We start from the raw sequence: 72,089 nt of genomic DNA, 5'->3' as shown, positions 1-72,089 counted from the left end.
AGCCAAATCTCTTCCTTCTTATTTAAAATGTTATTCCTTATTTGTATTAATGCTTCTCTGCATGGCTGTAATTATAGTTTATGTAAAACAGCACAGGGCCCTTTCATTGAGCAATTTAGTGTAATTTTTGTTGCTGCAATGTCTTCCTATAATGACGGAGAGGAAGAAGCTATTCAATCAGTTCTGGAGACAGTGCATTCCACTATACAAAATCACCAACACTTCCCTATGGAGGGAAATATGACAAATTAGAAGGAAAAAGACAAGTTGGTAGGGAACAGGCAGAGGTTTTCATTTGGAAGAGGAGGAGAAATATTTCCAGGAATCAGAGGCAAATGAGGGCCTCTGAAGTTCCTAGAATCTCATCCCTGGGGAGTTGGGAATCAGTGTGCACTATTGGGTCGGTGGGTGAACTCTGACAGGCTAGGGGGAGGTCCAGAAGCTGGGGGACTCCTCAAGTCTGGAGGCAAGCTGCTGTGGTTGGTGGCTGGACTTCTGAGCCTCAGTATTAACACCAGCAATGCAGGGGGAACCCCAAGAGCTGGGATTAGAACCCAGAAGTTGCTGGTGGATACCAGCTGCCAAGATTAGACCCAGAGAGCTGCAGAGGCCACAGAGGGGTCCAAGGGGCTCTGAGGAGGTAGGACCTATGAAAGTGGGGCCAAAAATTCAGGGCAGTGATGGCCAAGGGGAAAACTATTCATCAGTAGGGGTGGAGCCCCTCCATGCCAGGAGGTCTGGCAATGGCGCTTTCTTCTTACAGTGGAAGTGGAGGGAAACTATTCCAGACTCTCTGCTCAACACTTTAAATGTGATGGTCTCCTGGGACTCAGTGGCCATTAGTGAGTACTTACAGCACCTGTCCAGGGGTCTGATCCTCTGTGCCCAGCAGAAAGGAGGCAATAGCAGGGCATGGTGCCCTTGACAATCTCTAAACAGTCAATCTGGAAGAGGAGGAGGCTCTGCAGTCCACCTCCAGACTTCTTTGCTCGGTTATTATATAGCCTAACAAGATGATTTTCATTAAACTCTTCATCCCCACCTTGACCTTGTCCAGCACTGGCTGAGCTGCAATCCTTTTGGCTTATCTCTGGGCCAATTTGGTTTGATTTTTTTTTCCTTGAGTATATGTTAGGTAACTCGCTTCCTTGTTATGAACTTGCATTTGTTTGCTCCCAAGATGTTGTTCATAGAATGTGGAATCTTGTTGATGTCAATAATCTTGACAGCCTATTGCCAGAGAAGGTCTCTGTGCTGCTGGTTGCTCTCTAAGGAGAAGAACAATCCCGATTCTGGTCTTGCCTTATTAATGCTAGAAGTACAAGTTGAGTGACTTTATGCTTTTTCTAATAAATGTGCACGTTTAATTCAAAAAGCAAATGCAAAAGGAAGAAAACCCCTAACCAGAACAAACCGTACATGTCCAAAGGATACTGAAAAATCAGTGTTTCCTCTATATCGGAATAGCTGAGAAGTTCATGGTGCCCCTAGTTAGAACTTCAAACGCCAAATCCTTCTAAGATCAAAGTTCATGTCCAAAAAGTTTCTGCTGGTCTGAGTGAGCCCCAGTTGTTAGCCAAGACAGATATACAGCTGAATGTCCAACCCCATGCTAACACCCCAGTCACAAGAGTTACCTATTTTCAGCACTCCCCTTGTATGCACGTTCTTCTGCAGCCTTCTTGTTTGCAAGCCTGCAAATTGCTGTAGTTCAACTACACTGTGTATTTGAACCACAAATTCAAATATTTGTGGAATATTTGGGATATCCCAGCCAGATATCAAATCTTTTGGATGGAGGTGCCAGGCTACTGCAGTGAGGCCTCACTTTCTCATCTCTGTTCTCCTGAGACTTATTCTACTTAATAAATTTGGCCGTGGGAGTCCTCTCTCTTGTATTCTGAGCAAGTGTCCCTCGGTACAGCAGTCCAGTGGCTTCTGCATCTCCACATTCTGTTGTTCTGGCTGACCTGGGGCCAGCCCCTTTCACCCCTGGGAAGACTCCTCATTTTCTTTGATTTTCTCCTTTTCTCCAAATAATCCAGTTCCAAGTTCCTTATATGGCTGGATTTATCAAAAAATATGGCTTTAGCATTTTGAAATTCAGCTTCATACTCCATGTGTTTTTTGTTTGTTTGTTTTTATTTTTGTTTTTGTCTCACTCAAGCTCCCATGATTCTCACTACATGTCAGTCTGGGCCCCAGAAAGCATTTTCCAGCCTTATTTCCAGGAACTTAAACCATTTCGAATGGGGTCATATCAGAATCTCTTTTTCCAGAATCAGAGCACCATAGTCAAGTTCTATTCCATAAGGGATGGATGTGAGTCAGAGACCTTCCTGCTCTCGCTCTGGTGGGGGTAGAGTCCAGGTGTAACTTCCTGATGAAGAACTTATCTGAAATTCCCTATGCTGGGGAAAGACCCTTTGAAGTCATGTTGCTTTTTACTTCCAGAATGGGATTTTGTTTGCTTTTTTTTTCATGGCAGAGAGGGCTGAATTATATTTGCTGTCCTTTGGGAGTTAATGATGGGTCTTGGGCCCTTCCAACATGGAGAAGAGTTGCTCGAGGTTCTTTCTGATGTCTCACTGCTCTTGGTACTGGGCAGAAAAAATGATGGACGTTAGAAGCCAAAGTGGGAATTCATGCAGGTACTCCTGGATCAAAATGTGTCTTCCGGAGAGTTAAGATGAGTCTTCCTGGGGCACGATGGGTCTAAGAAGTCATGGTTACGTCTCCAAGGAGGAGATGCATCTGGGAAGTGTTGATGTGCTCTCCTACTTTGCACTGATTCTGAGGAAGCAAGATCCCTCCTTGATTAGCATGTGTCATGATGGACCCTCCTCCAGGGAAATGGGTCTGAGGTGTTTTGCTGATCACTCCTAGGACGAGAAGGATCTGGGAAATCATGAGAGCCTTCCTAGAGAGAGATGGATCCACACAGTCATGGCGAGAATGCCTGTGGAAGGCAGGCATTCATTCTTGCTTCCATTGGCCTTGGTCCTAAAGGGCTTCATCTGTATCCCCACCTATTTCATATCCCACAGGAAAATCTTCATCATCTTCCTCTTCCTACTTTTTCAGTTTAGCGGTAGAGACAGATCACACTGTGATCAACTCACACAACGGTCCACAACTCCCATCCTCCTGCCACTGGCCCTGCTAAGCTTCTGCTGCTTTTTGCAACAGTTGCTACTCATCAGCACCAGTGACAAATGACACTTTAGATGTACAACCACTGAGAGCAGCAGGGTAGCTGCCAGAGCAGCAGTGTGTCAGGCTTCTGTGAGCTAAGGGCAGGGAGGAGAAACCACATCAAAAAGTCCACCCAGTTTCCCAGATGCAGCTAGGTGAGGGTCCACACAGGGCCTCACAGCTTCGAGAAACTTCTTATTCAGACTCCAAGGGGATCCCTCTATTTTTTTTTAAGCAATGCAGCTAAAGAGATTAAGCCTCGCCATGTTCACAATATTTACCTACATGCAGCCAAGCCTGAATGGATATTTGGGCAATGTCCGAGTGATTGATCATGCTTCTCATTCAAGGGAAAGGGTATTAAATAATTTTCAAGGATAAGGTCCGCTTGCCACCTTCAATAATTAAAAAACTCTAAATAGATCTTGAGAGTTTCTTTACTAATCCAGTTTCATTTTGATTATATTCAAAACACTGTCTTTCTCAGCGGAGATGGACATAGTTTCTCCTTATTTAATCTTTGATTTCTTCTGTGCCCTTTTCATACGACTCAGCCTAAGCCAAACAAGGAAAATTGGTTTTCCTCTATCTTGTGAGGAAAGCAATGTCATGTCCTTACATAACGTTAGCATTTGGAGACAATGCCTGCACAATATCTAAATTCTCACGGTGAGTAATTCTGAGATTCAGCCCTTGTGTAAGTGTACTGGAGAGAGGTGGGTGTTGGTGAGCAGATTTCCTTCCTTATCTTCTCTGTCCAACCCAACCGCTTGGAGTTGGAGCCCTAAGAGGGGCAGCATGAAACTCTTCTCCAAGAAAGAACATGGCTCAAGGGGCCTGTGGCACGTGAGTATGCGCGACAGTGGCACGTGAGCGTGCGCGACAGTGGCACGTGAGCGTGCGCGACAGTGGCACGTGAGCGTGCGCGACAGTGGCACGTGAGCGTGCGCGACAGTGGCACGTGAGCGTGCGCGACAGTGGCACGTGAGCGTGCGCGACAGTGGCACGTGAGCATGCGCGACAGTGTCAGAAACCTGCAGCTGGACTTCACGCCCTGCCTCCGCAGCCTGCCAGGGGAGTTAGGAAGGAGGGCGATGCCTGCCAACTGCACCGCTGGCATGACAGTGGCTATTTTGGAAGCATTTTCTGTCCCCGGTCATGGGCTAAGCACTTTTCATGCGCCCTCTCACTTCTCACCACACCAGGCAGTAGCTGGTAGTAAATGAATGGCTCTCCAGGGCCACATCATTCTGGAACTGTGCGAGTAAACAAGCTAGGAGGCAAGGACGCTTGGTGAACTGACCGACCAGAGGGACCACTTGATCGAGAGTTCCTCGAGGGGGGGCTCCTCATCAGACTCAATGTTGTCTCTGCAGACCAAGACTCGATTGGTGGTTTCTGGGAAGCTGGCTAAACAGACCTAAAAGCTGCAGAAAGCAAGAGGAGCCTCAGCAGGCACTCCAGGCTGCCAGGTGAGCCAAAGTCCTTGCTCCTTCTCAAAGGAAGGTTGGATTTTAATTTGAACCGGGATCGGCCTGAGCAAGAAACTGTTCAGTTTTCCCATCGGTACCATTTGCTCTCAAACTGGCAGGTCTGTGAGCCTCCTCCGGGCCGCCTGGGCACGTCCCCTCTTAAAGGGAATCCAGCGTCAGTATTTTCAGGACCCCCACAATGCTGTGATCTGCATTACTTAATCTTCATTTTCCTGAAAGTGACTCTTTCACAGTGCCTTGAAATCAAACACCCCAATGGGGGGCTGGAATTACTCGGGGAATCTAGTTGAGCACCTGTCTGCAATGATGCATCTTTGCCACCAGGGGGCGCAATAGAGAGCCTTCCCCCCGACTCTACAACTTCACCTCTAGTTAGAGGGGCTGAATGCATTACTTTCTTAAAAATAAACGTTTTGCAGTGACTTTGCATTTTCTCTTCTCAAAATGAGAACTTATATTCTGAAACCCTTTGCCCATTTACAAAAATTTTTGGACAGTAAAAATACGTATAAATAAAATATGTTATATAGGAAAGACTGCATTCCTAATCTGCCTTTCTATAAACTCGTTCCCTTCCAAAAGGTAAACTGTGACTTTACATAACAACAATAACAAAAAATGGTGATGGTGTTCTTTGGTATTTTTGTGAGATATGTGTATACCAAAGACATTAGCTTTTTGTCTGCCATATTATTTATCAGTCTCCTCACCTCCCCAACCACAGTCTCTAAGGCGTGCGATCAAAGCACTGTAGCGCCAGGTACATAACTATGTTCTTGGTCTACCCTCTGTGCCTAATACACAGCTTGATGGACATGAAGGTTCAAACAATGAGTATTAACCACAAACTCTACATGGCAGATAACCCCACATTCTGCAACCTAGCTGATAACCCTCCTCTTATTTCACTGGGATTTTAGAAGCTAAGGAAAAAACATTTGTATTGAAAACTCGATCATAAACACCCTCTCTCACCTCCAGATAGCACAGAAAATTCTAGAACAAAGATCTATGTCTCTGATTCCTAGCAAAACTGTGCTTGTTTTGGGAGGGATTAAGAGAGAATGTTTGCAGAAAGCAGAGAGACATTCCCTTGCAGGAGAAAGCTTAGCAGGTTAGGACTGTGGGCGCTGGAGCAGGACTGTGGTGTATTCAGACTCAAGTCCACTTACTGGCTCTGTGACCTTGGACAAGGTCCTTAGCCTCCCTAAGCCTCAGGGCCCTCCTCTGTAAACTCAGAATAAAACAGACACACACTTTAGTGCAGTGTCTAGAAAGTAAGTGCTCATTACAGTGTAGCTGTTATTGTTATTATTCTTACCCTTATGAGTATGGCATTACCCAAGTCATGTCAACAGCAAGTCTAGTTTCTGGAGACCGCAATGATGTCATTCTTCACACCCACTCAGCCCCCATGAGGCTCAGCCAGCTTCCTACCAATTGAGTGTACACCTTCTATAAAACACTGAGATAATCACAGTAAATAATACTGCCTATGTGTTGAAAAGGCATGATCACATTCATTTTCTTATTTGATCCCTGTAATAACCTTGTTGAGGTAAATGAGGAAGATCCTGTTATCTCCATGTTAGAAGTGAGGAAATAAAGACAAAGAGAACTTAAGTGACTTGCCCAGATTAATAAGAAGCATGCAACAAGATTGTTCTTGCTGTATCTCTGCGCTGAACAGAAAGAGTAGCCCCCTAGCTGACGGTCCTGACTGCATGATCTCTAGTCAGTGCCATTGGTCATGTTTTGCTGCCATCTCTGGGACCATGGGGTGGCGAGCATTTCTCTCCCACCTTTCAGGATTCTGAGTCCACAGTGTGTTGCCTTAGCTCTGAAACCCAAGCAGCTGGTGTCAGCTTCTTGTTCTGCCCAAGATTGTACCGACAGGTGTTATAAGAAAGTACCGGGCTAGAGCAAGTCACACTGTTTCTACACATAGAACCCCTTTAACTAACATTGTTACGTAGTTTAAATATCATTGACATGCTCACCAGAGGCAGCTCTGAAAGGAAAGTGAAGTCTTAAGAAATCGCCGGGCCAGGTGGAGTAGATGGGTAGACAGTGAGGATGGAGGGGACTTCTGCTCTGTGAAAGACCAAGTAGCTCCAATGGCCAGGGCGCCAGGCCTGACCCTCGAGCGCCGAGGCAATGGATTAGAAAGAGAACTTTGCATGCTTGTAGGTGAGCAGCAGCTGCAGTGCAGCCCTTTCTGCCTTAGTATACAAAGGTTGGGAGTCTCTCCCACACTTCCTAGCCCAGGGCAATTGTAATGAGCTGAAATCACTGAACCAGCCCTGGCTGTACAATCATATGTGAAGTTTTTAGTAATTACAGAGGCCAGGGCCCCACCCAGACCAATTAAATCAGAATCTTTGAGGCTGAGATCCAGGCATCAGTATTGTTTTATACAGCCATAGTGAGGCATAATTGATATATAGTAAACTGCATATATTTAATGATCAATTTCATGCATGGTGACATAGGCATACATCCCAACCCATCACCATGATCAAGATAATGAGCATATACAATACTACAATACCTCCTAAAGTTTCCTCATGCCCTTTGTAATCTTTCTTTAGCTCCTCCATTCCTATCCCCAGGCAAAGGCTGCTCTTCTTTTTGTCATTATAGATTAATTTAGATTACATTTCTAAAATTATATATAAATGGAATTATACAGTATGTTCTCTTTCTTTGCTCTGGCTTCTTTGAAACTCAGCATAATTATTTTGAGACTTATGTATGTGGTTCTATGTGTCAATTCCTTTTTATTGTTAAGTAGCATTTCACTGTATGGATGCACCACAATTTAACTATTTAACTGTTGCTGGACATTTGAGTTGTTTCCAGTTTGGAACTATTACAAATAAAGCTGCTCTGAACACACATGTACTAGTCTTTGTATGGATGTATGCTTTGTTCTCTTGGATAAATATCTAAGAGTAGAATGTCTGAATCCTATGGTGGGCATAAGTTTAACATTTGAAGAAGCTTCTAAACAGTTTTCCCAAGTAGTTGCACCATTTTACATTTCCACCAGCAGGAAATGCGATCTCCAGTTGTTCTACATCCTCACCATTCTTGTCTGCGAGGGAGTCTACTATATGTCACTGGGATTTTAATTTGCATTTCTGTAATGACTAATGACGTTGGGCATCTTTTTATGTACTCTTTTGCTATCCGTACATCTTCTTTGTTAAAGTTTATATTCAAACCATTAGTAACAGGACATAAGCATCAGTTTAAAAATCAATAAAACTTCCCTGGTGATTCTAACATGCAGCCAGGGGTAAACATCACAGTCTTACCAGAAAATCGAGAGCAAACCTCTTCGTTGCAGACCTCACCACATCATTTCCATAAATTGGACAAGTGCTACCATTGCATGTGGTAGGACTTACTGATACAATTAACTGAAGTGTCTGTTCCAACCTGATCATTCATCATTTCACTTAGTCACACACATTTGTTCTACAGTAAATTTTGAAGGAAGTACATTATTTCAACCAAATTTGTGACAGAATTATGACTATGGTGAAATAGAAGGGAAAATAGTTTCAGGGTTTCCATGTATAGTGCTGTCTCTATAACTCTAAAGGCTCCATTTACATAGAATATAGCATGAAACCTATGCACAACTGATTCAAGCTTGTGCAGGAAAACTGAACGATCTTCATCTCTAAAATCTAGGAACTGGGTCTCACCTTCTAACTGTGTGATCCTGGGAAAGTCAGTTGAATCCCTGAGTCTTGGTTTAAAATATAAAATGGGGATAACTGGTGTTCACAGGATAGATGTGAATGGAATGTGATGTTTCTGGGGACCAGCAAACCCAATGGCTACAGGATTAGGTAAGGAAGTTAAATGAGTACAGTGAGTCAGGACTGAGAGGCAATAGAGAAAGGACAGGGACTGTGACAAACTGGAGTGCTCACCCTGTCTACTCAGCTCTGATTATGGCCGTATAGAATGTCACCCCATAGTTGCCGGAGCTTCTGTTTTTCAAGAGAAGCCAGAAACTAAATCTAACTGTGGTTCAGATGTCGTCCACTGATATATGCAAAAGGACTATATAAATTATAAGACACCTTATAAACTGAAAGGGCAACTGTATGTCTTAAATAAAACTGTGGATCAGTCTATGTGGGACTATGGTAGATGTCTATCTTGCATTCCGTCCTGTCCTTCTTATGAGAACTACCAATACCATCACGTGGGACTATAACCCAATCCGGGTCAATCATCTTCCTGCACCTTACTGCCCACTGTGATTGACCCAAGGATGGCATGTACCCAACTAGGGAAAAAAAAAAAAAAAAAAAAAAACTTCATGGGAATTTTCCTAGCCAGAACTAACAGAAAAGCTTTCCTGCCTCTCTGGATATGAGGCCATAAGCTGCCTGTGACCATGCTCCACGCTATATAAAGAAAGATCACTTACTCCAGGACAACACAGAGACAGTGAGAGAATTCTGTCATCATTTGAGTCCCTGCTATCATCAGGCTCTTTGTAGATGTTGCATGATCCAGTGAATTTGGGATTAGGCTTGCTTGAGAGGGGCTTCTGCTGCACGCAAGCAAAGGAGTCCTAACTAATGCATTTTGTCCCCTTGAAGTACAATGGCAGAAGTACAATGGTTTTCATTGATTTTCAACATATCCTCAGGATATTTGATTCACGGATAGAGATTACGGTGCTGAGAAGTGAGATCTGAGACAGGAGGTGGAAATGTGGCAGTGGTATTTTAGGGAAAGCTACTCAGGGCTGTGCAGAATTCCCTGTGCTGATTTGAGTACCACAACCTGAGGTGTTTTCTAGGGTTGAAAGCTCAGATGTGGGCTCTGATGAGCTTTTGGGAATGGCGAGGCTGTAAGAAGGGGATTCATACTAGGACACACCGGAGATTGAAGGCAATGCTACAATGACATTTTATTAATTTACATTGAAAAATGGAACTGATATATAGAGTAGAACACTGCCATTAGCATTTTAAGTACTTTATGTTTTTAAGCTACACAGGAAGCTACTTTGTTCCAGTTGCCCTGATGAAGCATTGGCAAGGGGATTTGGAGTCTGTGTGCTCAGTGTACTTGCTCCATAGAGGCAAACCAACATAGGAAGCCAGGTCATGATGGAAGGTCGTTGATTTAAACAGCACTGAAAAAGAGGCATTAATGGCATTGAGTTAAAATAACCCGATACACTCATTTTACAGGGCAGGTGTAATTTTGAAATATTCAAAGTTCAATTTACCAAGCCTTCCTCTCTCCTAGACAGTACTCAAATGGGCATTGTCAAATGGGCTTGGTGTTTGTCTTAGTGATTTTCCTTTCTCTGCCATACTGTGGCTGTTCAACTCCTTTTCTACTGGAAACATTCTTTCCCTACATGTTTTAACGCACTCAACTGAATTAGGAAGTGCAGTGGTTCCCAGTGACTTGCACCACTTAGGAGCACGGATTGTGTACATCTCTTCCCAACTCTGCTTTCAGTGATGTCACATGGCAGCTTGAAATCAGTGATGGTGGGGATATTTACACCACAGAAAATGGCAAACGTGACAAACCCGGGCACTTTCCCCCCTAGAAAGCTGGTGTTTCAACACTGACCAGCACACCACTGGTTATAAGTACTATCAGCCCAACCAGCCTTGTTATTTCTTGTAGGCGTATATTTCTACTTTGATCCATTATGGACTGATTGTATCTTGGACATTTAGACAGCAAGTTTTGGCTCTGTTTCTAAGATCTTAGAGTGCCTCTCATATTGTCTCCAGATCTTAAAGGGCTCACCTTGGGTAAGGCTCCCGTCCCACAGGAAGCCAGTCTAAGACAGGCACCTCCTGACTCTCAGTACAGCCTCCCCACCACACCTGTTACCTACCAAAACAATTGCTGTGTATAGTTGTTCCTAGCTAGTGGGAAGGATTTCATAATATCATTTACTCTAAGTTGTTAGTATTGGGACAATGCACTAACTCTCCTCAGACTATCTGTATTTTCATAGCCTACAGGAATCGTGCCAAGTGGTGAGATTTCTGGCAACACCTCAGGTTGCTGAGAGAGTTAACTGGGAGCCAGGACCATTACCAACATTTCCTAAATGCTCTCAGGTTGATCACATAGGTAAGTTGATAAAACTTGATCAGAATCTCTATGACCCAATAACATGAAAATACTTGTTGTAAAGCAAGGTTTTATTACCTACAATTTGAGAAGACCCTGGAGATCATTCCTTTCGTCTTGATTTGCAAATATATTATACCAACGATGACATCCAGGAAAGGTGTAGTAACTCACAGGAAGGAAACTCAGATCTCCCCTGTCCCAAGAGCACCCTCCCCATTTATACCAGCCTACCAGTCCCTCACTTCTGGGACTTCCACTTCCCTGGAAATTTACTTCTAAATGCAGTGAACCTGGTACACCTGGATTTGCCTAATCAGCAGCTACGCTGGAGAAACATGCCCTTGGTACAACCTCCAGGAACTTAATCTGGGAGCTGCTGTCTGGTGTTCTTGGGGGCGGGTGGCTCAGTGGCAGGCCTAAGCTGGCCTTCGGTTTGCAGGCTGCCAAGGGAGGTCTGGGCGGCTTTTGCCGGTTCCTCAGAGACTCACCTGTGACTTTTCACTCTCTCACACTTGTTTCTTGTTTGGCTGTTACATGACTCATGTTGTGTCTTTTATTTCAATGCCTGTCATTCCAGGGGCTCAGCTGACTCATGCAGGAGGAAAGGAAACGGGCCTGAGCTGTGTGGAGTAGTTTATTGAAGATGGGACTGATTGGATTTTAAGAAAGTAGGACTTAAGGATAGAGAAGAGGCAGAACTCTGAGGACCTGAAGTTCCCAAGGCATAATGGTCAACATGTACAATTTTTGGCTAAGCCACTTATGCTTTCTAGAGTACTAATTTTCATTCACATCTACTCACCTTTCAAAAAATGAATTATGCACTAATCTTTAAAGAAAGAACTAACCCTAGAGCCTCATAATAATGAATCTTTATGTGTCTATGATACTTTATGATTTACAAAGCACATTATTTCATTTGATCCTTACAAAAACCCTACAGGGGCTGGGCAAAGTGGCTCACACCTGTAATCCTAGCACTCTGGGAGGCCGAGGCGGGCGGATTGCTTGAGGTCAGGAGTTCGAAACCAGCCTGAGCAAGAGCAAGACCCCGTCTCTACTATAAATAGAAAGAAATTAATTGGTCAACTATTATATAGAAAAAATTAGGCGGGCATGGTGGCGCATGCCTGTAGTCCCAGCTACTCGGGAGGCTGAGGCAGGAGGATTGCTTGAGCCCAGGAGTTTGAGGTTGCTGTGAGCTAGGCTGACGCCATGGCACTCACTATAGCCTGGGCAACAAAGTGAGACTCTGTCTCAAAAAAATAAAAATAAAAACCCTACAGGGTCAGTACTTTTATTACTCATATTTTATAGATATATTTTATATTTTATAGCTCACAAAGGCTTGGAGACTTTCCCAAAAGTGTCATAGAATTAAAACTTGAACCCAGGGCTATATAATCCAAAGTACAAGCTTAGAAACAGACAAAACAAAAAATCCAAACCCTGTACCATAGCTCTTTACGGAAGCACTTTAGTGCATAATTCATTTCAAATTTGATCTCAAGCTCCTTTTTCCTACCCAAAACACCAGAAATTCTGGAAGCTCTTATTAGGCCATAGCTTCTCCTATAACACCGACTCTTCTAGAAGTTTTAGATAGTGATGTTTCAAATTGAAATAATATTGATCAATTCAGTATTGAATGGAACTTCTCTTTGCACCTATAAAGTTGGTGCCTATAAAGTTGAAAAGAAATCTGTATTTAACTGAATATTGGTTCATTTTAGTGAGTGTGCCTTTTTCCTAAACAAAAGAGAATCAAACAAAAGAGGAAAGGAGCCCGAGACTCCTTCTGTCAAAGTCTAGATGACTAAGTGTACCTGTCCATACTCTAGACCAGGCATCCTCAAACTACAGCCCATGGGCCGCATGTGGGTGTTTTTGCCCATTTGTTTTTTTACTTCAAAATAAGATATGTGCAGTGTGCATAGGAATTTGTTCATAGTTTTTTTAAACTATAGTCCAGCCTTCCAACAGTCTGAGGGACAGTGAACTGGCCCCCTGTTTAAAAAGTTTGAGGACCCCTGCTCTAGTCTATGCCGTGTTTGAAAAGATCAGATGAATCCTTGTAGGTGAAAGTACTTCTGCAAACTCTAGGGCTGTAGATTGATGGGTATGACATCTTCAGATGAATAGGAAGTCAGTATACTTCAGACAGGCAAGAAGTATCCAAAATATGCTTGTATTTAGGAAGGGCTTACAGACACATATGAGACTCTTAATGAGAACTGGTTGTGACACCTTTAACAATCACCTCGCCCATCCCACCCTACCATAGAATTATTGTATTTATTCTTATTAAGTACTCATTGTGGGTTTTTAAAAATACTTTTAAAATAATATAAGTTTAACTTTGGGCAGTTGCATTGGCCAAAGCCCCCTTGTTACACTTGGAAATTTCTATGTCTTGACAAGGAGGCTTCTGGTTGTTTGTGTGTCCATGAGACCAGACCCTCCTGGCTGGGGCTTCCTGGGCAGCTGTCCATAAGAGAAAGGGGTTTGGGGGTTGGAAAAATGATCTTTCTAAGGTAGGTACTAATAATTAGCCCCATTTTATAGATAAGGAAGCTGAGGTAACTTGCCCAAGACCACACAGTTAGCAAGCAGGGAAGCTGGGATTTGAGCCTACAGCATGTTGACTCTGGAGCCTGGGCTCTAACCACTAGGCCATATCGGCTCCCAGAAGTGATTTTACATCTACCTCCTGAGAACATCTCCCTGTAGATAATACATAACAAGCAGTTATGACCACTTTCTTTGTTGAAATTTAAGCTTAAAAATTGGAATGTAGTTCTCAAAAATCGATCTATGATCTGGGGGGAAATACCTACAGAGAGAGACAATGAGCAGTCTGAGAACCCATTTACGAAAGTTAAGCAGTCCACACTATACTGCTTATAGTGTAACATTTGGAAAACACGTATTGTGTGGTGAGCTTAGGCAAAATGCTGAGCAAGACACAGACACACAACTCAGCCCACACGGGGAAGGCAGCCAAGAATGACTGCCACCTCCAGCCCAGAGGGGGCGCCCTACCCAAGGGTACAGACAGGGCAGGCCCCCTTCAGAGACTGCTTGCTATCTCCCACACTGTGGGAGCTCCCTGATGAATCAACAAATAAACAAGACTGTTTCTATAACTGTGTGATTCAGACTCAGAGAAGCAATAAGCCTTTGGTGCTTATTTATGAAGGACACATAAAAAACACTTACTGTCCCAAATAGCTTTTCAGAAAATTAACAACAAAAAATAGTTCTGGCCAGGCAATGGTGGCTCACACCTGTAATCCCAGCACTTTGGGAGGTTGAGGCAGGAAGATTTCTTGAGCCCAGGAGTTTGAGGTTGCTGTGAGCTAGACTGATGCCACGGCACTCTAGCCTGGGGCACAGAGCAAGACCCTGTCTCAAAAAAAAAGAAAGAAAGAAAGAAAAGAAAAGTAGTTCTATAACGCCTGTTTCATTGACCCAAACTTCTGTTTTCTCATGTATGCCTCAAAATTTTTTCAAACATTAACAGTTGTGACACATGTGACTGGAAACTGCTTGAGTTACTGTGGATCAAGAAGGAAATGGGGAAAAAGAGAAATCACAGGTCATCCCCAACCCTCATTTCAACCATTAGGATTCTCCCTTTCAGAGATTTTACAGAACTGCTAATGAGTTGTCAATAATTACTTTATTTAGCATCTGCAAGGTGCACAGCATTGTACATAGCTTGAAAATGTCAAATTGACTTTTGTCACACCCTCTGTAAAGGCTTCCCTAAGTCCCATGGTTTTGTGGCTTTTCCTCCTGTGCTCCGGGAGCATGCTGCTAGTACCTTAGCTACAGCACTTACCATGATGTATTACAAATATTGATCTCTCCACCAGATTTTAAAATCCTCAAAGATGAGATCCATGCACTGTTCGTCTCTGCAACCTTAATGTCCAAATAAATACATGTTTGAGGATGAATAAATGATTGCATGGATGAGGAGTGCTTCACTTTGGTTCCATCTCCCAACTCCCTAGTCTGCATTTCGGTGAAAGGCTGACGCTGAGTGAGAAGCCAACAATCACAAGGCACAATGGAAAAGAGGAATGTCCAAAGGCATAGCTGATCCCAGACTAGAAGTTAGCCCCATAATGATGAAGAGTTGGCTGACCTCCCCGAGGGCCCAAGAACACAACAGAGCCACAGCAAAATATTTAAGCCAGACCTGGGGTTCATCAACCAAACTCCTACACCGAAGCCCAAAGTAGCTTGTTGGGAACAGGCCAGCAGTGGGGGCTTCAGGCCCAGTGCAAATAGTTCCAGTGAACCAGAGTCACAGCCAACACTAGCAGTCCAGAGCAGAGGGTCTCAGCCAACCTAACCTTCAGGGTACTTTTTGCTTTACTGTCCCTTCCTAGATTTTAAGAGGCCACACAAGAATAAACAGACACTAAACAACTGGACATGAAAAAGAAGGCATTTCCAAATGATTCTCAAGAAGCCAGTTTGGATGCCGTGCTCCCTGCAGTGCTAAGGGGCTCGAGCTGCCATGGATGCCCGCTTTGGGCGTTTCAGTATGCAAATATGTGCCATAAGGAGATAAGGGTTCCATGGGGTGCAGTAGGCATGACGTTGGTGGTGGATGGCTAATTATTTATCACACACACCAGATTCAATTGATTAGTCAGGGCCTGGAATCTGTCTGATGGATGAGAAAGTCCTGCCACGGTCCAGGGTAGCCGCTAAATGATAGCACACGCTCCCTGTACCTGACATCCCAAGTGTGACGGGTCACATGCAAACGACCTTGGCTCCTGACCTGCCCTCAGCTAGCCGTGAAACTGAGGGCAAGCTCACTGCCCTCTGTGCCTCCGGTTCTTTATAAAATAAGTTTGATCAGACTATCCCAATGGTCACTTCTACGATTCCCTTCCTTTATCCAGCCGGATTCTGGACCCATCAGTACCACGGCAAACTCTCACCCTTCCATTTACCTTCTGAAATGAAGGGACGTCCAACTAAAGATTTCTGTGCTTGCCAAGAGAAGTGTCAGTAAAAATACTGCTTTAAGATTCTGAGAGCAAAAGAGAGCATACCTCACTACACGGACCAATCTGGCGCTCATACTCTCCAACTTTGCGTCACAAATTGATCAGGATGGCAGCTTGCTGGCTGCTGTTCTACTCTGGGTGCAATTCACCTATTTTTCTGCAAAATGTAACTCCTGCTACATTCACGTTTCTTATCCACCAGCCCCATATAAAACGGTCGACACATCATTCTCTCCTTGTTGCCTTTCTAGACCCCAGATTTCTGCATCTAAGTTTCTGATGAATCATAGGCTGTTCCCCCAACCTCAGTATTTCAAATCTGGCTCTCTCCTACTTTACAGCAACTCCTTAAAACACTCAGAAAAAATCCAGATGACTCCATCTCAGCTGTGGAAAGCAGAGCAAAGTTTGCTCCTTCTTGTTACCATTTTTAGTGCAAGATTTAAAATGACAAGTGCTTGACTAAAAAATTGTGAATGAGCTCTCAAATTTAACTTGCATCGGTGGGGGAGTTATGTCTGATAGACTCAAACACATTATAAAAATAATTTCCTAAGAGATAATAATTCTTAAATATTTATCAATATATTTTTTCAGAGACAGAATAATTTTAATTTTTTTTTTATTTTGTGGCTCCTTTCTATATAGTTATACCAAAACAATCATTTAGGGAAATAAGTCAGAGTGTTTTACTATATTAGACACTTACTTGATGAATTTAAAACATCTAGAATGTTTCTCATCTGCCAGAGATTTAATATATGTCAAGTTAATCCAAGCTTGGCTAAAGATGTTCTTGGATCTATGGCACCTACTAAGAGCAGGACTGTCCCCCTTTTGTTCTCTATACCTGTGAGGACTGTTATCTACCATTCCAGGGGCAGAGAAATCTTTGCCCTTACAAATTTTGTTATGCCACATTTGGCATAAAGTGCTTATCATTACCCAAATACAATTTTATAAAATGCTTTATCTTTAACATTACCTACAAGAAAAATGCAGCAAAATTCAACTTTGGAGAAAAAGAAAACCTTCCATGTCCTTGGGAACCATGGAAAGCTAAGAGACACAGCAAATTCTATATCTCTAAGGAAGTTATTTCAAGAAAGAAGCATCATCTGCTCTTCACCAAGGTCAGTCGAGCTGGGAAGAAAATGAAGCCAACGCCAAGAAACTGGCTGTGGATATTTTTATCTGTTTTGCCTGAAGTCTCAAAAAGTAATAGGAGGAACAAGATTCCATTCCCCTTTTCTCAGGAACCCTTTGGTTAAAAGTTGTCTTCTTTCTAATTCTTCCCTCCCCTGTCATTTTTAACCATCACAAATGAATACCAGAGCTTATCAGGTGGTCATCTGTGTTGGAGTGAGTAACTGAAGTTAGTAGTGGCTTGCAAGTGTGCACACAGAGCTGGAGGTACACGGCAGGTCAGGACACTTAATCTCACCCTGAGCATTCCTCTTGTGTCAAGTCTAAATTGCACCACCTTCCTTTGCAAACACCCCCACCAAAGGCCAAAATATAATGACAACTGACAATGAACAGAAACCCAACATATAGACAAAACACTCTAGCTTTCAAATTCACTGTGACTGGACACGATTAGCTTTTTGAGTCCTACAACTCCCCAGAACTGTCAAAAGTAACCTTGTAGCCAAACCGCTTGCAGATACTAAAAACCACCTGAAACAGGCCACCCATGGTGCCGAAAACAGTGTCAAAGAGCAGAGACATGGTGCCGCCAAGGCCCACGGCGATGTCCTTGCACACAATTGGAACAGCACTCATGGTGTACACGGGGAAAGTGGCCACATCCACGAGGACTCGGACGGGGATGCCCAGAATGCGGCAAACGGCCTTCAGCAGACAACAAAGGATCCGGAGAACGGCCCTGATGACCTTGGCTATGACCTTGAGCACCTTCCAGGGTATGCTCACCAGCTCTTCCCCAATGGCCATGAAGTATGAGATGGTGGCCGAGCCCAGGCGGTAAAGGCAACTTTCTATGCCGTTAATCACCTGCTTGGTAACGAACCACAGGAAATAGACAGTGTACTTCAGGATTGCTACCACAAGGTGATAAATTAACTGGAAAAGCTTGCTGAATGGGGTAGCAATGAAGCCCAGGAGGTTTCCCAAAAAGCTGCTACTTCCCTCAGATGGCTCCGGAGGCAACAGGGCAGACCGCTTGCTCCTGGTGCTGGAGAGGGGAATGGCGCGCTCTTGAGACTGTACCTGTCGCTCCTCATCCTGGACTTGGTTAACCATTTCCAGGATTTTTTTCATTTTCTCTGTGTCCTGCTCAGTTTCACCACAGTTGTTCTGGAACAGCTGAAGGTTAAACGGTAGCAGTTTCTCCAGATCTTTCACCATCACGTCTTCTATGATGTCACTGCCGCGGGTGTGCTTGACAAAGCCCATGGCCCAGCCTCCCCCGGGGACAGCACAACAGGCCGCCAGCCACACCAACTCAGGGATGGCCACTCTGTCTTTGACTTTGTGGTCTGAGGGCACGGCGCCCGTGATGATATAGAGGTCTTCCCCGTGGCCACACTGCGGGGTCAGGGCCCGGTCCACCAGGCTGTTGAGATTCATGTACCAGCGCTCCTGGAAGGACTGGGTCATCGGGGCTGAATTTGTGAGAGCAAATGTGGCCCTCTGGAAATCACCGCCAAGGGGGAACGGGTACAGCTGTCCTCTTTGGTAATCGGAGTCAAGGTAATCTGTGTTCAAGGCTTGCTTGCTTCCCAGGCTGTTCACAGAGGTGACAGCCTCGGCCTCATTAGCCGCCTCCTCAAGGGTGCTTTTGGGGTCATCGATCTGAAAGGAGAGAACAAGTGGTGAGAGGCAGCCCTGTTAACAGCAGGGACAGAGCACGTGAATCATTCTGCCAAGACCCTAGAAAAGTCCCCATTCCGCTATCATTTCTAAACACTTGGGTTTGGAAGGACTTGGTTCTCTGGTGCACGCCCGCACATTTCATAGGAATACCCAGTGATGCTGGTGTTTGAAAGCATCTTTCAAGTGGGCTGTTTCCTAGTTTACCCCCTGTATACCCCAGCCCTGCTCTGCGGTAGCATCCATCACTCGCCCCTACCCCACCATCGTGGCATTCCTTCTTAATCTGCTGTAGTTTTATGAATTTCACAGCTCTTCTTTGGAATATTTTTCTAGGAGATCCCAAGTAATTGTAACAATGAAAACAAGGGGAGAATAGATCCCAACAGGACCATAAAAATAGGAAATGTAACATAGATGATCAGCCCCCAGTGTTGGCTGCAATTTAATGCACGCATTCTTAATGAACATTTACACATTTGGGGATATGTGAAAAGCAATCAACTCTAATCAGAGCATTTCAATCAAATGGAAGAAAATGTACAGTGTGGTCTCAGTGTTTAGATACTTACCAGGCAAAGCTAAAATTCAAACTAGACTAACTCCTGTTGGAATTTCATTTCCTCCTGACATTTGCCATTATTAAAAATTCATTTTGTGTTTTGATCAATTTAGATATGTGCTATATACCAATTTTAATCAATATATACATCCCTTCTTGGTTCTGCTTTTTTATCCCCCCTAGTTCAACAGGATAATGTATATTTTTACTTTACCATTAAGAATCCGAAAAGACAAAAGGAAAGAGCTCAGGATTATCCAAGGACTATATTTTTATCTCCCAAACTACGCCGTAAATTCCTTGACACCAGGGACCATGTGTATTTCCCATAGGACCCAGCCCAAGGCCTGACACATCTAGAATCTCAAGGCACTCTTGTCAGTCTTTATCCTCGAGATGTTTCTCATGGCAGAATTTATAACAGCAGGAGGTTGAACCAATCCACATTTTCAAAAACCAGAAAATGTTACAGCCATCAAAGAAATACCTCAAAACCATTATAAAGCACTTGTAATTATGAAGGGTTTGTGACAATGGGGAAATATATGCTATAACATTGAAAGAAAAAGGAAGGATATAAAATTAAATGATCACAATTTATTTTTAAGAAAGCCTAAAATATGCAAGAAAAAAACTTTGGAAGGAAACAGGAAATGTCAACAGTGTTTTTTTATTTTTAATTAATGGGTATATAATAGTTGTATATCTTTATAGGGGGCATGTGATGTTTTGATACAGGTATACAATGTGAATTAATCAAATCAGGGTAATTGGGGTAACCAACACCTCAGGCATTTATCCTTTCTTTATGTTAGGAACATTCCAATTCCACTCTTTTAGTTATTTTGAAGTATATACTAACTTATTGTGAATTATAGTCACTTTGTTGTAATATCAAATATCGTTCACTCTATCTAACTACCTAACTATATTTTATACCCATTAACCGTCCCCACTTTATACAGCCTCCCCGCTACCCTTCCCAGCCTCTGGTAACTGTCGTTCTACTCCCTTAACAGTGTTTTTTGATTCCTGGGGATGCAAGTGATATTTTTTTCCTCTATTTTCTTATTTCTCTCTTTATACCTCCCCTACTCATATCAACCCATAAATTATTTATATGTGTTACATTCAAAAGGAAACAAACAAAAACCCCAAACTAATTTAATCAAATAAGTAAATTCTTGCTAATTGATTTCCTAGAATTGGTGCTACTCAGCAAACCCATCAAACAAACCCCCAGAGGCATCACGGCCATGGGGAGTGTGTTGACCCTCTTGTCTGAAGGTAACCCCATTATGGATGTCTACAGCTCTGCAGTGGCAAGTGCTGGCACTGCCATGCGTGTGCGTGTAGGGTAGTGAGGGCAATGGGTGAGCAAATGGGTATGGAAGCAGGAATACCTGCTGAAGCCTAATGGGCTAATCTACAGGCTGAGCCTACTCAGCCACTCCATGCTTCCCCCAGTCTGAGAAAGAGCAATGATCCCAGATGCTCTCTACTCACACACATCTGTAGGACAGAGATAAGAAGCCCATTTTGTAAAGCTTCTGTCTCTGCTCTCTTATAGCCAAAATATATTACTATATCCCAGGGAAATAGCAGCCTCATTTCTGAATCCTAAGATCAGGACACGGCAGAGCCAAGATCCATAGAGTCTTGGGTATAAGGTCAGGCTTTTAAGATGCACATTTCTCCACGGTTACATTTTGTCTGTTTTTTGTCTGCATTTAACCTGATGCAGTGCCTTCATTCCTTCCAGGGGAAGTCTGGACATGGTTTTTGAATTGGTAGCATGGCGGTGTGTCTTCAGCCCCAGGGCCACCTGGGGGTGACACAGTGCCTACAGGGATAGTCGGCAGTCCTGGAAAATGAGCAGAGAAAAGGGACTCTCAGATGAGGTAGGGGAAGGAAGCAAAAGAGAGAGGCAGGAGGAGAAAAGAGGAAATAAAGAGAGAAAAACAAATAAGAGAAAATGTGTGTTTAAGAAACAGACACAGTACCCTACTGTTAGGGAGAAACCAAGACTATGAGCTGGTCACCCCCAAACTGCAGGGCATGCTGGCTGCCATGCAGGGGAGACTGGGCTGGGTGCTTCTGCATCTGCTCAGGCCACTTGGGTTCACAGGGCTTCAGATTTCGGCCGTGGCCAGGTACCTTTTCCACCCACACTGCACAGGGGAACAGGCAAACACTTACATGGGAAGTGGGCCAATTCCACCGGGCTCTGCGCGCTCCCTGCCCTGGGCCTTCCTGGGCAAAGTGACAGCTAAACTCTATGCCCTGGAGATGCAGGCAGCAGGGGTACATCTTCCCTCAATTCCCTCTGCTTGCTTCAGAACCCCATATCCACGGTCACTGTATTCTCACAAACCCCGGGTTTGGCCCTATGGGTTGATGACAGGATAGACTATAGTGTTTGAGATCAAGTCAGAATGCCGGGCTACTCCAACTAGATAGTGATGGGGCAGGAGGTGAAGACTAATACTTTTTGAACTACCAACTAAATGCTTTCCATATAACGTTAAATGGAAGGTATTTCTCCCTTATTTTAGAGATGGAGAAACCAAGACACAGAAAGATGAAGTAAATTTTCCAGTATTCCGATAAGCAGTAGCAAGAGCAGGACTTGAACTGAGGCGTTTTTGTCCCCTAAAGCATATGTTCTCTATCACTAAACTATACTTTTTCCTATCTTAATGGTCACAGCTGTGCCTGTTTGTTCTATCAGCGAGTAGAACAAAATACTGCACTATCTGTAATCTTTTCTCTCTGTGTCATGGAATAAATAAAGCTCCTTAAAGTTGCAGGGAGGGAAGGTGATATCTGAGCCCTCTGACGCTGAGAGGATGGAAAGGAAAAGGATAAAGGAGGAGTTTACAGGCTGGTCCTCGGGCCTCCTTTTTGCCTTTGCCAAGGGCACGTGGCTGCTAAGCCACTAACTTAGTCTTCAGGCTCCTGCAACCCTTAGAAATTGGTCGGTTGGCTGGTCCACAGGAGGGTCATTCCTACTGGCGCCTCACCTGGCTACTCCCTTCATCTTCTCTATACCAGCAAGGGTAGCGGAGGACAGCGAGCACCAAGCACAGCAAATGTTCTGGGAGAAAAAGTGTAAAAGCAGCCCCCTCCCCCCTCACACTCCACAGAGTAGAGTCAGACAGGAAAGGGACCCTGCTGTATCACTTAACTGAATCTGGACTATATTCCTGAAGACCTTCTATTGTCAATGAACAAAGACTCATTTGTGTCGAAATGATGGGTTCATTGGAAGGATAAAAAGCATGGAAACCCAAGAAAAGCTGAAGCAACAGGCTCCATGAAGATCTAGGGATGGCAGGATAGCTTGGCAATGCTGGAACTGGAAATGGATTTCCGAAAGCCCTTAGGGAATTTTGGCAGAAAGAGTCTGTGGGTGAGACTAATTAGATACTCAAGACTGCCATTAATGAAACAGAGCCACACTGGACCTGTCAGACTTTCTCCCTCTCTCCCACCTGTCTTCTTTGCCTACTTCTTTGTGCATGGCTGTTCTCTATTTCATGGCTTCTTCTCACTCACGGTCTCTGTTCATCATAGCTGGGGCTTGCACGTGGACCCTAAGAGCCTCTCTAGCCACTCGCCCCATCATCAGTCTTCAATTTTCACTTCTTCTGTTACCTAATTTCCTCCATCAAGTGCTCGAGGGACAGAATCCGATTTACCCAGCTCATCTTTTCATATCAGGCCACATTAAGACAAACCTATGAAACAGCTGTCCTCGAGTCAAATGCTCACCTCTGCCGCATCAGCTGTGGGCTGGGTGCTGGGGAGAACTGCGGGGACCTGCACAGGGCTGCCCCCCACCAGGGACTGTGGAAGTGGCAGGCTCTCTAGGCTGTCTTGTCTGGTCATGGCCTTACAAAACTTTATTCTGATCCCAAGATGGGATCAGATTTTAACAGCTTTTGTTGGAGAATCATCTGAAAAATCTAAATAAAATCAATACATGAGCTCCCCATCATTATCATGTTCATGTAACTCTACAAAACAACCAAGTCTGTCTTGGTAGCTTCTTATTTTCTGAAGGGAAGCCATAGTGTGTGTGTGTGTGTGTGTGTGTGTGTGTGTGTGTGTGTGTGTAACTAAAATATTTCATGTATGGGAAATTGTATTAAAAATAGTAATACTATTTGATTAAAAGAGTCTTAGTATGTTCTTTGATACACTGTCACTTAAAGGGCACATGTGTTTTTCCATGCTCTCTACAGACATAGTTTAAGGATCTGGTTATTGCAATTACAGTAAATTACTGACAACTCAGCTCCCTACAGATATATACTTATGATGTAAGAGGTTATTTCCCATTATAACTTCTGAATCACCCCTGCCCTTCTGCACACACCACCAATCTCCCCTTTGGTTCCCCAGTGGAATCTCTAGATGGAGGGGAACACACAAAGCTCTGTCTAATCCACCTCCCAGCTGACCTAGTACCCCTGGGCTGCTGATGTAATTTGATACAGTTCCTGTATTTAATGGGAAATTTCTTTTCTAATCTCAACATGTTAAGTAGGTTTCAGAAGAATGAGTTCTCCCCACCCCACTAGCCTCCTGCCCCATAAATAATCTTATAATAAATTCCTTTTCAAATTTAGTACAAAGAAAAAAATTGTTTCTCTCCACGAGCTGGTCTGTTTCCTCATGCCAAACAGTAAAAGCTATTTAAATCCAAGGGGTTTCTTTTTTGTTTCAGAATTACATAAAGGGAAACTTCGAATTTTTGTGATAAAATGCATCTGAGGAAAAAAAAAAGAAGAATGGAAAATTGAAAAGGAGTACTGGAGGGGATATATTGACCCATTCGGCAGTATTTATTAAGCATATATTATGTATGATGAGCACCGTAAGAGGAAACATTGGAAATGATATTAACAACACCACCCAACATTTATCAAGTGCTACATGCCAGACGCTAAGAGTTTTACATGAATTAAATCAGTAAGTGGATGAACTAACTATTCTTCATTTAAACTCACAACTATGTACTATTATTATCATCTTTTGAAAGGTGAGGAAACTGAGGCACATCAAGACTAAGTAAGTTGCCCAAGGTCACACATAGTATGTGGTAGAACCAGGGTGTCAACTCAGGAAGTCCAGCCCCATAGCAACATGGTGTCAGCCTAGCTCACAGCAATCTCAAACTCCTGGGCTCCAGCGATGCTCCTACCTCAGCCTCCTCAGTAGATGGAACTACAGTGACACGCCACCACACCCGGCTAATTTTTCTATTTTTAGTAGAGACGGGGTCTCTCACTCTTGCTCAGACTGTTCTTGAACTCTTGACCTCAAGTAATCTTCCTGCCTCGGCCTCCCAAAGTGCTAGGATTACAGGCATGAGCCACTGCGCCCAGCCAGGTGTTTTTAATCACTGTTTTATATGCTTCAAAATATGCCTTCATGTCAAGAAAATCATCATCTATTTATGGAAACAAGACACAGATACACAGAAAGTTAAATAGAAAATCGGGAGAAAAACTGCAGTATGATGCAGTTTATATCAACTGCTGAACACATGATAGAACAGAAAAGAGCAACAGCATTACAGAGGCAGGAAGGGCACATGGGGAGTGCAGCCAGGGAAAACTCTTGGAGGAAACAGGATCTGAAGTGGAACTTGAAGATTCTGACAGACTTAGCGACACAGCAAGGCCAGTAAAGCCTCAGCAAGATCTCCACACTGAGGCTTAGCGCAGAAACAAGCAGCCTGTGAAAACGGGTCTCTGAGTGGGGAAAAGTAGAGGTTAATTCGAAAGGACAACAGGAATAAAATTTGGAAACAATGTAGGATCCTATTTACTCTTTGCATACTCTACGAGGCAGGCATTACTACCGTCTCCGTTTTAGATGTGGGAAAACTGAGACTCAGACAAATGGCAGGTACAAAGTCATCCAACAAGTACGTGGAAGAGCCAAGACTTAAGCCCGGCATCTCTGATTTCAAAGCTCCTAACCACAAGCCAGTAGCAGCCCAGGCCTCTGAACGAGGAAGGGAATGCTGAGAGCCGCAGAGCGGTCGCCGAGAGAGACAAGGAAGGCCAGTGACCCTGGAGACACAGAAGACGCTGTGGGGAGAATCGGTCGTCTAATGTCACGTCAAAAGTCAAGGGAAGAGAAGGCTTTGGCTGGAGGACGATCACAATGTGTGCCACCTCTGGCAGAGGACAGGGAAGGAAGGAGACTGGGCCAAGGCCTTAGAGACGGGTAGTGACAGAGCTCTCGGGAAGGAGGACGGCCAGCAGAGGTGACTGCACGTGGGCAAGAGAAGACTGCAGCCACGGTGCCTCTCGCTGGAGAAGGCTTTAGGTAAAGGCAGGAGAGGAACGGAACCTTAGCTTAAAGGACAGGAATTGCAAGGATAAGCAAAGATTGTCTTCCCATCCAAGGTGAAGGGCGTGTTGGGAGTTTGGGGCTGCTTGAGTCTCCGCACAGGCGAGCACCTCAGGGCCGGTTACTTCAGGCTTAAGCGCATCTCGGGGGAATGATCTGAAGGCAGCAGGCTGGAGGAACAGAGAGCCACTGGGCAGAGCCCCATCTCTGGGGACTTCCGGGCTGCAAAATCCACACTGACCTCAGGGGCCAGAGTCACCGGGCGCAGACTTGCCATGGGGAGTTTGTCACTGAGAAGGGAGGAGGAGCTGCTTGCTGAGGTGACCCTCAGGGAACACACGCATGAAGGTCTGAACTCATCACAACAACGCCGCTCACCAGCCTCCTGCATGCCTTTTTTGGTCTCCTTCCACCCACTCTTTTCTCAACCCCTCTAGGGCCAGAATCACACCATCCTCATAAGCACTTGTTCTGAGACAGCTCAGAGACATGGCGGGTATAAGGGAGTTCCTTTAACTCTCTTCCCAGCATCAAGCCCATACAAGTGTGTAATGGGACAGAGAATCCCACAGGACTGGGAGACTCAGAGGCTGGGTGTCCCAGCCAAGACCTCCAGGACCAGTCAGGGGACTGAGCCACGAGGCGATGGAGTGGGAGTAGCCTGAGGGTGACAGATGGACAGGCAGGAGTGTAAAGGGGCCCTGCAGAGGGCTGAGATGACTGGCGGGTGGATGGGAAGGAAGAGAGGCTTATAATGTTACTAAGATTGGTTTTAAAGAGCGTGTGTGTGTGTGTGTGTGTGTGTGTGTGTGTGTGTGCGCGCGCACACACACACGGGCATATACACATACAGACTCACCACACACACACACACACACACACAACAGGAGACTTGAAAGTCAAGAGGAAAGTTATCAGAGCGGTGAGCTGAGTGTGCAGGGAGTGGGCCCCTGTGCACTTGCCCCTCGTAGTTTTGCAGACACCGGGCTCTCAAGGGCTGGGATCATCTCTTGTACCTCCTGTCTGCCTAAGTCATAGCGGGGACTCTGCATACGGTGGGTTCTTGGTACGTATTGCTAATTAGCATGTTGGTGATCATGACGGCAGCATGGAACAGAGGAGGGTGGGTGAGGGGCTGCTGTTGGCGATTTTGCAGGAAGTGGTGGTCAGCTTCCCTGCCATGCTGGCCAGGGGCCCAGAGCGTAGGGAGAGCAAGGAAGGTCTTCAGCCTCCTGAGGTCACTGTGCCAGGGAATTTGCAAAAGGAGAAAGAAAGGCTGTCAAAAAGAAAGGAAGGCCCTGTGGAAAGCATCCAGGATTAATGGGGCAGGGCCAGCTCTGCTGAGGCCAGGATTTGAGTTTTTGTACTTAATATACCCCCAGCGAGGATCTGCCATCCAGGGATGAGAGCAGAGAAAGCACCGGCCTAGGTGTGGGGGGTGTGAAGGGTAGGAGCCTTGTCACTGCAAATGGATTGAAGTACCTGACCATAGAGTCCAGGTGAGCAGGGGCCGAGGGTTGCAGCACTGCTGATGGGAAGAGACTGAGCGGTGCAGGTACAGAGTAAGACCAAGGGCAGGGGGAAAAAGGCCGGGGGGAAGGAGTAGCGCGTCAGCAGCTGCAGGTGGAGGGGACAGGTGTAGCCCTGCTGATGACAGCAGCTGGTGTGAGTGGAGGCTGCCTCCGGGAGGGTGGGACACTTGTGGGCGGTCGAGTTCAGCAGGCTGACCACCAACGACAAAGCAGAGGAGTCTGCCAGTGTGTGCCAGACTGTGTGTTTATCTACCTGTGTCACCACTGAATTGAAGGCTACGGGCCAGTGCCCAGCTATCTCTGCGGCCCCACACCTAGAGTCATGCCCCCGTGCAGCAGGAAGCGACTGGTATTTGTTGAAAGAATGATCTCATTTGACCACCATGATCTTCTGGTGCACATAGGCGTCCCTCCGACCTGCAGAAGAGGCTCCAGCGAGAACCGGCCGTCCTCTAGTCCTGCTGCACGACGTGCAGCATGGGAAAGGTGGTCCTAATGAAGGGTCATCAGAGTGGTTGTTAAACTCCGCAATGACTCACCATGGGGAGGGTGGAGTTTCCTTCCCCTGGAGAATTTTAAGCTGAGACTAGATAAGCACATGCAGGGGATGATTCAGACGAGATCCTGTCCTCAGGAGCCATCCTAGTGAGCTTCTCTCTGACTCTCTGGGGACAAAGAGGCTACTTCCTCTGGGGTTTGTTTTATTTTTCAACAAGAGTTAAATAATAGGACGGGGTGAACAGTCAGTGTTCCAATTTTCTCCCTGTTGTGTGAGCTACAATACAGGTGCACGCGCACGCGCACACACACACACACACACACACACACACACGCGCGCACACTGGATATAAAAGACACGCCATCCCCCTGCCGCCATCACCAGGTGGGTCAGAGAGCCCCTCCTTACAAGGAACCGTGACAATCGGAACATCAGATAATCTTATCAGAGCTGGACGCTGCTTAAAAGTCCTCTGCACTCACACACAGTAGAATGAACTAGATCTGAGGCCCAGGTAAGTCCCAGAACCTACTTACCATGGAAAATACCCAGCAAGGGAAAGAGCTGCCTTTCAACAAAGAAGGGGGAGGCTGGTGGGGCCACAACAGCAGATTAAGGACATTTGAGAAGGAAAAAACCATAAAGGCTTTCAGCTCTCAGGGAAGAAATAAACAAAATTCTGACCCACCCATTTAATAAGGAAAAAAATTCCTTCCTTCCTGCAATCTAAAATATTCTTTATTCCCTTGGGAATAGAAACAGCTTTAGAAAAATTAGAAGGCTGCTAATTTTTCTTGCTTTCTTTTTCTTTTTAGGAAAAAGAAATGCAGAGCTTTTCATTTCCTGAATGACCCTTTGGCACTAGGGGGTGCTTCCTGGTCCTCTCTGCCTTCCTCCCGGTGAATCACCCTTCCTCTGGGCACCCAGCGCCACTCACACACCTTCCTGCCTGTGGGAAGGAGGCGGCGGTCCCAGCTCAGCTCCGCCAGTGCTGGGCACGCCCTAGATGTCTGGGAACCGTCGGGGTACAAAGACCAACGGCTGAAGAGTTCTCTAAGTCAGAAGATGATGGCACAAAGGAAAGAATGAAAGGGTGCTTCTTCGCTTCCATTTCAGGCTTTTCTTTTTCTTGAAAACTTGAAAAAAAGAGTAGAGAGGATTTAAAAAATGCACCAACTCTACCCTGGCAAGAAATGCAGGCAAGAAAGCCCCGAGGAGAGGCCTCTGGGGCAAACAAACTCCTGTGGGACTCCTCTGTTCCTCCTCTTGCAGAGCTCTGAGTTTCAGACTCCTTCTGGGAGCCAGCGGACTCCTTTAAGACCTTTCCAGACTGCAGTACCTTCTCAGGTTACATCATCCTGCTCTTCGGTTTCCTTCCCCATTACTCACAGGAGCCTGTTTTCCACTCTGCACTCCGCTTTCTTTTCCAGAGAAATCATTCTTAGCACTGACGATGTGGTACACAATTCAGAAAAGTCAGTTAAATTGAGAAGTCTCTATTTCTCATTTTTTTTCCACTTTCTGGCTTCAGACAAGATCAGAGGTTCTTAGGCCAGGCTGCACATCAGAACCACCTAGAAGCTTTAAAAACATACCCTCAGACCTCACCCAGACCTATTAAATCAGAATAATAAATAATAGGCCGGGCGCGGTGGCTCACGCCTGTAATCCTAGCACTCTGGGAGGCCGAGGCGGGCGGATTGCTCAAGGTCAGGAGTTCAAAACCAGCCTGAGCGAGACCCCGTCTCTACCATAAAAATAGAAAGAAATTAATTGGCCAACTAATATATATAATATAAAAATCAGCCGGGCATGGTGGCTTGTGCCTGTAGTCCCAGCTACTCGGGAGGCTGAGGCAGGAGGATCACTTGAGCCCAGGAGTTTGAGGTTGCTGTGAGCTAGGCTGATGCCACGGCACTCACTCTAGCCTAGGCAAGAAAGCGAGACTCTGTCTCAAAAAAATAAATAAATAAATAAATAAATAAATAAATAAATAAATAAATAAATAATAAAAAGAGTCCTCCCATGCCCCCAGTATCAGGATGTTTTAATAGTTCCCCAGGAGATTCTAATACAACTCTAAGCTGAGAACCACTGGGCCAGATCCTCATCGGATTCTCACTGATCAGTCTCTGATGGATTTAAGCCCCCCACCTTGACAGCCACTGCGGAAATTATACATGTCACATTAAATCAATAGCTGTCAACGTTCGCTTTGTATTAGAAGCAATTTGGTCTGTGTTAGAAATGCAGGTTCCTGGGCTTCACAACAGGGATATGCTCAGATAGGGCTTGGAGGTGCATTTTACCACCAGCCCAAGTGATGCTAATGCTGGTGGCACAGGTGTCCATCAATGCCACCCTGAAAAAGAAATGTTTACATCATCTTTGGGAGTGCCCTGGCTAGGCCTAATTTATTCACATGGCATTAACACTCTGTGAGGGGCATTATCTACAAACTGCAAGAGCTGTGATAATGCCAAGGTCGAAAACAAAATAATATGGGCCATTTGGATCCCCTGCCTATTGGATCAGCTAATATTCTCAGTGTATAGTGTGTGAAAATATGGATTTCCTTGACATCCTCCCCAAAGCCCAACGTGTCCAGTTCTGGGAGCTCACACCCATAGCCAAGTATTTCTGACACTATCTCCGAGGGAGCAGCATTTCTTACACAGGACCCCCTCCTACCTGTCTCCATGCCAGCTGCAACCAAGGGCCACCCCATCTGGCCAGCAAGCAACCACATGCCTCTCTTGGGTTTTCAGTCTAAGAAACTCAGGAACTGGCAACAGCCAGTGAAGGCTGTGAAGGCTCCTCGGTACAGTTTGGGGTTGGCAGCCAGGCTGACCCATGGGTTTAAAAGAGGGACCAGAGGGCAGAAAAAGACCCTGAAGACTCTGTGGGACCCTTTTGTTTTTCAAAGGTTACCAGCTCTGGTTCCTTTGAGCTCTATTGTGTATCTCTTTTCCTGTGCCTATGAATCTATCAGTGATGTCTTTCGACAGCCCTGCCCTTCACCTGAATGAGCCTGAGTAAGTTTTATGATTCATGCATCAACAAATCCGAAATATCAGGAGTCCTATTCCTATGAGAACCCAGTAAGCCCCCAAGAGAACAGGGAAAGGGACCTTGTAGGTGATGGAACCTTCTAGACTGTAGGATTAAAATGGGAGAAAAAAATGAAGACACAAATTGTCTTGATCCCGGAAGTCTGGGAGCAGATCATGCCCCCCAGGGGCTTCCCAGGGGACAGAGAGAAGGAATTTCTACCAAATTCCTCAAAAGAGAAGCATTATCAGTGGGTGACAATAACACAGGGGATATTGCAGAGCTGCTGAATCCAGAGAAAAAGCCAAGCCTGGCTCAGGTGAGGTGGAGACAGAGCAGGAAAGTATGAAATGAAGGGCATTTTGGCAATAACACTGGGTCAGGGTAGGAGCATAGCATGCACTCTAGTCTCCAAGGCAGGCATGGTCTGGATGTAAAGGTTACTCTTTCCTTCAACATTTGCTGTATTTGTATTGCGTGTTTAGGCACAACGTAGAGTGTCCTTTGCACACACTGTCTCACCAAATCTTCCTAATTTCTCTGCAGAATAGGGACAATTGATTAGCCCCATGCCACAGATGGGGAGCTGAGCGCTATGAGATTTGGTAACATTTCCAAGGTCACACAGCTGGTGAAGGGCAGAGCTAGGACTCCACTCAATTTTGTCTCACTACCAAACCCATTTTCTTCATCAACCTGTCTAGTCTGTCCATGTCTCTTATGGGCTAACAGTCTATTGAGAGAGAATTAAGTAAACCACTTCTTGGTCACCATCTGCCTTCCCAACTAAGTAGTAAGGCACCTGAGGGCAGGGACTATATCTTGCTCCTGGATGATGTCTTAGACTCCTAGTTTGGGGCTTAGTCCTGAGATTTCACTCAATGGTTTTGATGCTGATGGTAATGACAATACTGGTTAAAGTATCAATCAGCAGCTGGATGTCTGCCGACTCACCCTTTGCAATACCATGAGTTCAGAGCTATTGACCACGAATGAATAAGTGACCAAGCAAACAAATAAACAGGGTGAGTTTGTCTTCTTCACTGAAGCTCCCTATAATTCCATGCCTACTTCTTAAACCCCAATTCATGGAGAGCGGAAACAAATTCATGATAAACTTTTATCTCTGATTGGCTGTGAGCACATTTTATTATGTAAATGAGTGGTTAGGACCACCAAGAGGAAACACGTGCGCACCCACACACACCAGCCTTCCTAGCTCCTTAGCTTCCTCTTTGGTTAACTGTGGGAGGGGCAGAGGAGCAGAAGGGTGACCAACATCGACAGCAGCGAAAGTAGCAGTAACAGGCCTGGCCCATGAGCCCCTTGGGCAGGGAACTGCAGCCCGAGAGATGCCACCATTAGCTCCTATGAGTCACCCTCATCTGAAAATTAGGAAGTCCATAGCCTGTCCCCACACAAGATTATAGCTATAATAGAGCCTTTCTCCAAAGCCAACAAGCACAATTTACCCTGCGTTCTGAAGACCACTAGAGAAGGGGACTTCGCAGCCCTTAGATTCCTTTCCACAACATCAAAACTCTATGGGGAAAAGGTTTATTTGCATCCAACCTAAATCCTCTGCAAGCTGTTTAAGCTTACCACCTCTTTTCTTAAGCATCAAAGAGACAACATTTGCTTCTCGATGCTATGTAGTAAATATCATTTGAGGTTAATAAATCTGCCCTCAGGCAAAGTAATTTCTCTTTCTTTGACCTTTTCTCCTGGGTTTTTATGAATGTAGTTCTTCTTCAAGGCACTCTAAATGTGAGCCTGTGTGGCAGTAGGGTTAGTAACAGAACACCAGATTAGAAATGTGGAGATCTGTCAGCTCTGCCACTTCCTGGCCTTGTGATGCTGGCAGACCAGTGACTCCCTGGGCCTCTGTCTCTTCTTCTATATGAGGAAAAGGACAATGCCTCATCTGTGCAGTGACATGGAAAGAGGAAGGAAGGTGGGATTCTTCCACGCCATCCATCACTTATATATTTGATATTCTTGAAAGAATAACGTGAAGAAGTAGACTTTACATCTGAAGTCCCCGGGCCTTCTATTTCTAAAGTAAAATGCTTAATGAAATAAATTGCTTATGTTTATGTGCAAACTCACCCATTAAAAGGGTGCCTACCTTCTCCCACTCCATGGGTGTGACAGTCATTAGAGGGGCTTGTTAGATACGGCCTCACAGAGTCCAAACAGATGCTGAACCTTGTGGTTTAGACTAAAAGTATACGAAACGGTACATGTGTTTCCAGGTATGATGGAAATTTCTGGAATGTTACATGCGTACATACATACACACAAACTGAGCAAACTAAAGATTATTATTTGTGAGAAGATGAATCTTTTCTATATATACTTCTGAAATGCTCAAATTTTTTTTTCTGTAAGCACGTTACATTTATAATCATAAGAAAACTAAATATTACATACAACCACCACTACAATAAAAAGATTGGTTGGAAATTGTCCGTTTATCTAGGTCTAGGGCTGCTGTGCTATAACAGAAATAGGATCACACAGCTTTCACATTTCAATGCCACTCTGCCAAGTGCTTGATGTTCAACAGCATTCACTAATCACACACGAAGTGCTGGAGGTATGCTACACCAGGGCTGGCAAACTACCGCCTGTGAGCCAGAGCCAACATCTTCCTATTTTCATAAATTTTCTTGGAACACAGCCACATTCATTCATTTATTGCCCGTGGCTGTTTTTGTGCTAAAACAGCAGAGATGAATGGTTGCGACAGAAACTATATAGCCCCCACAAGACCAAAAACATTTACTACTTGGCCCTTTGCAAAACAAGTTTGCTGTCCCCTGGGTTAGACAATTGACCATTTAATGGTAAGCAGCAATAACCCTGGCCCTGCCTTCATGGAACTCAGAACTCATTGGGTGGCACTCTATTAGTCACACAAACAATTGTATGATTGCTACACACTATCTAAGAAAGGTGTGTTTGTTGCTACTAGACAGTATTATGGGTAGTTAACTTAATTGAGAATATCATGAAAGGCAAAATATCCAGCAGGTACACAGGTCCTATGATGGGAGAAAACATGGACATATTAAAAAGAAAAATAAGGTAACCAGAAAGAAGCCAAAGTGGCCAAAGTTAAAGACCTGCAAGGTGCATGACCCTAGATAAGGCTGGGGAAAGAGCGGGGACAGGCCATGCATGACTCTGGAGACCATGATAAGGAGCTGTCTTTATCTGAAGAGAAATGGGGAGTCCTGCAGGGTTTGCAGAGGCCTTGGAAAGCTCAATGATGTCAGTGTCTAGGATTTCTCTAGCTTCAGAGTGGAGAAAGGCTAGAGGAGAGCCAGGTAGGATGGGTCAACCAGTCAGGAAGCTATTTTGCAGAGACGTAGATGCTGGGAGCGTGGGCCTCAGAGTACAGATAGCAATGTTACTGAAAGTTCGGTACTTGTCCCTGTGGCTGAATGTAAAATGAGGACAAGAAGTTTGAGGGAACAGAAAGAGAAGTGTATTCATTTGCCATGGAAGGAGAATTCTATTAAAATTTGCCCGCAAATGAGGAGGATAGCAGACTCTCATCTTAAAGTACCATTGTTCTCGCTATAAACAGAAATATAGAGCTTTGAAAAGGAGTTTTCAGCTTCAGGCTATTGCTATTTAACTATAGCATCTCCAGTGAAGACAATCTGGTGACCTCTGCCTGGACAATTCCATTGAGCAATCTCCTGTGGTCCAAAGAACAAAAGACACTCCCCTGCCCCTCTGATTACTGCCCTTGGACAGGAATGCAGGTTTTAATTCCCAAAAAGAGTGGGTGGGGGTGGTTAAAGAGACAACCTGTAATACATTTTGCCCTTTTTTAGGCCCTTACTTCTGTTACAGTAAGTCTATAGGGACTGTTCTGGAGGAACTGTGCAGGACTGAAGTCTGTCCACTGAGGTGCAGAGGAAGGTCATTAACCATCCCATGGTTATTTCCCCATGCTTCCTCCATGTGTCCTGAGACCACAGTGGGTGCCCCATCTTTCAGAAACATAAACGGTGGCCAGTGCCTTATAGGATCCCTGTTCAATCATGCATCCTGGCCCATTCAATCAACAAATGTAATTTGGATCAATTCCTTCCCGTAGCTGTAAGAACTAAGACAATAGCAAGATTTCCTGCAACCAACACTGCCATCTCATAAACACACAGGGAAGGCACATCTACCAAGCTGTGTTGAAGTCAAGATACAAGAACAAAGATAAGAACTTGCCAAGGTGAAGGGCTTCAGCTTACTAAACAGTCATAAAGGAAAAAGGAATTTCTGAATCTTCTAAGAGGTGGAGTGTTCTGAGTTGGAGCAAAGTCCCTCTTCTGGTCCCAAAGTAGGGCTTATTGCAATACTGGGTTATAGTTTCACATGTGCTGTGTTTAGCTGGTTTTCCTTCTCTGAGAACCAAGTTGGCAGCATAGAAGGGGCTCCCGAATTGACTGGGGTGGAGGGTGGATGAGAGGGTCCACTGTCTCTGCTCAAGGGTAGAGCTCCGGAAGGTGTGGCTGGCTTGTGTCCCCTTGCCCCTTGGGACAACTGGCATTTGGTCAGGAACTGGGCTCTTCTCAGGCTCTTGCATCACAACCAACCTAACAGCCTCTCTCAACAGCTCCACACCCCAGGAGATGCAAGACCCCACCCTCTATCCTCTTATCTCTGCCACACTCACTGAGATCCAGGGGACAATCCCTGTTGCTCCACAGTTATTAATAGCACAGTTTTTAGTTGATCCATGTCCCACACCCCCAAGCTGGTGCCTTATGGAAAATGTCTGCTCGCATTAGGAACACAGGAAGTGCTCAAGGTGGATTAGAATGGAATAAGACTGTACAACGAGGCAGCAGCACCCCCAGCCCAATGCCATATTTAGCAAACCTGTAACCCCACCCTTGCTACAGGCACAAAGGTGCACCTGGAGGTGGTGAGCCTCTGAAGTCCTTTGGCATGTGACTGTCGACTGGGAACATGGCCCACTTCTACAGAATCCTGAGAAATGAACACGTGAACTTTCCAAAGAGGAACTTCATTCAAGCAAGTCAAATAGGAGCTCACCCCACATGTTAACAGGTTTGGTAACAGAGGCAGCTCCATGAGCCCCCAGGTGTCCTACAGCTCAGCTCCAAACTCCAGCCCCGCCTCTTCTTAGCTGTGTGAACATAGAATAGTAACTTAACTTGTCTGCTCCTCAGTTTCTTCCTCTAAGGAGGATAATAACAGCACCTACCTCCTATGGCTATTGTGAGGGTTAAGTGAGATTAAATGTGGGGGGGGGAAGCCTAGAAAAGTGCCTTCTTTGTGATAAACACCCAATGAGATCCAGTCCCATACAGGAAGCTCATTTGAGTCCCTGAAGGCATCTGACACTCAGCATGTCTAAAACTGAGTTCATTCCCCTGCCCCACAACTTTATTGTGGTATAACTGGTATGCAAGGAATTGTACGTGTTTCATGTGTACAATTTGGTAAGTTTAGACAAGGCAACCATCCCCACAATCAAAGTAACAGACATAACTGACACGAAAGTTCCCTTGTGTCCCTTTATGTGTGGTGTTTGGTAAAAATACTTAATATGAGATACATCCTCTTAACAAATTTTGAAGCGCATGTATGGTATTGTCAACTGTAGGCACTATACCGCACAGCAGATCTCCAGAACGTATTCATTGAGTAAAACTGAAACTTTACATGCACTGAACAACAGTTCTCAGTTTTCTTCACCCACCCAGCCCCTGGTAACCACTATTGTATTTTTGTTCTGAGCAAAAGCAAGCTCTTGACATGGCCCCAAACTGGCTCCTCCTTTTGCATCCTTGTCTTATTCATGACAACTCCATTCTTCTCATCATTCAGGCCCAAACTCCTGGAGCCTTCTATGACTCATCTGTGACTCCCTTCTCTCACGCCAAAGGTTCTTAGCTCTTTCTTCAAAATATGGCCGGAACTACGCTGTCACCAGCCGGCCACAAACATGACCACCACCTTGGTCCACACCACCATTGTCTCCTGTCAGATTACTGAAACCTCCTCACTGGTCTCTCTGCTTCTGCCCTTAACCCCCAAAATCCCTTCTTAATACCAAGGCCAAAACGATCCATTAACATGTAAGTCAGATTATGTCAAACCCTCTGCACAATGGCTTCCTGTTTCACACAGAGTAAAACCCAAAGTTCTTACAAATAGTCCAGAAAGACCTAAATGATCTGCCATTCCCCCTCCACACCTCTCTGACCTCATCTCCTGCTACTGTCCTCTTTTATCCTTCCCTAGCCATGCTAACCTCTTCTTAGTTCTTCCTCAAATACAAGGAACACTCATGCCTCAGGGCCTTTGCACTTACTATCCCCTCTGCCTGGAATGTTCTTCCCTCTGATACCGGCATGACTGGCTTTGTCACTTCCTTCAGATCTGTACCCAAAAGTCACCTCTGCGGTGATCTCTTCCCTGGAAACCCTTTTTTAAACTTCACCTTTTCCTTGATAGCTCATATCCTCCTTCCTTGCTTTTTCTATTAGCACTTATCACTATTTTATATGCTATGCCTTTTATTTATTTATTTTGTTTATCATCTGTATCCTCTATTAGCTAGCTATTCAGTCCCCTGAGGGTAAGTATTTTTGTTTGGTTGGTTCACTATTCCATTCCCAGGGCTTAGCATAGTGCCTGACACATAGCAGATGCTCAATAAATATACATTGACTAAACACAGTTAATCAACAGAGGGCCCAGGGCTTTGTCAAAGCATTAGGTGTTCCTGCTGACTGAAGGTAAATCAACACTCAAAGCCAATCATGCCCAAAATTAAAGTGTGGTCAGCTAAAATATTTAATTTAATTTATATTTTTAAATAATATTTCAGCCATCTGTTTATTCTGCAAAATGAAGTAGATCCATATTTTTGGTTTTGATTAAAAATATAAAATGCCTTCAGCTTGACCTCTTTCTGATTGAGCCATACTTCTGTCCAGCACTGGGTCAATGAAAGCATGACTGGAATACTAAATAGTGCTTCTATTCTTGGTTCAGCCTATGAGTCAGTTTGTTTTTTATTTCTCCTTCCTTTCAGTGGCCAAATAGATAGATTGGAAGGCAATTAATTATTGCCACGATAGATGTCAAGTTCTGGGGAACTAAAAGGTAAGTAACCACGTAGGACATACTATGCATCTTAAAGTAGGAAATTTGGAAATAAAAGCAATCTTGGACTTGGACTAAGAGTAATTCTAGGAGAGAGACCAGATCACTGGAAGTGAGAGCTACCAACAAATAAGAGGATTTATTTTCTTGTATTGTCACTTTTAGAGCTGAGAGTTTAAAAGGAAGAGAAATTTGAAACCCAAAGAATAAAATCTTTATTCCTCAAAGAAAGCTACATTCAATCACCATGAATTAATAACTGAGCTAATAGCAATCTGAAGCTGGGATTTTAAGAATGGTGTGTTAGTCGCAAGGCCATAAACCAAGCCATAAGCCAAGAACTGAATTAATTCAGTAAAATAAAAATAAAATAATAAATCTAGTCAGCCAGTTTGGATTTAGGAGAAAAAACAGACATTTTAATGGAAATAGCATGACAGAATAGAAAGAGAGCTAAGAGCTTTAGATTTGGGCAGCCATAAGCTCCAGTCCTGGCTTTGCCATCTAGCAGCTGTGTGACCTTGGATAAGTTAGTTAACCACTCTGAACTTCAGTTTCCTAAACTATAAAACATGGATCATAATACCTAGAGTTGTTACATAGGTGAGATGAGTTAGACTGCAAAGACCTTTGCACATAGTAAGGGATCAATAAATGATGGTTCCTTTCCTGGACTGTCCATATTTAAGTGTGAACTAAAATAATAGTATAGAGAGTCATCATCACACCTGAACTGTTTAGGACAAAATGTCCCTGAAACATTCTGCCAGGATTATAGGGCAAGTACCTTAACTTGATCCTGAGAATGACCTAGAATGGAAACACTGAATTCAAAGATGAAGAAAAAGCCAGAGGAACAGAAAAATGGAATGAAGGACAGCATGTGGGGTTTGTACCATGGTAAGGAAGAAACTGTTTGAGTGACTGGCTATAGAACCATTCCCTCAAGTAAGGCACTTCCCATCTGTACCCAGGCTCAGCACAATAGACTGGAATGCCATTGCTCACTATTTTGTGGCAACACCCTTCTTGGTTGCTCAGGACAGAGAGGGTGGAGGAATCTCTGGTACCTGTTTGGTTATTTTTGTTTGTCTTGTTATTGTTTTTTTTTATCACCTAATTCTTTCCAGCCATTCATTTAATCTCTCACTACGCATTTTCTGAGCATCTATTATATGATTGTGGAACATGTATCAAGCATTTGAGAAGATACACAAAGAGATGATTTACATTTTAGGAGAGATTTGTACAATTGTAGGTATCATCTATCTATTAATAAATCAACATTCCATTAGTGTGTTTGTGTGTGTATATTTGTGCATGCCAAGCACCTATTGGAGTAAGACCTTAATAAAGTATGTATATTAATATTTACTGAGTTTACCATAATCCAGGTACTATGCTACATGCTTACATGTGTTATCTTACCTATTTGCCACACTCTATATGTAAACATTGTTATTACCTTTAATGAACAGATCAGAAAAATAAGGCTGGAAGAATTAAAGGTCAAATAGCTTATCAATGGCAGACCACAGACCTGGATTAAGTCTCTTAACCAATAAGAATCAGAATTGTCCCGTTTGCTGCATTTCTTACAAAGAAATTTAAGTATATGACATCTTCTATATTTCTGTTCTCTGACACAATGAAAAGAAGGCTGAAGTTAGAGTAAATTAAACAGTATTTCTAACTGTTTTAGGTTACATAATCAAGAGACCACTGATAAAAATTAAAAGATCAAGGACTTAATCAAGAAACTGACTTGTGACAACTGTTCATGTGCATTTATTAAGATTTAAAATATGACCTTGTTGTGCCCTCTAGGAAAATGCTTTTGCAGTTAACCAGATCATCCCCTCTCCACTCTAGAAACACTGACACCTGAGCAACATTTATGCAGCCAAATATGTGCTCCCACCTGTCCTGTGACTGTTGGGAAATAGAAATGGAGTAGAAATGAGGATTCGCATATAAAAGATGAGAATTAAAGTCCTAAAACCATTAATGTAGTGGATCCCCTGTAAAGTCAAAGAACCTCCACAGTGTATCAAAAGAGCACTGGACCAGGAGCAATCAGTCATGAGTTCGAAAATAAGCTGTGTGACCTTAGGTTCCTCAATTAATCTCTCTGAGCTAGTTTCCCCATCTCTACAATGAAAAGGATAATATCTACTTCACAGTGTTTTTGTAAGATTAGATAACCATACACTGTTATTACTAAATATAAGGCCAGTTTCTTCCAGTGTTCGTGTTTGTAAAATGATAGGGGCTGACATGCTGGCTTCTGGCATGAATTGGCAATGTACTTTACAAAGGCATCATCGGTACCTTATCTCAAAAGTCTTCCATTAAATACAGAGGAGTCAAGAGACCAAAATGTTTGAGGCTTCCTGCACTAAACCAGAATCCAGTTCTCAGGTTTCTGGAGTCTTGCCCGGAAACCCTCCAAACCATCTCCACCATGCCAGATGGGGACACGTTTTCTCATCTCTTTCTCGCCTTTTCTCCATTCTCAATTTAAAAGTGACTGCATTCCACATAAAACCCACAACAGCCCTCTGTGTTTTTTTTTTCTGTTTCCTTTTAAATTTCTCCTTCTGTCCTTCAGAAGGTCCCCTACAAATTCCTCCAACATAGCAGACATGGGACCCGGCGCTAAAGGACTGTTAGCAGACAAGAGATCTAAATCATTTGGGATAGTTCCAAAGGCCACAGCTAGGACTGATGGAGAGGGCCTCACAGAAGGTTCCAGCTCTGCAGATGGAGCATGTTTGTAACAGCAGCTGCTTGCTGCCTATGGAGAAGCTTCTGAAACAAGAAGCTCCCCACTGAGAAAACTCAAGCAGAACATCTCACCCACTGCTGCCTGATTGATCCTCCTGATGTCAAATTATTTTACACAACACTTATCAAGTGCTTTCTATGTGCCAGGCATTAGGAATACAAGAGTAAGTGAGATGCAGTCATCAGCCCTCAAGGGCTCAAGTGGGGGAGACAGATACCTAAGCAGGTAATTGCAAAACAATATGTTAAGTGGAAAAATGGAGAAATTACAGGAGCACCTAAGGGGTGGACCTAAATCAAGAGGTGGATCTAAATCAGGTGGGGAATTATTTCCGGAGGAGGTGACACCTCAGTAGAATCTTAAAGGAGGGAGTCGGATAGGAAGTGAAGGGCAAGATGGGGGCAGTGTAAAAAGATCATTTGGGGTGAAGGGAATCCGCATGTGCAAAATAAGACAGAACAGTCTGGTTTACGAGAGGAACATTGGGCAGCTGGATAATGCTAGAATATAAAATGAGAAGGTGTGGCATAGTGACAAACAAGGCTGGAGCTAGAGACAGCAGCCAGGCCATGGAGGGCCTTATAAACTGCATTCTGCAGTTTGAACTTTGTCCTGTAGGTGTTGGGCAGCCAACACCTTAGAATTTTAAGCACAAGAGTGATCCTTGACTTAAGAGATTTTTTCAAAGGGTAATTGTAAGATGGCCCGGAAAACTGCTGAATTGGGCTTTGGGAATCCCAGTGTCAATGTAGCCCTGCCTGACTCATCTCTTGATGGCAATGACCTCATAAAAAGGTAATGTGGGCACAAGGCAACTCAGCATTACAAAGTGCTTGGAAGCAGCCAGGAGGACACACTGAGCCTGGAGCACCTTTCTGCAGTGGCTGCAAGGCGGGCCTCAGGGGTGGGGGTGAGGTTTGCTGCAGTGCCCTCTGGAGCCTCCTGCATCTTGTGCCTCTTCTTCCCTCCCTCCCTCCCTCCCTCCCTCCCAACACTCTCTGGCTCCTGGCTGACTTGACCTGAGGTTGGGCAGGTGGCTCTGGGGAGCCCATCCATCCTGCAGGGAAACGTAGCCTGCAGTGCTCAGCCACGGTGTCCATTCTGCCCTCTCCAGCAGGCTGGGAACACTGGTCTCCTGTACTTTTCAGAACCACTGAACATCCCACCGCCAAAGCTGCCATTTGTAACTATTTCTCCCCTCCCTCCCCATCCTCTTTAATCTCCCCAGTCTTGTCCTTCACGACCCTACCCAGGGCCTCCACTGCCTATATGACTTGGTTCCCTCCACTTCTGTCTGCCAAATCATGCTCCTTCATGACTCATTCTTTCAATAGCTGCATACATGGCTCTGCCTCCCTAAGCCCGATGATCCTTCCCTTCCACCATTTCCCTTTATTCTGAGCGCTTGAGTAGGCTGTAATCTACACACTTGTATTAGGCCACCTGTTCCAACCACTCTCCATGCACTAACCCCGACCCTGCCATGCGTTTCTCACTCATGATGTTCTCTCTGCTTGAAACACCTTCTTCCTTCTTGTCTCCCTTCTGAACTCCACCTTATCTTTCCAGACACAGTACAAATAAAAGCTCAGGTGCTGCCCCTAAGGCTTTCCTCATCACCTCAAAGACAGATTAAATCTCATAGGACTTTGTTTACCTTTATTAAGTTATGGGCGGTTTGCTTATGTCATAACAATAGCTAGTACTTATGTGTCAGGTGCCTCTCTGAGAACTTTATACACAGGAACTCATTAAATCCTCACAACCAGCCTATGCAATTATCTCCAAGTTTAAAGCTTAGTCAGTGCAGGAACTGGGATTTGAACCCACACAGCGAGGCTCTGATCAAATACTGTGCCACCTCTCCACCTAGCAAACTCCACCTGCAGACCAGGAAGCCTTTCAGTTCCAGAACTATACTCAGCTCTCCTGGTATCCTAAATGTCTGGCATACAGCAGGTGATTACTAAATGTGTTCTGAATTTAACTGAAATTTGTTTAGCATGCATTCCCAGGACTTCCTCGTGCATATGTTCTGTCTCCCAGAGCTGTTGATGAGATCATCAAAGGGAAAGGACCAGGTCATCTGTCCTCTTCACGGGCACACAATCACAATGCCAAATGAGGTGCGGAGGACATAATGCCAGCTCTAAGGGCGCAGCTGGGGTAAAACTAAGTTTAGACTAAAAGATGTCTTAAGTGTGTATGACTTACAAGTGTTTTCCCATGCCTGATCTCATAGGTCCTATGCCAACAGGTGAGGTAGGTGGAAGGATGTGGAGGAGATAAGGAAACTAGGTGCAGATTGCTTGGGCCCGGGCCAAGATCTCAGAGCTAGAAATATCTGAATGAGATTACAACCCGTGGGTTCTGAATGAAGCCCCGGTGTGGTCCTGGGCAGCTGTGGCCATCAGGAAAGGGAGGGCTAGGGGACAGCTCCTCCCTCAGCAGCCAGGGCAGGGGTGGGAGGCTGGGGAGAGTTCAAAGGGGAACCTGGGCAGGGTGTTCTAGAGGGGATACCAACTGAGCAGGGGTGAGCCAGCATGTGTTAAGAGCAAGCCATCAGGTTCAGCAGGGCCTCTGGGGGCCTCCTGGAGTGTTTGGTCACTGTCACCAAATGGGACAGAACACCTTGACAGGTGACATGATTTCCAAGTGGTCTGGTAAGAGTCAGGAAAAGCTGGTATGTCCTTCCCATTTGTTGGAGGTGATCATGGTTCCCTACTATTTGTAACCATCCCATTGCACTTCTAAAAATCCATATCTTTATTTTGCTTTTTTAACTCAACACGCCCTGAGATGGAATTTACTCAACGCTGTGCGCAGAGGGAAGGATTTACTGGCTACAACGGGCAATGCAGAAGAGCAGCTGTCTCTACGAGAAAGGGCAATGAATTTCTAGCCAAAATGCCTGCCCTATCTTACCAAATGGGTGGTCTTTCCCAAGTCTCTTCGACCCCCTGGGCCTTGATCTCCTCGTCTGTAAAATGGGGATGAAAATGCCCACCTGCCCACCCCCAAATGAACGCTATGGCTATGGCGTGCGCCCGCCGAGGCCTGCGAGCGCCCAGCCTAGGCTTTCTGCGGGTCCGAATGGTGTGGGTCTCTGCCTCACGCTCCTCACCATTCAAGAAAGCAAGGAGACATTGCAGATGTCTGCGCCGAAATGTAGCGAGAACCACCTCCCACAGGGGCCTCCCGCCCCTGAGGCTCCTGAAGGCTCCTGATTGCCAAGCTCTCACGGCAGCTGCGGCAGGGGGCGAGACGGGCAGTGGCGCGGGGGGCACAGTGGGGTGCATCCGAAACCGGTTTCCCGGCCCTGCCCCTCGCGGTGGCTGCCAAGCGCCCCTCGGAGGCAAGCCCAGCGGCCCCGCCCCCGGCCCCGCAGGGCACCCCCGGCTCACCTGCGGCTCCACCAGCCAGCGCTGCTCGGCGGCGCCGGGCGCGGGGCGCGCCGCGCGGAACGCGGAGTACACGGGGATGCGGTCCCGGGTGCTGTACAGGGTGGCGAAGCGCTCGGCGCCCTCGGAGCGCTGACAGATCTTCACGTGGGAATCGGCCGCCAGCCCCGCAGGCGGGGTCCCGGCGTAGAAGAACTTGTCACACTCGCCGAAGCCGGCTTCGCCCTCGCCCACGAGCCGGCCTTCCAGCAGCGCGGCCAGGGCGAGGACGCTGCCCAGCGCGAGCCAGCGCGCGGTGCCCATGGCGGCGTCTGCGAGCGCGGCGGGCCGGGCGGGCTGGGCCGGGAGCGAGCGACGCCGCCGAGCGCCGCTGGGAGGGGAAGTGGGCACCCGGGCGCGGCCGCGGCGGAGCCCGGCGGGGCGGCCCTTGCGGCGGGGGCGGGCCGCGTCCCGAGGCCGCGCCTCCCGCCCGCCTGCCCGCCCGCCTGCCCGCCCGCCCTTCCTGAAGATGGCTGCGGAGGCCTAGGGCCCGGGCTCCCCGGGGCTGCACCGGGCTTGGAGACGCAGGTCACCTGCCGCCGCGCCGCCTGCCCGCAGCAGCCCGCGGGGACGCGCGCCGCGAAGAGTGGAAGGTCTGGACGGGGCCGGCCTGGTCGGAGGGGCTGGGGAGGGACGGTCGCCTAGGCTGGGCGCCAAGGAGCCTCCTGCTCTGGCGCCGCCCCAGGTTCTCGGATGCAAAGGGGCGGCGTGAGATGCTCGCGAGGCTGTGGCTCCATGGTGCGGATGGGCATGGACCCTCCTTGAAACCTGATGAAGATCAGTCTCCCCCTACCCCCTCCCCGAAATGCTCACCAGCCCGCTCTTGTGTGCAACTTCGATGCAGTTTCGTTTTTGTGTGTTTTTTGTTTTGTTCATTTTAGCTCATCATAAGCCCAGAGATTCAAGAAATCCTATTAAAGGAAGTTCCTAACCTAGGCAGACAGTACACCCCTGCTGTGGTTTGTTTGGTGCAAGAGCTGGAAACAAAACCAATACCAAGAAAGGACGGAGGCCAGCCAGTATCATAGGCTGATTCCTTCCTTCCTTTGTGCTTCTCAATGCCAAGGTGCCAGCCCGAGTTGGACGCTGGGTTATGAACAGCGGTAAAAAAGAACAGGGCCCCTGTGGTCACGAAGACAACATCCTTGTGGGAAGGCCTGTCATTAACCAAAGAAACGTGCTATTAAAGGAATCCTTAAAAACTAACAAGGTCTATGAGAACCTGACCCCTATGGGGGATCAGGGTATAGTCTGGGAAGTTTTGCCCAGGGAAGTGGCATCTGAGCTGAGCCCTGAGGATGACATCAGGCAAAGAGGAAAACAGCACGTGCTAAGAGGTCTCTGCAGAAGGGAACATGGTACCCCGGAGGAACTTAAGGAAGGCTGGTGTGGGCAAGGATCAGAGAACTAGGGGGATATTATGGAAAATGGGGCTCAAGAAGGAGGCAGGGGTCGTATCATGCAGGGTATTATAGACCAGAGGCCTTCAAATATTTTTTGACAAAGCCCATAATGCGAAAACGTTTCATGAAATAATTCTAATGCTTATGATCAGCATTGCAATTTCATATTTTTGCTCTATTCTACTTCACTTTTTTTTTTTTTTTTTTTGAGACAGAGTCTCGCTTTGTTGCCTAGGCTAGAATGAGTGCCGTGGCATCAGCCTAGCTCACAGCAACCTCAAACTCCTGGGCTCAAGCAATCCTTCTGCCTCAGCCTCCCAAGTGGCTGGGACTACAGGCATGTGCCACCATGCCCGGCTAATTTTTTCTATATATATTAGTTGGCCAATTAATTTCTTTCTATTTATAGTAGAGACGGGGTCTCGCTCTTGCTCAGGCTGGTTTCGAACTCCTGACCTCGAGCAATCCGCCCGCCTCGGCCTCCCAGAGAGCTAGGATTACAGGCGTGAGCCACCGCGCCCGGCCTACTTCACTTTTTTTAAAGAGTGCTGGTGGTGACCCACAAAATGTTTTTATGACCCACTAATGGCTCATGGCCTGCCGTTTGGGAAGAATACTATAAATCATGTTGGGGATTTTGATCTTTCAGTGGTGGTGACACAATCCTGTTTGCTTTCTGGGCTGAGACTGGTGGATTGAAGTGGCCCAGGATAAATGGGGGGAATAAAACCATAATTGCAATAATCCAGACGAGAGACGGTAACTTGGACTAGGATGGTGGTAAGCGGGGATGTGGCCAGGGCAGCTCCACAGGCTAGGGCCTTTACTGAATACCTTAGCATGTCATCTGTTTTCCCAGCGTGCCACTTGAGGAATTGAGGACCAGAGCTGTGGAGACTTGCCTAAGATGGCACAGCCAGTGAGTCCTGAGCCAGGTCTGAACCAGGTTTCTCTAATTCCCAAGCCTGGCCTCTAGGTCCCAGCACATCTGTAAGGTGTGCCTATAGAATAGGCGACTCATTTTCTAGAGAACACTCTTTGTAGTTTAAGAACAAATTCCTGGGCTGGGTGTGGTGGCTCACACCTGTAATCCCAGCACTCTGGGAGCCTGAGACAGGCGGATTGCTCATGGTCAGGAGTTTGAAACCAGCCTGAGCAAGAGCGCAACCCCGTCTCTACTAAAAAAATAGAAAGAAATTAATTGGCCAACTAAAATTATATAGAAAAAATTAGCCGGGCATGGTGGTGCGTGCCTGTAGTCCCAGCCACTCGGGAGGCTGAGGCAGGAGGATTGCTTGAGCCCAGGAGTTTGAGGTTGCTGTGAGCTAGGCTGATGCCATGGCACTCTAGCCTGGGCAACAAAGTGAGACTCTATCTCAAAAAAAAAAAAAAGAAGAAGAAGAAATTCCTTACAGGTTTGGATGCCTGAAAATGTTGCCTACATTTGGTTCCTGAAATGAAACCTAAATTTGTATCTTAATTAAAAATTTAAAAAAGACATTTAGTGGGATATCACAAGAGAGGCTAGACTTAAAGTGCCCTTTGATCTGCATGATGACCCTGGTCATCTGATACTGGTATCTGAGTCAAGTCATCTCACCCTTTTAGACCTCAGTCATGTCTTCTCATAGAAATGATGCCTCTCCTGGGGTGCTGGGAAGATTATAGATTTTATAGAACTTTTAGTATTCATATTCTTTTATCAGATTGATTATAGATGTTTCCCACTGTCAATTGATGGTGTCAACCATAAAGAACTACATAAACAGAATGAAATAACTAGAAATCAATCCTTCTCTGTGCTCTTTGAACATGTATTTATTAATATTACAGTACTTTATCATGTTAGGGTATTAATGATTCCCGTGTCTATCTTCTCTACTAAATCATACACTTCTGGGAATAAGGGCAGTTGGTGTTTCTTTAGCCTCTTGACCCCAGTGGCTACCACCAGTCTGGAGTGATTAAATGTAAAATATGATGATTATGTTATATTTTAACAAAAGCAAAATATAACACAATTGCACAATATACACAAATATAACACAATTACTGGCCTTTATATAAGTAGAATATATAAAGGACTTTAATTTACTGTTTCTCAAAATTTATTGACCCCTCCCCCCCTACCTTTGATAAGCATAAATATCTCTGCCACCTCTCCCCCACACCCTGTGACAGATTCTAGTTTTCCCCGAGCCCCGCATCAGTGACTGACACATATATACAGTGAATATTTGCACACCCACAGCCAGGATGATTTTGTCTACTTTATTTTCTTTAGTTTATAGTACAAGACAACAGAGGGGTTTTTTAATGTGCTTGCCTTGCAAAGATAAATTTGTATTTAACTTACTTGTACAAATTACAAATGTTCTTACCCCAAGATTCTGGAACAAATTACATAAAAGGGTAGGAGTGTTTGATCTAATAATAGTATCTGCTAACTGCTCATGCCAGGGAAAGACTGTCTTTAGTAGCATCTGTATGTGCCATCCACGTATGTCCATCAGTAACTCACTGATGTCTCTCCATTGGGTCACCTTTAGTTCCTTTTCTCTCCACTGAGTCTCTTCTCACAGGGGAGGTTTGAAACCAGACCCTCTTAGGGGTCTGCATTCATACCCAGCCTATCCCAACATCAGTCAGTAGCCTTCAACAAAGGCCTAAAGAGGAAAAGTAATGGCTGATGTGGAATGAAATGACATTTGACATGCACTTCTGTGGTTTGGTGGGTTCTGTACCAAGTTGTTTCAAAATATGAACTCAACTAGACACTGTTCCCCTGCTTCAGTGCTCCGATGACAATTGCACCCTCACCATTACACCTCCAACCAAGCATGCCCAGGTTTTATCCTGTCATCCCTTCCAATCCACTCTTCAGCAGGGGTGAATTTCCAACATAAATCTGGTGATGTCATCCTACCCCAGCAGCCCCTCACTCTCTCTCCATCCATCCTAGGGTGCAGCCTGACTCCCTGACCCCTGAAACCTAGCCCTCCCTCTAAGGCCTCATCTCTCACCACACCCGCCTTGCCCCCATCTCTAAGCAGCATTCAGCTTCTTGCACCTCCATGAAACCGTGTAAAGCTCTCTCTTGTCCTTGAACTTCTTTCCATCATAAAGGAACCTGTCCCTTTGCCTGGAATTCTCACCGCCCATTCCCATCCCTTCGCTCCTTCCATCTAGCCTTTATATTTACAATCTGGCTATTCCTTCCTCCGTCACCCACCTTCCCGACAAGCATGCCCTCACCCTTCACCCCCTCCTGCTCTACGTGAGGCTAAGAGCTCCTTCTAATTGTACCTGTGAAGCCCAGTGCTTCCCCTGTATCATAAATGTATCCTTCCCCCTTAGACATAAACATAAGGCCTGCTATAGAGCAAGTATCCATTACAGCAAGTAGATAAATGAAAGAAAAAACCCTCCCTCCATGAAACTTCATTTGGGTTCTCATTGCTCTAATGCATTCATTCATTCTCAGAATGATTTTTGAACATCTACCGTGAGCTAGCAATGGTGCTAGATGCTGGATATTAAGGGGAAGCAAAGCTTAGCCTGGCTCCTGCTCTCATGGCCCTCAGTACCAGCACATCTCAGTGCCACGTGGGCACCCAGAAGAGAAAGCAGAAGTTAACTGATCCTCTGCAAAGTGCTCTGCCTTTGGCCAGGGAAGAGCAATGCAGGAGAGCCTTCATGTAGCCAGTGAGCTCTGTAACATTGACAAATGCTGGATCCACCTCCATTCCAGCACGAGACTGACACAGACCTTTGCATTACAGAACTAGAAGTGTGGTAGGGAAGACAGACAAGCAGTTGCAGTATCGTGTGAGAAATGCTCTGATAAGGGATGTACAGTGCAGAGAAGAAAAACATAGGCTAATCTGGGGAGAAGCTCTGGAAAGACAATGGGAATAGTGGAAAATCATAATTATGAGATGTGTTGAAACATGACTCGAAAACTAGAATAATTAATGTCCAGGCCCCTGAAGCTACTTCATTGGCTCTCCTCTCTTAGGTTTTCTAGCACTTACAAGAAATTGATAAATGATGGGGAAGTTAACCCAATTTGGATTACTGGGAGCAGTGAGGAAGCTGATGAGTAGCTCCTATTTGAGTTAGAATGCCTGATTTATTTTCCTAATAGTGACCAAACCAAAGAGAGCCTGCCTCAGGTGGGAGGCTCAGCCACAGGTGGGAGGCAGAAAGTGATTTACTGAGTCCAGAGAGTTGTTGATGGGTAAGCAGCAGGAGGTTGAGTCATGCTTGCCTGAAATTGTGGGCTGAGCTGGCTTCCTTCTAGCAAAGTTAAACTTTGGGTGATGTTTAAAAGTCACATGAGTTGTTGTTTAATGGGTATAGAGATTCAGATTTGCAAGATGAAAAGGTTCTTGAGATCTGTTTCACAACAATGTGAATATACTTAACACTTAAAAATGGTTAAGGTGGTAAATTTTATGTTTTGTTTTTTTAACCACATTTAAAAAGGTAGAAAAAAAAAGTAATACCAGGCAATTTCAGATCTCTTAGAGGAAGCCCACATGCATCTACATGCACATCCACTCTTCTCTCTCTCCTCACCTTAACCTGCACTAAAATACACCTGGCCCATAGAACTACTCAGCACTTCTGGAACATTCGACTGTCTTTTGGATATTTATCCAGTTGTTAGGAAACTTTTAATACTCCAGGCAGGAATGACTTTCAATCTTTTCATGCAGACAAATATCTAAAATAACTTTTCTGAAACTTTTATTTGGTTGTCCCTATCTATAGGGAGAAGACTATCATGGTTATGAGCTTGGAATCTGGAACTAGACTACCTGGGTTCACATCTGGCTCCCATTACTGGGGTGACATTAAGCAAATTGTTTAACCTCTCTGTGCCCTGGTTTCCTCCTCTATAAAATGAAGATAATGATAGTGTCTACCTCCTAGTCTTAAGCAATAAATATATTGATATATTTCATTGTATGTTATTTATTCTAAGACATGCATTTTTACATTTTAACATCTCTAAAATTGATGTGCATTTTATAATTGATAGTATGGCATAGTTTTCATTGTCTCAGTGGTACATCAAATAACGGTGCATCTCATGATTATTGATATCTTAGATGTGATGAAATTCAGCATACAAAGACCTTAGAAAAGTGCTTAGCACATAGAAAGTACTATATAAGTATTTGACAGGTGATATAAATATAAGTATCGAATATTGATATAGCTCTTCTAACCTCATCACAACTGATCAATATAGCTCATTTTTAAACAACTTGTCCAAGATGACAATGGCAAATAATGACATGATCGTCCTCATTTTCAAGGAAAGGAGAGATACTGCTCTTAAGACCTGGCTTAAGGTTAAAGGAGATTTCTAGTATCCATCCCTGTGTCCTGGCCAAGATCTCAGAAAGAGAATAAAACTGAGAGCCCCTAAGATGTGGATACTGTGGGCAGGCTAATAATTTGGTGCCCCTTTAGACTAATATTCTTTACCTAGATATTTATTGGACAGACTGAGTGCTCAGAGAATGGCAGAGAAGTAGGGTCTCTGATGGTGGCACTCAGCAATCCAGCTGTGACCCCAAATGTGCACATACCAGGGAGCAAAACAAAAGCCCTGCCATTAACTGACTACTCTTCTTAGGAAGACAGCAAAAATTTAAAAATCAAAATACAGAGGTTTAAAATTAAATGTTCTGCACTCTCATATTAACAGTTAAATATATTATAAAATGGAACATGTATTCAGTAAGAAATAATATGCCAGGGATGCTCTTTTTAATTCCTTCTCTAATATGTAGCATTCACTCACATCTGCATGACTGTCAGCTAAATAAACTTTTCAGGGGTCCCAGAAGTTGGGCTGAATTAAGATAGGGAGTAGCTCAAGGGACCAGTCTCCAAGGGTCATGTTAGCACCACTGGAAATGTGATGATATTGCTTAAAATGTATTTATGGAATCTGTTCTAAGGAAGATTATATGATTGAAAACAATAATTTGATTAGCAGATCAAATTTTACACACTTTGGGAAGTGTGTAAAATCTCCAAAGGGATTTCTTAACCACTTTGGTACGAGCGTTGACTATAGTCGATAGCCACAGCTGAACGCACACAGCGACTTTAGCCGACAGCCACGATATGACTTTTCTAATTTTTCATTTATCAAAATAAAATTGTAGACATCTCTAAGAGCATGGTTAAAAGAAAAAAAATAAATAAATAAATAAATAAATAAAATTGTGAACATTTAAAAATAACATAATAAAAACATATATGTATATGTTTCCTATTCTGATTGACACACAAGTAAAGCTGCCTGTAAAGTAAAACAAGCTTTCAGTGCTTTCAAGCTTTCCTCATCACACAAGAGCAAAATGGACTCGTGGTCAATGCACAGCACAAACTATCGTGCAGACTGTGAGTGCCGGCTGTGGGCAAGGTTCCAAAGTGGTTAGTAGCCAGGTGGCTACTTAAGTCATTTATGGAGGAGATTCCATAAATACATTTTAAGCAATATCATCACATTTCCAGTGGTGCTAACGTGACCCTTGGAGACTGGTCCCTTGAGCAACTCCCTATCTTAATTCAGCCCAACTTCTGGACCCCCTGAAATGTCTATTTAGCTGACAGTCATGCAGATGTGAGTGAATGCCACATATTTGAGAAGGAATTAAAAAGAGCATCCCTGGCATATATTTTCTTACTGATTACATGTTCCATTTTATAATTTATTTAACTGTTAATATGAGAGTGTAGAGCATTTAATTTTAAACCTCTGTATTTACATTTTTAAATTTTTGCTTATTTTAATCTAAAATAAATTTATATTATTTTTTATATTAAGAAAGTTTAAAATAAATTCTCTGCGCCTTAGGTCTGTCTGTTAAGTGGGAATACTAATACCTACCTCCTGACACGTCTCCTGAAATGAGAATGAAATGAGATAACCCATGCAAAGCACCTGACGTATAGCAACTTAATAAATGCTAGTCCTTTCTTCCGTCTCTATAAGGAGGTGGCCAGACTTTCATTTAGGAAAAAATAATTTACAATTATGAAAATCTGGAATTTGTGAAACAAGTATTTTAGGTCTCTGGTTTCTATTTTCAGAAAGATTAAACTCAATTTATAAACTGGTTAGCTGCAGGATTCAACCTGACAATTCAATTCCAAATCAAGACAGCACCTTTAAATCACAGAACATTTCCAACACAATGCGCTGTCTGAGACCAGACCCTTGATCCATTGCCTTTGATGAAATCTTAGGCAGTTTTTTAATGCACCAGCACTGGGATCACTGTGGGCAGAAAACACTTGTTAATAACAATGTCCGTTACCACGTGGTGATGTGTAGGGTGTGACAGAGACAGATAGACACGTTGTCTACCATGGTGCACAACATTAACTGCCAGAAGAGTTCAGACAACTAAATACAGTTTGGGGGGAAAAAATCACATTGGCAGATATTAAGCAACACTTAAATTATCTTGTAGAGGTGAGATGAGAACATTCTGAAGATGCGGGAGTGGGAAAGAAAATCCCAGTGATTCCTGCTTAGACCCAGGAGGGTCATAGTTTGTACCCACCCTCCTCTGATTTCTCTAAAAAGACTCTATTGAGAAAAATAGAGCAGAAAGAACCATGACATTGAAGTATCTACTAATTCCCTAGGCTTGCTACCTGGTTCCCCTGCATCATAAATTTGGCCACTAGTGGTGATTCTATGACTTGTCTTTTTCACCACAGACCTGGGTGTTATTGCTTGTGTTCCCATGAAGATGCCTCCTCTTGGTACTTTATACTCTGTCTCCTCCTCCCCCCACCAAGAGCTCTTCCTACATTTCCAATGGCACCTAAACTGCGCACTCAGTTCCTGGGTCTCTCACAGGCCTGTCCCCCCTCATCTTGCCCAACGCAGTGTGAGCCCCTGTCCCTTGCAGCAAGTTCTGCTAGTAAAGTCACTGGGCATTGGAGGCCTTTGTCTTTGCATTATTAATCTGCTCTCCATGTACCCACGACCCAACAATGAAGGCATCTGTTGCCAATCTAATATTAGCAACAAACACAAGTCACATCATCTTGCATAAAAAGAATATTGAGGGAGAAACATTTGGTCACTAAGCAGGGACATGGCAGCATTAAACAAGGAGCTCTGTCAAATGCTGGGCTGTCTATTATTCAGGGAAGGGAGGAGAGGAGGGGAGGGAGAAGACAGAAGAGTATAAACCTTCCTTTCTTTCCTTCTGCTCTGCTGTCCCAGGGAAATAAACATACTCTGCACAACTCCTACAGTATCTGGCCCCAGGTCAAGCATAGAGGTCCACTGTGACCTTAGAAGGACACACAGAGGAGTTGGATGGTGCAGTCAGAAAGGGCCATGCCTGGGCCTGGGCATAGGACGGTCTGCCTTTGGCAGAGCATCTACCGAACTGACAAGTCCGGAACAAGTCACTTGAATTAAAAACCCTTGGCCACATGACTCAGAAGACTCCAGGTGTTTTACCTTTTCTACCAATGCCAAAGTAGACTGAGATCATTTAGCTTAGTCACCATGGCTTGGGGAACCTTCCCAACCCAAATGGGCTGTTTAGAACACAGGGCATGTCTCAGAGGTCAGTGGGCCAACTCTGGCCTCTAGAAATGTTTTATCTGGCCAGCAGGGCTTCTAACTTTTTTGAATGAGCTGCCAACATTGAAAAAATCTGAAGATTTTTCTATACAATTTCAAATTTCTAGCTTCTCTTGAAAATTCAAAAAGCGGCAGCCACATAACCCTCATTCCCATAGCATGCTGTCAGCTGCCCCCACCCCCAGAGTCCTTGGCCTGGTGATGAGGCTCCAGGCATTGTCCTGACAGCAGCGCTCACTTACAGAACGGGCTTGAGCATGGTGGAAATTCGGATTTTCCACCAGGGGCCAAGCAGGGGTCTCACATAAAGAGGTCGAGAGATCTCTGGTGGGGTTTTCTCCAACCAAGCAAGCTCTGGGTGCTCTAAGCAGCAAGCAGGAGTGGAAGAAGCAAGAAGGATCCCATTCAAGGAAACACAAATTTCTACTTTGCAAACACCAAGCCCCATCAGCTCAGGGACTTGAGAGACACAGGCGGCCAATCCTGCTCGGATGCTGTGAGCTGCAGCAAAGAGAAACAGAAACGTTGGCCAACAAGCCTTCCCTGAGCCTTGTCACGTGTCCTGTTAGCTGGACTGAAAGCTGAGGAATGGTGGGGGCGGGGAGAGAAGAATGTGCCCTCTTCGTGTCCCTTTGTACTTCTACTTCCCTTTGGGCCTGAAAAGAAGGAAAACAAACCAGAACTCTCACTGGCAGTTGCTAAAGAAACTAAACTCCCATCTGCCCCAGCAGCCTAACTCCACACTGGCCCAGTGCTAGATGGGTGGGTGGTTCTCAACCTTGACTGAACATGCATGTCACCCAAGGAGCTTTTGAACTCTTGTACTTCAGCCAATTAACACAGAATTTCTGGGGGAAGGCGGGGATGGGAGCCTGGACATCAGCATGTTTCAAATATGATTCCAATGGGAAGTCAAGTTTGAGAGTGAGTGTGCCAGAGCAGCTTCTCAAACTTAAACTTGGCCATGACTCACCTGGGGATCTAATTAAAGACTAAAAATGCAGATCTGAGTCATAGGTCTGGGCTGGAGCCTGAGCCTCTGTGTGTCTACTAAGCTTGCAGGTGATGCCCGGGCCATAGGACCTGGTGATGCCCGGGCCATGGGATCCTGGTGATGCCCGGGCCATGGGATCCTGGTGATGCCCGGGCCATGGGACCTGGTGATGCCCGGGCCATGGGACCTGCTGATGCCCGGGCCATGGGATCCTGCTGATGCCCGGGCCATGGGATCCTGGTGATGCCCGGGCCATGGGATCCTGCTGATGCCCGGGCCATGGGATCCTGGTGATGCCCGGGCCATGGGATCCCAGCCCACACTTTGAATGGCAGAGCTAGGGCCCTTTCACTTTCTCCTCTTCTCAAGTACTTCAGTAGGGAAGACTGCAGGTTGGTCACCTGTAAGTCAGAAAGTAACAATAGTAATAACAATAAACATAATACTATTACTGTCAAAATAATAAAAATATAAATTTTGTAACAATAAAAAAAATCAATAATAGCTAGACTTTGTTGTTTCTTCCTGCCAGACACTGCACTGAAGTTACACTTTGTTTTATATTCAGCAAGAAGAGCTAAAATAATCGCTTGTCCTTACCTTGAGCTGGTTACTATGCAAAGCATTGTACTTATAATAACTGATTTCATCCTCACAACCACTGTTACTGTTGTGAGTTCTCCTAGCAGCATGTCCATTTTCCAGAAGAAACAGCTGGGCACACAGAGGTAAAGCCACTGGCCAAGGCCACGTGTTTATAATTACAGAGCTGGGGTTCAACACAGGGGGCGTGTGCGCGCTGACAACCACTCTGCTACCCTATCTCTCAGGGAGCCGGAGCCTCAGAGCTGTGAATCGCCGGCCCAGGGTCACACTGAGGGTAGAGCTGAGCTGCAAGTCTCCACTGGCGTTATGCTCCAGACCCAGCTCTTGGGAGAGAAATGAATGATGTATATAAAGCGCTAGTCGGCGTTCTTGACCCTCTTAATGTAGTAACTGTCTTTCCCATTCCCTTTGCCCTCCTTCTTTTTACCATTCTTGCAAAGTATGAGCTTCAGACAAGTAGTTTGGGGGTTGTCATAGCTCCGGCCTCCATAACTACTTACCATAGACTGGGTGGCTTAAATAACAAACATTCCTTTCTCGAAGTTCTGGAGGCTGGGGAGTCTGAGGTCAGAGTGCCAGGATGGTCGAGCTCTTGGTGAAGGCCCTATATCTGGTTTACAGACAGGCATCTTCTTGCTATATCCTCACATGGCAGAGAGAGAAATCTCTCTCATGTCTCTTCCTTTTTTTTTTGAGACAGAGTCTCACTGTGTTGCCCAGGCTAGCCTGCCGTGGCATCAGCCTAGCTCACAGCAACCTCAAACTCCTGGGCTCAAACGATCCTTCTGCCTCAGCCTCCCGAGTAGCTGGGACTACAGGCATGCGCCACCATGCCCGGCTAATCTTTTCTATATATTTTTAGTTGGCCAATTATTTTTTTTTTCTATTTTTAGTAGAGACGGGGCCTCGCTCTTGCTAAGGCTGGTTTTGAACTCCTGACCTTGAGCAACATGTCTCTTCTCTTAAGGGCATTAATCTCACTCCTGAGGGCTTCACTCTCATGACCTAATCACCTCCCAAAGGCCCACACCTGCAAATACCATCACATTGGGAATTAGAGTTTTAACATAAGAATTCTGGTAAGATGTGTTGGGCAGGGGAATAGATAGTGGGAAGAGAGAATGGTACATACGAAATGGAATTTAAATGGCCCTATTCCCTAAAGGAGCCAAGGAATGTCAATGACATGGGCGGAGCCAAGGGAGGGATTTGTGGCAAGCCACACCTACCCCCTAGAGTGAAGCAGCCAATGGGGCGACCCATGCCCCTGCAGGCTCCTCCTGTGCCTGGCAGACTGGAGGGAAAGCACTATGGTGCCTTAGGCTGTCATCACTCCCAAGAAAGGTGGTCTTTGTCCATTTGTCAGGCATGACTGGGAAAAAGTGATCAAGAGGGCTGCTGTGTGCCTGGGAATGGGCTGAAACAGCTCTGAGAGCCCATATGGCTTTGGCCCTGGACTTGAGGCTGACTGCTGCCAACAGAAAATACATTTCTCCAGGGACTCGAAAACCAGCAGCATGGGGAGAACATGGGCATTGCTACAATTTCACAGAAGGTGTGGCATGGTGAAACTGCCTCATTGCTTGTCTGTGTCTCCATCCAAGCAGACTGTAAGCTCCATCTTATGGTCTATCCGTAGCATCTGGTACAGTGCCTGGCACAGAGAGAGTGCTTACTTAACAATATTTGTTGAATGAATAAATGAAAATCTCTTATTGGAATATGAGAAACAGAGTTTAGTCTCTGGCTCTTTAAGTTATTTCAATTGCTTGCTTAGAACTAGATACTTTATTTTAAAAAATAATTAATGTGAAAGCAATACTACTATAATAGGGACTATCTGTTTTAGCTTTTTTTTTTATGATGTTAACCCTTTTTTCATTTCTGTTGACAATTTCAGGTCATTTATTCATTTGATCAACAATTTTCATTGAGTCCTCACTGTACAGAAAAAAATAAGAAAGACAGTAACTAATTGTAGTAATCAGATTTAATCAATGAGCTAAGCTGTAGCTAAAATAAAGTACTTAGGATCCCAGATAGTCATGTGTAAGTATTAATATTGTCAAGTTGATACCATCAAAAGGAGGCAAAGTTAGATCACCTGGTTCCTAAGGAGTTTCTTAGGTAGGAGAAACTTATTCAGCAGAGCCTTGACATTCACAAGAAATGGATCCTGGGGTCTTTGCAAATTCCTAACCCTAGTGCTTTTCTAAATATTATCCTTACATGGAGCCAGGATTTTCTGACACATAGCCTTAAACGCCTAATCTACTGCCTGTTGGACTCATACCTGAATTCTCATCTGGTAGCTGTTTTTCCAGGGAATTCCTGCTGCAGACTCCCCAGAAGTTAAGTGTCTCCTTCCTTCACACTAGCTTCGAATCCCTCTGCATTATTCAAATATAAGCCTCAGCAAAAATCCAAGGTATTGACTGCGTGCACACGCTCCTACCTCAGGGCATTTGCACGTGTTGCCCCTCTGCCCAAGTGATGCTCCCCTCCCATGTGCACAGGTGCACTTGAGGACCACATCCCCCCAGGGGCCTTTGCTGACCGCCTATTAGATAAAGCACCTGTGTCACTCTCTAACCCCTCTGCTTTATTTTTCCTCAGAGCCCTTATGCCTACTTGACATGTGATTACATGTCATTCTTTATATTGAGAATATCAGCTCCAAGTAGAAACTTTATCTTTTTTTTTTTGAGACAGAGTCTCATTTTGTTGCCCAGGCTAGAGTGAGTGTCGTGGTGTCAACCTAGCTCACAGCAACCTCAAACTCCTGGGCTCAAGCGATCCTACTGTCTCAGCTTCCCAAGTAGCTGGGACTATAGGCATGTGCCACGATGCCCGGCTAATTTTTTTTTGTATATATATTTTTAGTTGGCCAATTAATTTCTTTCTATTTTTGGTAGAGACGAGGTCTCGCTCAGGCTGGTTTCGAACTCCTGACCTCAAGCAATCCGCCTGCCTGGGCCTCCCAGAGTGCTAGGATTACAGGCATGAGCCACCATGCCCCGCCTAGAAACGTTATCTTTTTCCCTGTTGTGTTCCTAATTCCAAGAACAGTGCCTGGTACACAGTAGGTTCGCAATAAACATTTATTGAACAAACAAATACATGAGAGTATAGGCCTGAAATGCATAGACAGACACAAAATGAACCTTTTAAGAAGAGGCCATGAGCAATGGAACAGAGAAAAAGATTTTGATGAAAGCAGGAAAAGATGCTATCTGAGGTCTGCAGGCCTGGATGTGGTCCTTTTTTGGGCGGAGAGCTCTGAGCAATTGGGGCACAAGGGTACTGGTTGCCAGGATATTAGAGATGATATAAGAAAATGAATGAATGCAGCAAGACAAATATTACCTTTTTGTATGGTAGCATCTCCAATACCGACATCCTTTGCCTCCAGTGCTCAGTTCTGCCCCGCCTTTGTCCTACCTGAAATTGCTTAACTCATGAGGTCTAGTACTTGCTGAGGATTAGCAAGAAGGGCCCCTAGCTATTAGCCCAGTGGTCACTACAGGTCAGTGGCAATGGGAACAACAAGGGAACATTAAGGATTTCAGCTGACAGTCTGGTGAGCAGCTGGAGCAAGGGGCTGTTCCTCACCAGGATTCCATTTAACTCATGTTGCTCTCCTTTCTGCATATCTCTGTAGCCAATTCCTAGCAACAGTTTGTAGTTTTCTATTTAAAATGGTGATAGGTCACACAAACATTGAAGAGGGTGGGGGGCACTTTGAATCCTATATGGCCAAAACCCAATGAAATAAATATTGGGGTGAAGTTATTTCTAAGTACCTGGAAAGGACTGCTTAAACACACAAAATAAGTTTTAGTATAATGGTTATATTTAGTATAATGGTTTAGTATAATCTTTGTGAATCATTCAGCGTGGCCAGGTACTCAGACAAAACCTACAATGAAAATTTTTGGTAAATCTTTGAGGAATCTCAAGACCTGAACACCAACCTCTACAAGTGCACGTTCAAGTACATTTCCTACTGCACAGCTTACAAATCTGGGCCTATAAGGAATAATGATAACAGTCAACATTTACTTAGCACATATTGTATTTGCATTGGTCTTAAACTTGTGTGCCAACTCCAACACAGGTGCAATATGGCTAAGAGCTCACTTTGCCTAAATAAGGAAGCAGAGAGCAGAGGAAAGAGCTGATTTATTGAAAGATTGCTCAACAAGGAGTTCCGAAGAAAGGTTGGGTCTTCTGGCTCCTGATTGTTTATGAAATCGTGAACTTGCCCTGGTAACATTGTAACAAGGCCAAACACCACAAGGAGGAGAATTTGCAAATATGCTCACGTGACCTTTTGTACAACTATGTGGGTAGATCATCAGAAAACAACAGTTTTTTTTACCAGTAAAAGTAATGGGTGGAAGACAGTTTGGCAGTTTCTTACAAAACTAAACATACTGTTACCATATGATCCAGCAATCGAGCTCTTTGCTATTTACCTAAGTGAGCTGAAAACTTTTGTCTATGCAAAAACCCGAACGTAAATGTTTATCCATATTTGCCAAAAGTTGGAAGCAACCAAGACGTCCTTCGATATGTGAATGGATACATAAACTGTTGGTACATCCACACATTGGAATATTATTCACCAATAAAAAGAAATAAGCTATAAAGGCACAAGACATGAAGGAAACTTAAATGCATATTACCAAATGAAAGAAGTTGATCTGGAAAGGCTACATATTGCATGATTCCAAGCATATGACATTCTAGAAAAGGAAAAACTATGGAAGGCAGTAAAAGAACAGTGGTTGCCAGGGGTTATAGAGGGATGACTAGGAGCACAGAGGATTTTTAGGGCAGTGAAACTATTCTGTATGATACTATAAGGGAAGATACATACCATCATACGTGTGTCCAAACCCATAGAAGGCACAACATCACAAGTGAACCCTAATGTAAACTATGGGCTTTAGGTGGTAATTACGTGTCAGTGTAGGTTCTTCAGTTGTAACAAATGTACCATTCTGGGGGCGATGTGGATAATGGGGGGGGGGCTCTGCACAGGTGGGGGCAAAGTCTCCATGGCAACTCTACTGTCTGCTCAATTTTGCTGTGAACTATTCTAGGAAAAAAAAAAGTCTACTAATTTAAAAAAAGTAAGACTGTGGGGTTGGTGATGAGTTCAATTGTAGAACTCAACATGGCAGAGGAAGGAATATGAGAGAGTATGTCCTTGCCCTTGTGCTTATCCTAGAAGTAGGGAGAGTACATAGGTGACAGAAGTCATTCTTGCTCAAATTCACTGAGCGCCTCCTATATGCCTGTCACATTTACATGGCACAATATCTTCACAAAATTCTTGCACTATAATTTTGGCTCAGAGAAAATCAATGATTTTGTTGTTGTTGTTGAAAGTCACACAACTAGAGCATGGCAAATCTCAGGTTCAAATGCTATTCTGCAGACTCTGGGCCCAGTTTCCCCCCTCACTAGCTGCTGGAGAGGTAAAAGCAGTGAGTAAGAGAAAGGTGTGCTTTGCTACACACATCATACTCCAGAAACAATTGTGTACGCGTGAAACAAAGCAGATACATGGATGGGCTCCGTTTGTGGCTAGAAGTAATACATATAACCACACCAACAGCATATTCATTTATTTACTTTGCAATTATAAGAGAGGCCAGGTGTGGTGGCTCACACCTGTAATCCTAGCACTCTGGGAGGCCGAGGCAGGAGGATCACTTGAGCTTAGGAGTTTGAGGTTGCAGTGAACTATGATGATGCCACTGCAATCTACCAGGCAGCAGAGTGAGACTTTGTCTCAAAAGAAAAGAAAAGAAAAAAAAAAAAGACAAATAAGAAGCTGTGGGGGAGTCTTTGGGGGATGGAATACTGAACAGAGAATCGTTATTACTACCCAGAATAGTTGCCTTCCAGGAATGTCTCCATACCCAGGATGTAAAGTCGTTTGTAATGGACAAGCGGAGTCAGACTTTTCTCAGAGTCACCCTCTCTTTGATGGTGCGGAAGGAATCCCTCTGCGGCTCTGGAGCCGTGCCAGAACCGTTGCCTCACAGCCGGGCACCAATGCAAGGAGTGGCCTGGGCCGGGGCAGATCTGGCTGGGTTCATCCCAGCCATGGCTTTGCAGCAGGCCTCTTGACCCCGGGTTTATCGGTGGAGGACTGAAGTGGCGAGGAGATGCGGAAATGCAGAGAGACAGAAGAGAAGCAGAGGGAGCCCTCGGTGAGAAAGCTCCGTGCTGTCAGGAGGACATGGGCTTCATCACGACGTGGCAGCCCATCTGAGACTCGCTCAGCAGCATGAACCCTTTTCACAGTGCTCGCCACTGCAGCGACTTAACGTTCTATACTCTCATCTCAGAGGTTGCAAAAGGTTCCTGTAACTTCAGTTACAACAGAGTACAGCTGGAGTGTAACTCAGTTTAAGACAGGAATCATTGTCTTCTTTGGCCAATAGCAAGTCTCAGGTCCACAATGACATTATCTAACCCACTGTCCTGAGGCCCATCTTACTTCAGAAGCACTAATTGGAGGCAGAGCTTCTCCCACACAGCGCCCTACCATGGGCATTTCCACGGACATCCGGAACCTCACTCCTTAGTTCTGGTACTTACACATATGGTTAAGGGAAGCAAGTTCCTCCCCAGCACTCAATGGGGAATAGCCAGAGCCTCTGTTGTAGTGACCCAGGCAGGTTCCCCAAATCTCCTTTCTTCCCTGCAGTTCACCCCTGGTACTCAGCCCCTCCTCCTTGTCTCTTCCTAGCTTCACCCATTCACCCATCCTACTCCCATCTCCATCCTGGCTGAAGCTGGAGGTAAAATTTCCCACCTCCCTACTTTATTGTTAGTCCAAGGAGAGAACAAAGGATTCACTCCTTATTGTTACAGGGGAGCAGAAGTCAATACACACACACACACATACACACACACACAATTTTGGTACCTTACAAAGCTCTTGTCTTAATGTCATTGAACTAATTTCTGACTCCCTTCCCTGACAGGTAATTTCATCCCTTCCAAAATTGATGTTCAAATGGAATCCTCAAGGTGGCAGTACTGAGAGGAGGGGCCTTTAAGAGGCGATTGTGTCCTGAGGGCTCTGCCCTCATGAATGGATTAATCCATTCAAGGATTAATGGATTAGGGAGTTATCGTGGGGGTGGGACTAAACCCACTAGTTTGCTGATGGCAGGACTTTATGAAAAGAGGAAGAGACACCTGAGCTAGCTCACCCAGCCCCTCCCCATGTGACACCTTGTGCTGCCCCGGGACTCTGCAGCGTCCCAACAAGCAAAAGGCCCTTGAAAGATGCAGCCCCTTGACATGGGACTCAGCCTCTATAACTGTAAGAAATAAACTCCTTTTCTTTGTATATTAGCCAATTTCAGGTATTCTGTTAGAAGCAGCAGAGAACAGACTAAGATGATCCTCTCTGGACTTGCCCCCTACTTTTACTCCCCTAAGGCTGCTCCACTAAACCCTCCCTCATCCTGACCCAGACGTTTCCAAATCCACGCAGAACCATGTCCCCAGGTGGTCTCCAAAGAGACCAATCAAGATAAAATGATAATTACTGTTAATTAAGCCTTTAATACATGATAGGCACTGTTATACTATCCAAAGTGATCTACAGATTCAATGCAATCTCTATTAAAATACCAACATCATTTTTTACAGATCTAAAAAAAATAATTCTACACTTCATATGGAACCGGAGAAGACCCCTTATAGAAAAAGCCATCTTAAGCAAAAAGAACAAATTGGGAGGCATCAATTTATCAGACTTCAAGCTATACTACAAGCTATACTACTAGACTATGGTAACTAAAATAGCATGGTATTGGCACATAAACAGAGACATAGACCAATGGAACAGAACTGAAACCCAGATATAAAACCATCCTCATATAGCCATCTGATCTTTGACAAAAGAGACAAAAAACATACACTGGGGAAAGAATCCCTATTCAATAAATCATTCTGGGAAACAGAGACATAGACCAATGCAACAGCACTGAAACCCAGATATGAAATCATCCTCATATAGCCATCTGATCTTTGACAAAGCAGACAAAAAACATACACTGGGGAAAAGAATCTCTATTCAATAAATTGTGCTGGGAAAATTGGATAGCCACAGGCAGAAGACTGAAACAGGACCCACACCTCCCACCTCTCACAAAAATCAACTCACAGTGGATAACAGACTTAAACTTAAGGTGTGAACTATAAGAATTCTAGAAGAAAATGTTGGAAAAACTCTTACAGACATTGGCCTAGGGAAAGAATTTATGAAGAAGACCCTAAAGACAATCACAGCAACAACAACAAATATATAAATGGGACCTGATCACATTAAAAAGCTGTTGCACAACCAAGGGAACTATCACAAGAGCAAACAGACAACCTACAGAATGGGAGAAAATGTTTGCGTGCCACACATCCAATAAATGTCTGATAACTAGAATCTATATAGAACCTAGGAAAATTAGCAAGAAAATATCAAACAACCCCATTAAAAAGTGGGCAAAGGACATGAACAGAAACTTTGCAAAAGTAGACAGGCTAATGATTGATAAACATATGAAAAAATGCTCAACATCGCTAACCATCAGGGAAATGCAAATCAGAACTACAATGAGATATCACTTAACTCCAGTGAGAATGGCTTTTATCAACAAGACCCAAAACAATAAATGTTGGCGTGGATGCAGAGAGATAGGAACACTCCTATGCTGCTGGTGGAACTACAAACTAGTGACTTGATAATCTGCATCTGCAGAATCTGCATTTTAGCATGATCCCCACATGATTCAAATGTACATTTAAGTTTGAGAACCACTGTTCTGGGGTTTTGAAGCCCATCCATTTGGCACTCAGCCCTCATAGTGATCATTATGAAATATAAAATGGTATGGCTGGTTAGCTCAGTTACTTAGATGGTAGTTCCAATGTCATTCTTCTACGTGGGTCTATGTCCTCCACGTGCTAAGCAATGGTGGTCTTCTACATGCCAGAGTACAGGGAGGATGTGTTGACACGCAATGACAAATCTGAGTTTCTTCAACCGGTCCAAAATTGTTCCCAGGTTTCAATGTTTTTAACATATAAGAAGTCCCTGATTTTAACACCATATTTTGGTCCCATGTATAAGGTAGTCTACAAACATTTTTGCCCCAAATCTGTACATTTCAGCTGTGCCTGGGTCTAATATTTTTTCCTGCCAAAATTGGTGATGCTCCCCCATCTCCAGGGCCTTTTTCCCTCTAGGTATTCAATAAATGCACCTCCCCTGCCTTGGCCACCTGCTGGAAAGGAGTGGCTATTACCATGCCATGGACATCCTGACTTGCCATTTCTTAGGCCTGCTCTGTGTGTGCTTTGGATTATATGTAGATTTTTATTTGTAAATTATTTACATTTTTTTCCTGACCAGAAGAAATGTCACTATTGTAAAACTGAGATTCTGGATGCCATGTTCCACAGATGCTATGGTTTTCAGTTAATAAGCACCAAACTCCTGAGTCCTGAGTCCCAGGGTCAGTTCTGGATATGGCTGAAGTTGCTGAAGGTGTATGTGAAATCTCTACCATACAAAACATAACCGCTAACTAGTGTAACAACAAAAGGGGGGATGCATGGCTGTCACAGACTACCATTAATTCCAACTTGAACTGTTGAAACAACTAGGAGTATGAACTTTCTCCCATGTGGCCAGTTCATTCAGGTATTGAATGCTGGATTCTGCCATTTCTGCTCAAAAGATTGTGAAAATGGAGAATTCAGTCAAAAATATTAGTGAAGATAGATGTAATTGGAATAATTTTATTCAATTTACCCTGACATAATCCTATTGTCACCAGATAATGGACTCCAAATTGCTAGTAAACCTCAGTTTGTTAATATCTCACTAGGGAAAATGATTTTGAGTGTAAATATTTCTTTGAAATGTGAACAAGAAAGCTTTGTAAAAAACATACATACCCCTATAATATGAAATGATAACCTCCTCTTGCCTCATATTAAAATCTAAAAAATAAAATTAAAAAAAATATAAAAGCCAACAATAGTAAAAGCAATGACTTTAATATTTTAAAGTCCATTACAAATGTAAAACGTTATAAACTTAAGTTCTTTTATATATTTTTTATAAACAAACAATAAAGTTTGATTATAAATAGACAATTTTCCATTAAGAAGAAATCCTGATTCTACTTGAATGTATTACAAGAGTCAGAAATATGTTTTCCCCTTTACACTCAATCTCAAAATGAAGCAGCATGGATTTATGGACTGGTTCTGTATGTTCCATCAAAAATTGAATTCAATCAGCACCATGCCCTAGCACTTCTGAAATGTAACTCATGGAACTGTTCCACGAACCTCAATGGGGTAGGTGCTATTCACAGATTAAGCTAAGAAACTGAGACATTATGAAGTTAAATAATATTTCAAGGTCACACAAGATGATAATAGGTGTAGCTGGGATTCAAAATCAGGCTGCATGGTTGCAGAATTCCTTATGTAAACAATTGTTTGCATTTACTAGGAATTTGTTTACTTTGGCTTATGTTTCCCTCTAAGCTAAAGGTCCTTCAACAGAGAATTTTTACTGTGCCAGGAAAAAGAAACTCTAAATTCTCTGACTTTTAAAATTAATTTCTAGTCTTATTGCATGGTAACTAAGAATAATTGATTTTATTCTTTGCTTTTTTCATTAACTGATATTTCCTTTACATTGTAAAACATTGCTAATTTTGGGAATGATCCATTGGCACTTGAAAAAAGGGAGGATTATCTACTATCAGGTATATAATAAATTCTACCTTATTGTTAATGCAGTTTAAGTTTTCTGTATCATTATATATGTTTAATTTTTTCTCTCTTGGACCAGGAAAGGTGACATTTGTTGCCTTATCATTATTATTATTGTTATTATTTTTGAGACAGAGTCTCAGTCTGTTGCCCGGACTAGAGTGCCATGGAGTCTGCCTAGCTCACAGCAACCTCAAACTCCTGGGCTCAAGCAATCCTCCTTCCTCAGACTTCCAGGTAGCTGGGACTACAGGCACGCTCCACCATGCCCGGCTAATTTTTTCTATATATTTTTAGTTGGCCAATTAATTTGTTTCTATTTTTAGTAGAGACAGGGACTCGCTCTTGCTCAGGCTGGTTTCAAACTCCCAACTTTGAGCCATCTGCCCGCCTCGGCCTCCCAGAGTGCTAGGATTACAGGCATGAGCCACCACGCCCGGCCCGTTGCCCTATTTTTAATGTGTTTCTTCTAACTTGTCTTTAATCTATTATAATTTATATCTAAAAGGTTGCATGAACATTCATGACTGCTATATCTTCACTAGGAAATTTAGTCTGTAGCATTATAAAGAGCTCCTCCATGTACATTGGTCCCAATTCTAGTTTGTCTGATATTAACATCCATGATTCTTGTTTTCCTGTTTGCATTTTCCTTGACAAAGTTTTGCCCATTCTTTTACCTTTCTCCTATGGAATCACTCTACTTGAGATATAAGTGTTTTGTACAATTCTAATTAAAAATATGTTTTCATGATTTCATTTTTATTTGCTTTTCAGATACACAGTAGGAATAATACATTTGATAAACATTAGCAAAGTTACAAAACATTTCAGAGGCCAGACTCAAGGCTGACAGACTCAATTGGTGAAAAGATTGAGTTTGTGCTTGAGCAGAGGTTGGTGGTGGCCTGCAAGGTAGAGCAAGTCACAGTGTCAAGACAGGGAGGAGGCAGGACTCTAGAGGCATAGGAGTGGTCCATTGCTACAACCTCAGCCAAGTTTACAGGGGTTGGGCTGTCCTGAGCAGCATCCCTGGAGAACTTATTCAAAGGCAAAATGCCATTGAGAGGAGCCAGGGGGACAAAGTCAGGGAGATCCAGGGTGATGCTGTCCAGGGACAGCAGGCAAGGGCCAGGGTGCATCTGATTATCGGGATCCAGTGGGGGCCCCAAGGGTTGGAGATCGGGGGCACAGCGGCAGCCGGATGCCCTGGCAGGATGCAGGAGCCCGGGACTCAAAGTTGCAGGCTCCAGCATCAACCCTCCATTAGCAGACGGGGGATGAGGCTCAGTGCCCTCGGCTGAGAGTGCTGTGTCCTCCAAGACTCTCCTTTTGGCCTCAGGCAGGAGGGTTGGATCCTGAAGTGCTAGTTTCGGAAGAGGACAACCACCGCCTCGACCACGGCCTTGACCGCGACCGCGACCCCGACCGCGACCGCGACCACAACCCAGACCACGACCCCGACCCCGACCCCGGCCACGACCCCGGCCACGACCCCGGCCACGACCACGTGTGCCAGTGGAGGGATGGAAATCTACGATGGATGGACCCAGGGACAGGGGCAAGACCTCGGTGGGATCTTGGAAACTACTGGTGGCCATGGCCCCGTGATGGGGAAGAACCCCTTGGACTACGGAAGGACTTGGGGTCGGAGATAGCACAAGGGCGCCCAGGACCACAGAGCAACTGGAAAGTCCGTCTCGGTGACTGCTGGAGAGCGTCAGGCCCTGCACGGCTTTCCTGGGCCCTTGGACCTTCCTGCAGGTGGTCAGCTCCTGGCTGCCCATGGTCCTGGACTCCCTGTGGTCCACAACTATCCGATCTTGCCCGCGTTTCCACAGCTCATAGCGCTCGGGTTGCAGGATGCGCACGAAGGCGTCCATGGAAAAGGTCACCCTGGCCTCCCCGCAGCTGCACCGCGAAGCCACTTTGCCATAATCGATCCACCGCGGGGTCGCGAAGTTGATGGCCTCCGCGCAGTTGAAGCCATGGTTGAAGCCAGCATGGTAGCCGTATGGGAACGTCACCATGAACTCTCCAGCCTCCTGAGTCACGCGGCTGAAGGGAATCCCATTGTCCTTGAGGACAGTGGGCGAGATGAGGGCCACCTTGTGCCTCAGGAAGGCCTCACAGCCCCGGGAACTGCCGGGGAACAGCACCCGGGCCAGGCGTTCCAGGCGCTGGCCGTGTTCTGGGGGCACCGCGTACCACGTCTTGGGCTCCCCGAAGTGCAGGTAGTTGATGCTGTAAAGGTCCATGTCCTCCGTGTGCCAGGCAAAGGTGGTCTTCCACATGCCAAAGTAGAGGTAGGGAGTGTTGAGGCCTTGGATGACAATTCCGCATTCCTGCTCCAGGAGGTCCAGAATGGTCCCCAGGTGCCCAAGGTTCCACTGCTTAGTGTTTACATCAAACAAGGAGCCGTTGACATCAGCGCCGTAAATTGGTGAATCATAGCTGCGACTCTTCCAGTATTTTCTCTCCAAATCTTCAAAATCCAGGTGGGGTGGAGTCCCATATTTTGCACTGTTTGCCAAAAGGCGATACTCCCCCAGGGTCATGGCTTTCTTCTTTCTATGGTATTGAGTAAACACGCCTGCCTGCCCAGAGGCCACCTGCTGGAGGGGAGCGGCTATTACAATGTCACTGATGTCAGCATAGGTCTGTCTGGCTTTCCACTCCTTGGGTGGAATGACCTTGGCTAGGCCAGCGCTGTGTGCCCCTTGAGACTCCATGTAAGCAATATATTTGTTGAAGTCTGTAAATTCTTCCATGGTTGGGTAAAATGTCATGATTGTAAAACTTGGGTTCCGGGGACCAGAGCGCTCAGACCCCATTGTCACAATACACTAAGCAGCAGGTCCCCAAGGGGGCTCCACTCTAGTCAGTCTTTTTTGCCAAAAGGAAATAGAGTGTCTCCCTCAGCAGCAGGCACAAAACAGGATCCTGTCTCAGCCTGAAGCTCTGTGGGGTTTCTCAGGTGGTGGTTTCACTATCTCTGAAGCCCCTCCTGATCCCCACGTTTGGGTACAAGAGTCGACCTAACCCTGCTCTACTGGAAGGTCTCTCAAGGAAGTTCAAACACTAAACCTAAACAAGAAAAATATGGAATATTCTAATGCAAGTGCATAGCAAAAGAAATACTCAGGTAATGTTAAACTAATCAGAATTGGTATGGTCTGTTAATATTAGGATACAAGGTCAAATGATAAAAGAGAAAAAGAGAAGCACCTAATTGAATTAAAAGGGGAAAAAGCTAGTTTGAATCAATTAAGCAATCAACTGAAGAAACTGGATGAGTTAACATGAAAGAAACATTAAAAAAAAGAAAATAAAAGTATAAGCTGAAACAATGGCAAAAAATAAACAGAACACCCAATAGCACTGATGACAAAATCCACAACCTGATTCTTTGAAATGAGTTATAACTAAGACCATAGGCAAGAAGAAAAGACAGCAAATACAAATAAACCACATCATGACAAAATAGAGAACATAGCTAATAATCCGGTAGGGGATTTTTGTTGTTGTTCTTGTTGTTTTTAGTATAAGGGATTCTTATCAACAGCATGGTGATAATAATTTTCGCAAAAGTACAAATACCCAAATATGGTCCAACAGAGAAATAAAGCAACCTACCTTTCACCAGCAATATCCCTATTCCAGATGAAAATCCTCAAGGACCCAGAGAGGTTTCCTCTTGGAAGCTACACTGCAAATGAAGCCAGAGGTCCTCACCACCCTGGTTTTATAGCTGGGCAGCATTCTAATCTAATTAGTACCCACCCAGTCAGTACCCACCCACCCACAGTTCTCATTTCCTGGTTTGACATCAATCTATTCATACCCCTCTCTTTCATTTAAAAATTTTAGCCAATTTTAAAAACAAACCTAAGTGGTTGAAAATCAAGGAATGGGAAAAGGCAATCCAGACAAATATTAAACAAAAGAAACCTAGGGTAGCAAGATTAATATCAACTTTTAGGATCAAAAAGGACATGTTTATAGTTATTGAAATGAAAGATTCACTGGAAAAATAATACGGTGATGAACTTTATGCACCTACCCACATGGCACTGACACATAGAAAGCCAAGACCGAGTCTAAGGCCATACCACCCCGAACGCGCCAAATCTCCTCTAATCTCAGAAGCTAAGCAGGGTTGGGCCTGGTTACTAGTTGGATTTGAGGAAGCCAAGACTTAGAGTTACAAGATAAAACTCTGAGCCGCCACTTCCCAAGGACAATAATCATGACCCTGTCTGCCAGGTGAGGGGTGCAGAACCAGGGAGGATTTGACCCATCGTGGGTGGCAGGCCCAGACTGGGGCAGGGTCTTGGCTGCAGCACCGCAGGCTGTCTGGGTCATGCAAATGCCCAACTCACAGGGCACAGAGGAGGTCCCTATGCCCACGGCCACAGGCTGACAGCAACGTGGGCCTGGTGTCACAGATGGTGCCTGAGACCCAGAGCATCTCTCCCAGGCGCTTGGACCTCGCTCCAGGTGGTCAGCTCCTGGCCGGCATGCACTCTGGGCTCCGAGGGGTCCACAACCCGCTGTTGTGCTTGCATTTCCACAGTGCTCAGGCTGCAGGATGTGCATGAACGTGTTTATGGAAAATGTCACCGTGGCCTCCCCCAAGCTGCACTGCCAGCCCACTCTGCTGTAATCAATGTATCCCCGGGTTGCAAAATTGATGGGCTCTTTGCAGTTGACGCGTGGGGGGCGGAGGCTGGGGGAATGTCACCATAGGGAAACATCAGCATGAACTCTCCAGCCTCTGATTCATGAAACTGAAGGGAATCCCATTAGCCTTGAGGACAGTGGGCCAGATGACAGCCAACCTGTGCCTCAGGAAGGCATCCCAGCCCTGGGAACTGCCTGGGAAAAGTTCCTTTGGCAGGACTTTGATGGAAACTGCAAACTCTGCAACACAGGTGTTGAACTGTCCCAGGATTCATAGTTTATAAAATCGAGGGACACACTGATTTTAACTCCATAATTTGGTCATATGTATAACTGGGTCTTCAAACATTTTTGCTCCAAATCTTCCTCCTTTTACGACTTGGTCTGATACCTTTAGCTTTTTCCAAAACTAGTGATGCTCCCCATACGGCAGGGCTTTTTCAAATATTCAATAAACACTAGTTTTCTCCCCCTAGTTTTCTCACCTCTTGGACAAAAATGACTACTACAAGGCCATAGACGTCCTGTTTGTGTGTGTGATTAATTTCTTAGTCAGACTTGCTCTGTGTGTCTTTGGTTCAATGTAAGCATTATATTTGTAAAATATTTAAATGTTTTATGACTTGATGAAATGTCATGATATTAAAAACTGAGAATCAGGGTGCCCCTTTCTTCAAATGCTAAGGTTTTCAATTAATAAGCATCAAACTTCCAAGTCCCAGAATCTGTTCTGGGTTCTGTATAGCTGCAATTGATGCTGATATAAATGAAAACACTACCATACAATACATACGTATTAACTACACCAGCAACAAAATGTGTGTGCATATCTATCCCTGACCACCACTAATTCC

At 44.8% G+C, this 72,089-nt stretch overlaps 2 protein-coding genes across 2 annotated transcripts; both read right to left on the bottom strand.

The window, feature by feature from the left end:
- Positions 1 to 14,492: 14,492 nt before the first annotated feature.
- ENDOD1 (endonuclease domain containing 1) lies at positions 14,493 to 44,429 on the bottom strand. The gene is made up of 2 exons (XM_076002451.1): positions 44,055 to 44,429; positions 14,493 to 18,679 (listed from the first exon to the last, which is right to left on the bottom strand). The coding sequence occupies exons 1-2, from the start codon at positions 44,352 to 44,354 to the stop codon at positions 17,477 to 17,479; spliced, it is 1,503 nt and encodes a 500-aa protein (XP_075858566.1). The 5' UTR covers positions 44,355 to 44,429; the 3' UTR covers positions 14,493 to 17,476.
- A 22,953-nt stretch (positions 44,430 to 67,382) lies between these two features.
- Positions 67,383 to 69,386, bottom strand: LOC105859771 (lysine-specific demethylase 4D-like). The gene has a single exon (XM_076001410.1). It carries the CDS (start codon positions 69,384 to 69,386, stop codon positions 67,383 to 67,385), a length of 2,004 nt encoding a protein of 667 aa, XP_075857525.1.
- Between the last annotated feature and the right edge of the window lie 2,703 nt (positions 69,387 to 72,089).

The sequence above is a fragment of the Microcebus murinus genome, chromosome 4 (assembly GCF_040939455.1).
Source record: "Microcebus murinus isolate Inina chromosome 4, M.murinus_Inina_mat1.0, whole genome shotgun sequence".
In the NCBI taxonomy this organism is placed as follows: domain Eukaryota; kingdom Metazoa; phylum Chordata; class Mammalia; order Primates; family Cheirogaleidae; genus Microcebus; species Microcebus murinus.
The sequence above is the reverse complement of the archived record's forward strand: the minus strand, read 5'-3'. Positions and strand labels throughout refer to the sequence as shown.

What these genes read in the sequence shown, in the direction of transcription:
- LOC105859771 (XM_076001410.1), bottom strand. Translation starts at nt 69,386, where the DNA reads ATGGGGTCTGAGCGCTCTGGTCCCCGGAACCCAAGTTTTACAATCATG.
- ENDOD1 (XM_076002451.1), bottom strand. Translation starts at nt 44,354, where the DNA reads ATGGGCACCGCGCGCTGGCTCGCGCTGGGCAGCGTCCTCGCCCTGGCC. An exon ending in GCTGGCTGGTGGAGCCGCAG is followed by an intron (nt 18,680 to 44,054) that starts GTGAGCCGGGGG and finishes CTCTCCTTTCAG; the next exon opens with ATCGATGACCCCAAAAGCAC.